The 70,479-nt window shown below is 47.0% G+C and overlaps 3 protein-coding genes across 13 annotated transcripts in view; 1 reads left to right on the top strand and 2 right to left on the bottom strand.

Annotated features, from left to right (window-relative positions):
• Positions 1-2,865, top strand: part of ZC3H12A (zinc finger CCCH-type containing 12A) — an 8,282-nt gene extending 5,417 nt beyond the window's left edge. For both annotated transcript variants that reach the window (XM_055139549.1, XM_012933997.2), the window contains 4 exons: positions 1-136; positions 635-869; positions 1,133-1,239; positions 1,360-2,865. The exon at positions 1-136 is cut by the window's left edge and continues 4 nt beyond it. In XM_055139549.1, the coding sequence (XP_054995524.1) occupies positions 1-136; positions 635-869; positions 1,133-1,239; positions 1,360-2,213 (1,332 nt within the window). In that variant the 3' untranslated portion in view covers positions 2,214-2,865. The remainder of the gene's footprint in view (positions 137-634; positions 870-1,132; positions 1,240-1,359) is intronic.
• A 13,330-nt stretch (positions 2,866-16,195) lies between these two features.
• On the bottom strand, positions 16,196-48,161 carry MEAF6 (MYST/Esa1 associated factor 6). Of its 3 annotated transcripts, XR_008630275.1 has the most exons (9): positions 48,021-48,161; positions 46,971-47,086; positions 42,590-42,677; positions 42,372-42,417; positions 24,336-24,528; positions 19,167-19,196; positions 19,004-19,061; positions 18,352-18,385; positions 16,196-17,720 (listed from the first exon to the last, which is right to left on the bottom strand). XR_008630275.1 is itself a non-coding variant. In XM_055139865.1 (8 exons), exons 1-8 carry the CDS (start codon positions 48,108-48,110, stop codon positions 17,712-17,714), a joined length of 606 nt encoding a protein of 201 aa, XP_054995840.1. In that variant the 5' UTR covers positions 48,111-48,161; the 3' UTR covers positions 16,196-17,711. The 3 variants fall into 3 exon arrangements, 1 of the variants encoding a protein (XP_054995840.1); XR_008630276.1 differs by lacking the exon at positions 19,167-19,196; XM_055139865.1 differs by lacking the exon at positions 19,004-19,061.
• Positions 48,162-54,311: 6,150 nt separating this feature from the next.
• On the bottom strand, positions 54,312-69,597 carry SNIP1 (Smad nuclear interacting protein 1). 8 transcript variants are annotated; one of them, XR_008630312.1, is made up of 6 exons: positions 69,328-69,597; positions 67,661-67,763; positions 62,636-63,234; positions 59,511-60,420; positions 59,167-59,220; positions 54,312-55,379 (listed from the first exon to the last, which is right to left on the bottom strand). XR_008630312.1 is itself a non-coding variant. In XM_055140445.1 (5 exons), the coding sequence occupies exons 1-5, from the start codon at positions 69,549-69,551 to the stop codon at positions 60,397-60,399; spliced, it is 969 nt and encodes a 322-aa protein (XP_054996420.1). In that variant the 5' UTR covers positions 69,552-69,597; the 3' UTR covers positions 60,254-60,396. The 8 variants fall into 8 exon arrangements, 2 of the variants coding, with proteins under 2 accessions (XP_004614299.1, XP_054996420.1); XR_008630313.1 differs by lacking the exon at positions 54,312-55,379 and adding an exon at positions 57,692-57,990; XR_008630314.1 differs by lacking the exon at positions 59,167-59,220.
• Between the last annotated feature and the right edge of the window lie 882 nt (positions 69,598-70,479).

The raw sequence follows: 70,479 nt of genomic DNA, 5'->3' as shown, positions 1-70,479 counted from the left end.
GGGAACAAGGAGGTCTTCTCCTGCCGGGGCATCCTGCTGGCGGTGAACTGGTTCCTGGAGCGGGGCCACGCGGACATCACGGTGTTCGTCCCGTCCTGGAGGAAGGAGCAGCCGAGGCCGGACGTGCCCATCACAGGTGAGCGGCTTCTCCCGCGCCTCTGGTGGCCACCTAGACACTGGTTCTGTCCTCAGCCCCACGTCCCAGTGACGGGGCCACCGCTGGGACCTGGATGTTCCCTGCCCCCGCCCAGAGCAAACTCCTGGGGGTAAAGACCGAATTCCCGTCCCTCGGGGAGCTTAGTCTGGACGGTGCAGGGGAAACCCAGGACATTCTGCACCCCTGGGCTTGGCCACAGACCCTTTAGGGATGGGCAGGGCGGCTGCACCCCTGGCTCAGCAGACCCGACACCTGAGGAGACGGAGGGGGCCGGCTCTGCACCAGGCACCCCTGCTGAGCGGGACCTGCCGGGCCCTTCTCTGGGGTGCCCCGACACTAATGGCAGGTGAGGGGCTGGCAGTGGAGTGTCCGGGCAGAACCGGTTCCGGTGGGCCTGGAGTCAGGCGCCCTGGGCTGGCTTCCAGCCTGGGGTCCTGACTCGCGCCCTGGCCTCTGCCCCCCTCCCCCGCCCCCCAGACCAGCACATCCTGCGGGAGCTGGAGAAGAAGAAGATCCTGGTGTTCACGCCCTCGCGGCGCGTGGGGGGCAAGCGGGTGGTGTGCTACGACGACCGCTTCATCGTCAAGCTGGCCTACGAGTCCGACGGCGTGGTGGTCTCCAACGACACCTACCGCGACCTGCAGGGCGAGCGGCAGGAGTGGAAGCGCTTCATCGAGGAGCGGCTGCTCATGTACTCCTTCGTCAACGACAAGTGCGTTGCCCGCCTGGACGGCCGGAGGGGTTCGGGGGGTGGGGGGGAGGCAGAGATTTCATCTGGGCCCCCGAAGTGGTAGTGAGCAGGTGTGGTCGGTGGTCCCAGGCCACCCTCGGGTGCCCAGCGGGACGGGCGCTCTGATTCCCAGCCCCCCCACGTGGCCACCCTGTCTGTCGTCAGGCCCTCCGCCTTCCCACTGGCCGTCCCACCCTGCCCCCTCAGCAGGGGGACGTCCTCCCTCATGTCCTCCACTTCCACAGGTTCATGCCCCCCGATGACCCCTTGGGCCGCCATGGGCCAAGCCTGGACAATTTCCTGCGGAAGAAGCCACTCCCGGCGGAGCACCGGAAGCAGCCCTGTCCCTACGGTGAGCGCCTCCCTCCGCCTCCTTCCTTCCCACGAAGCCTGTCCCTGCCGCCTGAGTCTTGGGGGCTGCCCCACCCCCTCCCACCCCCCCTGCTCAGACCCCCCCTGCATTCCCTTCCAGGGAGGAAGTGCACCTATGGGATCAAGTGCCGGTTCTTCCACCCCGAGCGTCCCAGCCGGCCCCAGCGCTCCGTGGCCGACGAGCTGCGTGCCAACGCCCTCCTCGTGCCCCCGAGGGCCGTGGGCAAGGACAAGAGCGGCCGCCGGCCCTCCCCTTCACCCCAGCCCGGCTCTCTGACCACAGAGCGTGAGGACGGGAAGAAGGTGGGGGTCCAGGCGTCCCCAGGGCCCCACCGGGAGGGTCTGACACAGACCTTCGCCCCAGCCAGCAGGAGCCTCCCGCCCAGCGGGGGCAGCTATGGGCCCACGGACTGGGTCCCGCAGACGCTGGACTCCCTCCCGTACACCTCCCAGGACTGCCTGGACTCCGGCATCGGTTCCCTGGAGAGCCAGATGTCGGAACTGTGGGTGGGGCGTGGAGGCAGCTCTGGGGAGCCCGGCCCGCTGCGGGGCCCGTACCCCGGGTACAGCCCCTATGGGGCTGAGCCCCTGGCCCCCTCGGCCTTCCCTGCCGTTAGACGGCCTGTGGGCACCGGCCACTTCAGTGTCCCTGCCGACTACGCGCCCCCATCGGCCGCCTTTCCGCCCCGAGAGTACTGGTCAGAGCCCTACCAGCTGCCGCCCCCCACCCCCGTGCTGCAGGAGCCCCCCACGCCAGGCCCCGGGGTCGACAGGGGCTCGTGGGCCGGGGTGGGCAGCCTGGCCAAGGAGCGAGCCAGCGTGTACACCAAGCTGTGCGGTGTCTTCCCCCAACACCTGGTGGAGGCGGTGATGGGGCGCTTCCCACAGCTCCTGGACCCCCAGCAGCTGGCCGCCGAGATCGTCTCATACAAGTGCCCACACCTTGCTGAGTAAGCTGCGCGGGTGGCCCCTCCGGCCTTCCCAGGCCCGCACCGTGCCCCACCCTGCGGGCAGCATGCAGGGAGCTTTCGAGTTGGGAAGGGAACCCACAAACCAAAGATACTGTAGGATTGGCTCTGGCCTACGCTGCGCCCCTCGCTGTCTGCCCGAGCGGGTGCGGGCCAGGGACGATCACCCTGTTGATGCACATTGTATCTCTGTAGTTTAAGGAGACGCTGCCGGTAACGGCCGTCAGTCCGTGGCTGAAGCCCAAACCCACCTTTCTCTCAGAGGACGGGGAGGGAGGCGGGGGGACCGGGGAGCAGAGGCCTGGGTTGGGGGCCCAGTGCGAGACCCCCCTCCCTCCACCCCGTCCTGTCCCTGGGATGCCGGCCTTAACTGGCTAGTTGGGCACCGTGTGCCTGCCCTGCTGCAAGGGCCCCTCTCTAAGCCAATGAGGTCTCGACAGCGCCCTCTCCTGGGCATGAGGCTTCATGTTAGTAAGCAAGATGCTTCTTAATAACCGATCTCTGTCTCCCTGTCTGCCCATCCTGCCCTCCCCTGTACTTGGAGCCACGGCACCCTTCACCGAGGCTGGGGGACACGGGGGTGTGAAATGTTCCAAGCAGAACATCTTTGTCTCCCTTAACACGTCAATAAAGTACAGTGTGAGCCCTTTGAAGACACGCTGGTCCTAGCTGTGTGGCCCTGCCTTCGCGTGGCTTGCTTGGGAGGAAGGGGTCCGAGCCTCAGCTGGGCTGGAGAGAGGTGGCCAGGACACATGGGGCGGGGGGCGGGGGGTGGCACTGGGGATGGGACTCAGCAGGAGGATGAAAGGCTTGGATCCTGGGGCTACACTGTGGGAAGGCTGGCTGAGACTAACGCGAAAGATGGGAAAGGATGAGATAGGTGGAGAGAGAAAGTATGTGGGGGGAGGGGCATGATGAGATAGGTGGAGAGAGAGAAAGTATGTGGGGGGAGGGGCACTATTTCTGTGGTACCTACCAGGTGTGGTCGAGCCTTAGAGCAGTTTTGTTTCTTTTTTTTTTTTTTAATCGGGGAGGGGGGCTGGAGCAATAGCACAGCGGGTAGGGGTAGGGCATTTGCCTTGCACACAGCTGACCTGGGTTCGATTCCCAGCATCCCATATGGTCCCCTGAGCACTGCCGGGATAATTCCTGAGTGCAGAACCAGGAGTAACCCCTGTGCATTGCTGGGTGTGACCCAAAAAGAAAAAAAAATCGGGGATGGGGGGTTTGGCCACACCCACTGATGCTGGGATTCCTCCTGGGTGTTGCTTGGCTACGGGTCCAGCAGTGCCCAGGGGACCACGCCATGCTGAGACGACCAGCCACATGCAAGCCTCCAGATGAGTAGTTTTCAAGTGGCTGGCCTGTGAACTGGTTGCAGGCCTGCAGAGATTTTCAGCCAAGCCACAAAAAGTGATTGTGGCTTGACTGCTGGCTTCCAGCTGCCCTGTAGAAAGTCGGGAAACCTCTCCTCAGCCCCAGGTGGCAGAGCAAACAGGTGGCCAGTGGCCCTGGTCCAAATTCCACAGACCCATCATCCATCAACAGCCCCAGGGGCAGGGGGCCGACTCCCCGCCTGGGACCGTTTCCTCATCGGTGGGTGAGTGGGGTAACACCTCTCTTGGCTGGGGATTGAGGGGAGCTCATGAGATTAGGGGCTTCTTCGGGGTCTGCCCTGCGCCTAGCACTTAGGTCAATAGAAGGTCATTCGTGGCTTCTGGGGCTCACTGTCCTCTGCCCGTCGCTCCTGCTTTCTCTCTCACAAGAAGCGGCCAGGGAGGGTGTGCTGCTTGGGGATGAGACGGGAATAAAAACAACAAATGTCCAATATTTTAACTGAAAAAGTAGGCTACCAGGTGATCCCCTCACACACAGTATCAGCAGGGAACATGGAAAAAGTCCTCTTGATAGTTAGGTTCCATTTGTCCCTCCTGTTCATGAAGCTCTGGATAGCTTTTGGGCTTTGAGTCACACCCAGTGATGCCCCTGCAGTTCTGGGGACTGACTGAATCCAGTCGCGTATGCAAAGCATATGCTCCAACCCTATGGGCACTCAGCCTGAACAGCTTTTTTTTTTTTTTTTTCCAAAGAAACTACTTTTGCAGGGCTGAAGCGATAGCACAGCAGGCAGGGCGCTCGCCTTGCACACAGCTGGCCCTCGTTTGATGCCCCAACACTCCAGATGGTCCCCCGAGCACAGCCAGGAGTGATTACTGAGTGCAGAGCTAGGAGGAAACCCCTGAGCATCGCTCGGTGTGACCCAAGCTCCCTCCCCCTCCAAAAAAAAGGGAGGGAGGGAAAGATACCACTTTGGCAGGGCGGCTGCGCCAGTTGGAGCCACACAGGCCACCTCCCTGGGTGTCAGGCACTTCGCTCTCCCCTGAACCAGCTCAAGGCAGGCTGCCCAGAGGTTCTGTGGAGGAGAGTCTAGCCAGTGTCACTCCCCAAGCCTGTGGCATGCCCTTCAGGAGCCTCATGTGGCTTCCAGACTACTTGAGAGATTGTGCCCACACACAGAAATTTTGTCTTAAAAGTTTAGAAAAGTTTTCCCAATCAAGAACTGTAGAAGCTAGGGCTGGAGCGATAGCACAGCGGGTAGGGCGTTTGCCTTACATGCGGCCGACCCGGATTTGATTCCCAGCATCCCATATGGTCCTCCGAGCACCGCCAGGAGTAACTCCTGAGTGGATGAGCTAGGAGTAACCTCTGTGCATTGCCAAGTGTGACTCCCTCCCCCCCCCCCAAAAAAAATAAAGAACTGTAGGTGCTAGAGAAATAATATAGCAGGTAGGGTGCTTGCCTTGTATTGCCAACTCAGGTTTGATCCCTGGCACCCTGTATGGTCTCCAAAAAGCCACCAGGAGTAATTCCTGAACGTAGAATCAGTGGTCCAGGTATGGCCCAAAGGAGAGAAGAAAAAAAAAAACACTTAAAAAAAACCCCAAAACCCAAAACTCTAGTTTGGGATCCAGGCCGTATAGGGATTAAGTCACTTGCTTTGCACACAGTTGACCCAGTTCAATCCCCAGCACCACATAAGGCATGCAGTTCATTCTCAGCACTGGCAGTGTCCAGTGGTTTGTCCCAGTTCCCACAAAGGACACACAGGCTGAGCCCGAGGTAGAGGACAGGAGCAGGGACAGTACGGGACACTGGTGTGCAGTGACTCAGAGAACCGTGAGTGGAAGGGAGGCGGTGGGGGTGCCCTAAGCCCTGCCCTCACAGGCCTCTCGGGTTTACAACATGCCCACGGGTCCCTTAAACGTGGCAGCTGGGATGACCACCTCCAAGTCCCCTCTGCATACTGCCGTGGAGCTGAAAGGGTGGCCTGGAAGAAGAGGTGCACACTTGCCCCTGCTCCCAGGGCACCCGGCAGCTGGGGCTCACTCTTGGACATCTGCCGCTTGTGCTTTGGGGAGTGGTGAGGGAGTCTGTAAGGCTACGGTGGGCTGTGGGCCCAGACTGGCTACGACTGCGCCCGGCCCTGCCGGTCCACTTCCAGGCACCAGCCGGGGCTGAGCTCCCCGAGGACTGAGTCAGCCAAACTGCCCCTGTGCTGCCCAGCAGCTTGGATCTGGCTGGACCAGATCAAATCTCCCTCCCAGCCTCTTTCTCAATCTGGCTTCTGGGCAGAGGCACGGGGAGGCTGCCAGGCCCAATGCCCGAGATCTTCCCCATGACGTGGGTTCTAACTGCAAAGTCCTCCCTCCCACCTTCTGGAAGCTCTGTTCCCTCCCCCACCCCACCCCACCCCACCCCCCGCCCTGGAAAAGGGACACGATGATCCTGGCCACCTCTAGAGGGACTGAGAGGACATTTCCGTTCCCATGGTGGTGACCGAGGCCAGGCAAGGCAGGGGAGGAGGGGAGCGGGCCGCAGGTGGCTGCCCTGCCGGCTCTTCCTCCTCAGCCTTTCCTGGTTACAGGAGCGGAGCCGCTGCTGGGGAAACCAGGGAGTGTGTAAATTCCAGATGGCTGGGAAACCAGCAGCCTGGTTAGATGCAGCCGGGCCTCCTTCCAGCCCTTCCCCGAGCCCCAAGGCTGCCCCACCCCCAGCCTGACCCTGAGTCTCCCCCAAATTCTGTCCCAGAGACAAGTCAACCTCCCTTGGGTGCAGGATGACTAGGGAAAGGAGCCCCCAGGCGCGTGAAGTTCCCCCCAGCCATGTCCTGCCCACCTGGCCCGTGAGGAGACCCAACTGTTCCCAAAACTCATTTTTTTTTCTTTTTTTGGCTTTTGGGTCACACCCAGCAATACTCAGGGGTTACTCCTGGCTCTGCACTTAGGAATTCCTCCTGTCGGTGCTTAGGGGACCATAGGGGATGCTGGGGACCAAACTGGGTTGGCCCCGTGCCAGGCAAATGTTCTACCCACTGTGCTATCGCTTTGCACTTGCCCGCCCCCCACCCCGCCTCCTGCCCCACAAAGAAACTCTCGAGCCCAGACACTGGCATACCTTGCCTTGCATGCAGGAGTTCTGTCCCTGGCACTGGCACCACCATAAAAAGGGTCTGGGGTCCTAAAGAGTAGGCACAGGAGAGCTGTGGGTTTGTAGGGACACCCCCGCACCAGGGCTGCCAACACCCCCAAGGATTCTGGGAAGAGGTCATTCACTCACTGCCACAGCCTCTTCCTCCCTCTTCTCGCCAGCAAACTTCTGCTTCCTCCTCTCCAAGTCTCTGGAAGACCCAGGTTTGTCCTACACCGAAGGGCAAGGCCCTTGCTGGAAGGCAGTGGGGGGCTACCAGTGAGTTAGCAACAGAAAAACAGGTCCAGATAGACATAATCTGGGGCTGCCATCAGCCTGAACTCTGTCCCAGCTGATCTGTGGGGGATCCTGCCCCCCCAGTAACTCTAGCATTTTGCCCTAGGCCTGCCTTCTCAAACCTCTGGCTTGTGACCGTGGCGAGTGGGTGGGGTGAGGGCGGTGAGTAAGCCTGCGCTGGGCCCTCCTAGTTCATAGGAAGGGTGTGGGGAGATTTGGCTAAAGCAGACAGGAAGTAGAGCCCTACAATTAAGGAAACCAATGTCATCCCAGGCCATGGTATGTAAATTCTGACGAGTTCTTCCTGGAGGGGAAGGCGGTCCCAGGCTGTCACTCTGGGGAGGTGGCTTCTTGGAGCCAATCTCAAGGCTGCTGCTAGAGAACTTGATCTGCTGCGCCAGGGACAGATCCAAGGGCTCTTGGAACAAACTGCCTTGCTAAGGCCAGAGGTGCGCAAGGTGCCCTTCCTGCCACCTGCTGGCACCGCCTGGTACTACTGCCTGTGGAGCAAGAGGCCACATAGGACCAGAAAACCACACTCCAAAAAGAAACAATATGGAAAGGGTTAAGGCACAAATGGAATTCTTTTTGGGTTATTTTGGCCACACCTAATGGGGTGTGAGAGCTACTCCCAGCTCTGCTGGGTTGGGTGGACGGGAGACGGGAGAGGATTGCCCCTGGCGAGCTCATAGCTCATTCGGGGTGCCTGTGTTCAGACCTTTTGAGCTGTATTTTGAGCTGTACAAATTTTTTTTTGTTTTTTTGCTTATGGGCCGTCCTGGTGGTGCTCAGGGCTTATCCTGGCTCTGCACTCAGCAGTCACTCCTGGTAGGGCTTGGGGGACAATATGGGGGGCCAGGGATTGACTGAACCTAGGTTTGCCACATACAAGGCAAGAGCCTTACCCATAATACTATTCGTCCGGTCTCTAAATAGAGTTCTTGGGGCTGGAGTGATAGCACAGCGGGTAGGGCGTTTGCCTTGCACTCGGCCAACCCAGGTTCGATTCCCAGCGTCCCATGTGGTCCCCTGAGCACCGCCAGGAGTAATTCCTGAGTGCATAAGCCAGGAGTAACACCTGGGCGTCGCTGGGTGTGACCCAAAACGCAAAATAAATAAATAAATAAATAAATAAACAAATAAATAAATAGAGTTCTTATTTCTGTTTCGGAACCACACACAGATATGTGCAGGAGTTACTCCTGGTTCTGTGCTTAGGGATTACTCCCTGGCCATGCCCAGGGCACCATATGGGATGCTAGGATCAAACTCGGGTCAGCTGCATGGAAGGCAAGCATCTTACCCTCTCTACTATCTCTACAGCTCCTCCAAATAGAATTCCTTTTTAATTTTATTCTTTATTTGTTTTGCTTTTTGGGTCACACCCGGCGATATCGGCACAGGGATTACTCCTGGCTCTGCACTCAGTAATCACCCCTGGCGTGCTCGGGGACCATATGGAATGCTGGAAATCGAACCCAGGTCGGCCTCGTGCAAGGCAAATGCCCTACCCGCTGTGCTATTGCTCCAGCCCCCTCCTTTTGTAATTTTTGAGCCACACCCAGCAGTGCTCAGGGTTTAGTCCTGGCTCTGCATTCAGGGATCACTCCTAGTGAGCTCAGTCGACCATATCGGGTGCTGGGGATTGAGTCTGGGTTGGCCATGTGCAAGGCAAACACTCCACCCACTCTAATATTGCTCTAGTCCTCCAAAGAGAATTCTCTTTTCTGGTTTTTTTTTTGGGGGGGTCACATCTGGCAATGCTCAGGGGTTACCCCTGGCTCTGCACCCAGAAATCACCCCTGCCAGTGCTCAGGGGACCATATGGGATGCCGGGAATCGAACCCGGGTTGGCCGCGTGCAAGGCAAACGCCCTACCCACTGTGCTATCGCTTCAGCCCCCTCCAAAGAGAATTCTTAAAGGCATTTGCAGCATCACCCTGGAAGCAACCTTCGGAGGTGACAATTATACCTTCCATAGTTTAAACCTCAAAAACTTTCAACTACTCTGTCTGGATGACAAACTGCTGAAGAAAGTCTCAGAAGCTGAATGAGTAATAGGGAAGGAAAAGGATAAGAAACACAAACATTAATATTTAAAGTGATCTGAGGGGCTGGAGTGAGAGTACAGCGGCCGACCCCGATTTGATTCCCAGCATCATCCCATATGGTCCTCCGAGCACCAGCAGGAGTAATTCCTGAGTGCAAAGCCAGGAGTACCCCTGTGCATCGCCAGGTGTGACCCAAAGAGAAAAAAAGTGATCTAAAAAATGAAATCACAATGGTACTCTGCATTGTCCATTTGTGATGGTTTTGTTTCTGTTTTAAGACCACACCCGGCATTGCTCAGGGGCTGTTCTGTGTTCAGATGCAGGTCTTGGTGGGGACATTGAGCTGCTGGGAACTGAACCCAGGCCTCCGGCATGCTGAGTAGGGGTTCAGCCCAGTGAGCTCTCTCTCGGGCCCATACATGTGTTTTAAGCCTTTGGTATACACCCTTTTGACCCAACACTCCCATGGCAAAGAATTTATCCAAAACACTTGCCAAAATTGTGTGCCGCACGCTACATGTTTAAAACTAAAAGATGGGAAATAATACTAACACCAGTGAGAAGGCTGATTCGATCAATTTTGGTATATGCATGCAATGGAATGTTAAGCAGCCAACTGAAACAATAACGCAGCTGGCCTCACAGGACATGTTCTATGCTTTAACGCTAGAAGGAAAAAGGGTGCAGCCATGTGTGTGGTAAGCTGGCTCTCGTTATGAACACGTCTGTGGGCACACTGCTCTATGTAAATGCATCTCCTCTGGAAGGAGACACAGGCTACTGTCTGAAAAGAACAGAAGTCCCCTGCGGGTAGAGAAATTACTTATGGGTGAAAATGAGAAGCGAGAGAAGTCTCCAATTAATTCTTGTGCACCCATAGTAAAAACCAGAAGCAGCTATGCCTCCCCTACAGATTATATGTTGCTAGATCATGATAAATACCATTTCTGAAGATCAAAACCATTGACTATGTGGGACTGGAGAGATGGGGCGTTTGCTTTGCCCGCGGCTGACCCACATTCGATACCCAGCACCCCATGTGGTCCTGCAAGCCTGCCAGGAGTGATCCCTCAGTGCAGAGCCAAGAATAAGCCCTGAGCACTGCCAGGTGTGGCCCCCAAGCAAACAAAAACCCAAGAGGGTTTCAGTAACTGCTTGAGGTTTTACCTGAACTTTATTTATAACATATCTACATAAAGTAATGAAGTAATGTTTATGTATGCTATATAACACATTCAGAGCAAGAATCTAAGTATGGCTGAGCCAAAGAGTAAATGTAAATCCAAAATCTGAAACGTTATTCCCACTGTCTCTGAGCCACCCTCCACCCTCCTTTCTCCCTCGGGGACCCCTGTTCTAGAAAAAAGACTCTTAGAGCCAACACAACTATGGCTCATCTCTGCAGCCAAAATTGTGCTCCAGTTTTACAAAGTAAAAATTATTTTAAATCATAGATTATCACTTGTAAAATGTATACATGACCAGACGGCCACAGGAGTGAGACCCCAATTCCTCCTCATTCACTCCAGAGCCCCCATGCACCCACCACCTTCACAAGCTGTGAGAACAGCCTGAGAGAAGTAAATTCACGAAAACCATGAGCCAGTGGCAGGTGTGAGCAGTTGTCACTTTGCAGTAAGGGGTAGAGAAATCAGATGAAAAGCAATAATGAAGGCCAAATGTTTGGAAACATCATACTGTTTTCAAGCTTAGGTCATTTAACACGGAATTCCCTTACCACATGGATCCAAATGCCAAGAAAAGTTATCATTTTTTCCCATATTTTAATCTTTCATAGCCAAAGAGATTGTACTCTTGCCTTGCAATGTCATCGACCTGGTTTCAATACTTGGCATAACATAGGGTCCCCTGAGCCCTGCCAGGAGTAATCCCTGAACACTGCCTGATATGTCTCTCTTGCATGCACCCCCCAAAATTTCCAAGTTTCAATTTTTCTCTTGCTGAGAAACCCAGACCATGGGTCAGTCAGGATAATCTTGGTATATGCATGGCAGCAGGACTCAGTGCTTGGGAAACACGTACCCTGGGCACTTCCTGAGCCACTAAGCCATTAGCCTGATCCCCATCATCCAGTCCCCACACCAAGAATTGGGTTTTGTGACTGAAACCTTGCCTGTGCGCTTGGCTGTCTTCCCCAGGGGCCCCTCGGAGGGGATGGGCTCCAGCTTCCCTCCCCGCCCCAAGCAGCCGAAGACCTCTAGAGCCTAGCCACAGCCATGCTCAAGGGCCCTCTCCACACGTTTGGACGAGCCTCATGCATGAAGGTATCAGCAGAGAACCCAGGTGTGTGGGACCCAGGGCTGAGACCTCCAAGCCAGCTCGGATCAGGACTGGGCCTCCTCTGCCCAGACTTCCTATTTCCCAGTAGCAAGGCAGTCACACCCAGGGACTGCCCCCCCCCCCCCCCCCCCCCCCGGGCTGTGTAATCCCATCAAAGGCCAACATCCAGAGATTTAAAAGCAAGCTCCCAGATATCTTGTAGCCTACTTCTCCCTCTGGGAGAACCTGGCAAACTACCGGGAGTTTCCTGCCCACGTGGGACAGCCTCGCAAGGTCCCCATGGTATATTAATATGTGCCAAAACCAGTAACAAGCTGGGTCTCATTCCCCTGACCCTGAAAGAAACTCCAATGCAGCATCGTTGGGAAGGACGAGTAGAGAGGCTTCTAAAATCTCAGGGCTAGGACGAATGGAGAGGTTACTGAGACCACTCGAGAAATTCAACAATCAACGGGACAATGATGATGATGATGATGATGATGACTGAAACCTCCAGGCTTGCATGGAGTTGAGAACCCTCCCTTCATCTCCCCATGCTTCCAGCTACCTGGTACAAAATGCCTCTGGGCGTCATATAAGCTCAGTAACGGCTATGATTCAGAGACTCACAAATAAATCTCAGAAGAGAGCAATACACTGCAGAGATCCCTCCAGAACTCAAAGTTAAAAATTTAACTCCAGTTCCAGAACCCTATTTAAAATTTTTTAATTCCTGGAGTGTACGGTCTCTTTTGCAGCCATGTAATATCTCACATTTTATGCCACTTATACATCAAGAGTAGTACACTACACTTGATGGGGCGTAAAGTAGAAGGCAACGGATCTTGATTAAAAAAAAAATATATATATATATGTATTAGCATATAAGGCTCAACCTATAACAGTATGTTAGTGATATACAAGGATCTAATAGCTCCAAGGTGAGATACAATTTTCACACCCTTTCCTCTAAGGAAAACTTTTTGGATAATTTTTAGCGGATTATTCAAAATAGGCAATACAAATTACTTAGTATCTGCCTTTGGGGCAGGCTTGGGTGGTGTGGGAAAATTCAAAATAATGGTGGTGGGAAGGTACAATGGTGATGGGATTGGTGTTGAGATATTGAATGTAATGAATTACTGTGAATAACTTTTTTTTTTCTTTTTGGATCATACCCGGTGATGCTCAGGGGTTACTCCTGGCTCTGCACTCAGGAATTACTCCTGGCGGTGCTCGGGGGACCATATGGGATGCTGGGAATCGAACCCGGGTCGGCCGTGTGCAAGGCAAACGCCCTACCCGCCTTGCCATCGCTCCAGCCCCTATTGTGAATAACTTTATAACAATAACATTTTTAAAACTTTTGTTGTTCTGGGGACCACACTTAGCAGTGCTCTGGAGCCACTCCCAGCAGTGCATGTGGGACCATGCAGTGATAAGAGATTAAAGTCAATGGGCTGGAGAGATAGCACAGCGGGTAGGGTGTTTGCCTTGCATGCGGCCCGACCCGGGTTCGATTCCCAGCATCCCATATGGTCCCCTGAGCACCGCCAGGGGTAATTCCTGAGTGCAGAGCCAGGAGTGACCCCTGTGTATCGCCAGGTGTGACCCAAAAAGAAAAAAAAGAAAGAAAAGAGATTAAAGTCAAGATTTCCCCATGCAAAGTATGTACTCTACCTAGCCTGTTGAGTTTTCTCCAGCCCCAGACCTTGAATTTGAAATGATTTCGTTAGCCCCTGGGAAAATATACTTATACACTGAGCAAACACCACTTCTAGGATAAGATAAAATGTAACTACAAGGTGCTAGACTTTTTCCCTCAATGTCTTTATAATTTTTTTTTTTTTTTTGCTTTTTGGGTCACACCCAGCGATGCTCAGGGGTTACTCCTGGCTTTGCACTCAGGAATTACTCCTGGCGGTGCTTGGGGGACCATATGGGATGCCGGGAATCGAACCCAGGTTGGCTGCATGCAAGGCAAACGCCCTACCCGCTGTGCTATCGCTCCGGCCCCTCAATGTCTTTATAATTACCAAAAAGAGAAAGCCAACCTATTCCCATCTCAGAGCTGAGAAGCCAAAGTACAATAAATTCAACTTACCACAATGGCAGAAACTAACTACATGATTGTCTTTGATTTCCCATCCCCTCAACTCTCTGAAAAAGAGGAGAGAGAACACATCATGGGAGTCATCAGTTATCTCAGTTTGATTCACATTCTCCAAACCAATTCTTTTTCAATCCCTAAGAGCTGAAGCAAAATTCTACTCCAACCCAACTAACCTGTCCGGGAAGCAGTACCTCTGCACGGGTCTGGCAGTTCCCAGGCTGCTGGCAGGGGATGCTGAGAAGGGAGCACAGAGGTCATGTTTTAGATGGATGGATGGGTATCACGAGGGCAACTGCCACCCATATGAAAATGTCCCTCCATTCTGGCCTCGTAGTTTTATTGGTCCTCTCTCGCTTTTCTTTTCTTTTTCTGGTTTGTTCTGAGGCCACACCCAGCAATACTCAAGGTCTAATCCTGGCTCTGTCCTTAGGGACCATGCAGAATCAAAGCCAGGGCTCCCCCTTGCAAAGTGTGTGTTCAGTCTTTTGAGCTATCTCTCTGGTCCTGGAGTCTCTGGCCTTCATTTGTTCAGTTCATCAACTACTCAAAATCACTATTTTATCCTCTTTTCCAGTCACTGAGTTTATAACCGGGCTGGAGCAATGGCACAGTGGGTAGGGCATTTGCTTTGCATGCAGTCGAGCTGGGTTCGATTCCTCCATCCCTCTTGGAGAGTCCGGCAAGCTAACGAGAGTATCCCTCCTGCACGGCATAGCCTGGCAAGCTACCCGTGATGTATTCAATATGCCAAAAACAGTGACAAGTCTCACAATGGAGACCTTACTGGTGCCCACTCGAGCAAATAGATGAACAACGGGAGAACTGTGCTACAGAGTTTATAACCAAAGTTATAAATCTCATAAACCAAATCTAGTAGATATTTTTTTCAAACTACAGGGAAACTATAGGTTCAATACAGGGAACCTAAATCATCACCTCTCTGGACTTGAGTATGTCTAGTACCACTGGTCAACACACAGGCAAACTAAGAAATCCCCTAACCAAAGACTCAACTTTATAGAGAAAACAATGGTAAAAGTAAACAGCCTGTCTTAAGATACACCATATTCTTCCTATATAGAGACATGCTTTAAGTATCTTTAAGAATAGGCCTAATATATTTCAAGCAATGTCTAAGTATGAAACAGAAAAAAAATTTTCTTGAAATACTTTAAGGCTTACTATGCACTTTTTTCAGTGTTGAGGAAATTACATATTTTCCACTTTCCCTCCTAAAAAGATAAAGTGGCAAAAGATGATGCAGAATGCTTCTGATTTCCATTGTTGCCACTTTAGTTTTGTCTTTTTAAAAAACAAGTGTTTCCTGGGCTAGAGAGATGGCTCAATGCACAAGCTCTGCAAGAGGCCTGGTTCAATCAATCCCTAGAAATCCCAAAACAAAAACAAAAAAAGAGTCAATTTTTTTTTGGGGGGGGAATGGTTTTTTGGGTCACACCCAGTGATGGTGATGCACAGGGGTTACTCCTGGCTCATGCATTCAGGAATTACTCCTGGCAGTGCTCGGGGGACCATATGGGATGCAGGGAATCCAACCTGGGTCGGCCACGTGCAAGGCAAATGCCCTACCTGCTGTGCTATTGCTCTAGCCCCAAAAGAACCAAATTTTAAAAATCAGAGGTCCAGGAAGATTGATCAGATCAGAGGGTTTGGAGTACATGCCTAGCAGGCAGAGGCTCTGAGTCTGATCCCCAGTACTGCATGGTACACCTAGTACTACCAGTAAGGTCCTAGTGGCTCCCAGCAGCACTCAGCCAAGTATGGACCTGTCCAGCCTGCATAGCCAGGCCAAGTACTGCTAGGAGAGGCCCCTGGACCTTCTGACTGCTGCTTGGGATGGTCCCTTCCCTCAAAACACATCCAACAGTGAGGCAGGAGAGATAAGTCAGCAGGAGAGAGTATATGCCTTAAATGTGAGAGGCCCTAAATTCAAGTCCCTGACAAACACCAAGTGTAGCCCTGATGATCTCTTTCTCTTTGTTTTTGGCTCATACCCAGTGGTGCTCAGGACTTACTACTTGCTCTGCACTCAGGAATCACTCCTGGTGGGGCTTGGGGGACCGTATGGGATGCTGGAGATAGAACCTGGTTGGCTAGGTGCAAGGTTAGCGCTCTTCCTGCTGTACTCTCTCTCTCTAGCCCTTGCCCTGGTGGCTCTGAGAACTGCCACAGTTGTCCTAGTCTCTAGGACCACCAAACTGGAATAGCACCACATTGCCGGGTCCAAGCAACAAACCGTCAGATCTGCACCACGAAGCAGAGTACCGCTGCAGTGACTCCCATCCAGGTCCCTGGGCCTCAATGGGAAGGGGGTCCCCATTAAAATAAACAGGGGCTAGGAGTAGCATGGTGACTTAGAACACAAACATACAATCACAAGATCAGACTCCATGTCCTCATGGACACCAACAGCAGCCCTGGCAGTTCTGCTGGCCTTGATCCCTGGTCCAGTGATTTCTGGCCACTCCAATCAGGTGTGTGTAAGCATGATACAAATGGGTGTGACTCCCGGTGAGCACCCATAGCCAGAAAGTGGCAGGAGTATGCAGTGCAAGCACAGCAACCTGATGTATGGGCTTAGCAAGCACCACAACTGAAATGTGCAGGCACCTTAGCCAGGCATGCATGTGACATAGCCACTGCAACATCACAACAGAAAAAGGGAAGGGGAGGGAGGGAGTAAAATAAATACCCTGACAGTGAAGTTCTGCTATCAAAGATATAGCCAAAGACATCTAAATAGCCAGTCCAAAAAAAAAAAAAGTTTATTTCAGAACAAGAGTGAAAGCTTTGTACATCTGATGAAGATTGTTTTGTTTACAGACACCATCCATATTCAATTCTACCAATATTATCACAAATGGAACATATTTTTCCTAACAAAGATATGGGAATTAAGTAAAAGACTATGATTAAATAGAGTCAAGGAAAGGTGAGGCCTTAAATCTTATCCCTGTTGACTGATTTAACTTACAATACTAGTTTTCTAATACCAGTGATTCTCAATTTGGTTATCAGAACCCCAGGGACTCTTTGAAAGGAAATCCCAGTAATTAGACTATATCCCTGTAAGAGCCTTTGGCGTGAGACCCACATTATCAAAATATGTATTTTTAAACTTCCCAGGTGATTTCAATGTGTAGCAGGTAGAAGCCACTGCTGTAGAGGCAGGAAACAATGATCAACAACACCTTGACCCATCACCCCCCCCAAAGGAAGTGAGACCTGTGGGACAATGTAGTTCTCATTGATCCTATCTTTCATGCCAATCAAGAATTCCACGTATCATCTGCCTGAAGTGCAAATTTTGAGCCTCATAACATGCCTTAGTGATTTTTGAGCAGTATCTAATCAGGCAAGTATCAGCAAGGAGAGAAAAGATGAAAAAAGAAATTTCCATAAGGCATGATATGAATAAATAAGTGGAAAAAAATTTACAGGCTTAAATGTAAAGTATGAGAAGTCAAATCCTATGAAATTTTATTTATACAAAAGAATAAAAATATCAATTTTAAAAGGACTGATTTAAATCTGCTCTTCAGCTTTCCTGTTCCTAGAATATGAAACTGCTTCCAGCTCAGAAAGATTGAAGATAGTCAATTATTAAACAAATACCCATTACCTTCTCCCTGCAAAAACAAAAACAGAAGAGCCAAGTCCCCCATTTTATTTATGGTAAACCGGATGATTTTCAGTTAAGAATATTGGCAACTGCACGAAACAGATTATCAGATATGCCAGCAGGAAGGTATGAGCTGTACAACAGCATTACAAAAAATCCCCAACATACGATGGTAAAAACAACAGTAGAAAAATAATAAAACACAAACAAAATAAGAAAATGCCGGATATTTACAGCCTCACTCTGAAACGTGACCTGTGCTCTATTTTCAGCATAAAACAAAACCAGAGAACATTCTTGATAGGTATCACAGATGAAGTGGGTGCCAGCCAATTTGGGAGGAAACACTCATTTCAAGACGGGAGAAATGCACAGTTTGCAACTTGCTGGGTTTATAACCATGTTGTCCTGCAGTTCTGTTACTAAAAACAACACAAAGTAAATGATCCAGTGTGGTCTTAGAGAAATGACCTGTTTGTCATCACATTTCAGAACACAAACTACTCAGTCACAGGCACTGGGTCTGGGAAAGCAGAGGGGGATGGCCACGCACTCAGGTGAGGAACGTTTATCTCTGTGAGGTTGGAGAAGGAAGCAGGACTCTATAGCCTGGAAGCTTCTGTACTAATCAATCTTCTAGTAATCCTAAAAAGAGAAAAACAAAGTGCCAACTTACTCTTAGCACACTGGTTCGAACCTAAGAAAAGTCATATAAACAATGAGGATCTGAGGACCTTCTGCAGCTAGAGACTATTTTAAACATAATGGACCTTTCACATTTGAAAATGGGATTTTCTTAGTTCTGATGGGACTGACCCATCAATTTTGCCCTTATAAGACTTTCTGATCTCATCAGTGGGGGTGGGGGTGGTGTGGTGGGGGAAGCTAGTATTAATTAATCCTTACTTAATCAATGTGAATTTCACATCAGTGAAAATGAATAACCCCTATCTCTTTCAAAACATATAAAAAGTCATTAAAACCTAAGAAGTAAACTGAATCCAGATGAAGATCCTAGCTGTAAAATTGAAATTGTAGGGCCAAGAAGACAGCTGCAAGAGCTGGAACTCATGTTTTGCATGCCAGATGCTTGGGTTTCATCCCCGGCAACCCAATGAACCCTGAGCACTGTCTGATTCCTTGAACACCTCTGGGTGTGGCCAAAAATACCTAGAGTTTTGACTCTAGAATAAGTATACCCAAGCTCTGAGGGCATTCATCTAATCATTTATAAAATTACCACCAGCCTCTCTCAAATAGTCCAGCTAATACTTACAGCTCGTGGTTTTTTGTTTAACTTCAGATCAATCCTGCGATAAAAAAGATAAAAGATATTTGCATTTCAATTTATAGAAAAGGGTCTAAGAATTAGCTACTGCATAGGGCACAAGCTATAACAAAGACTATATGGTTAAGTAAAATCCAAATTCTTCATTAGACTATGTCATATTTTAGTAGTTTACCCCAATATTATTAAGCAAGTATTTAAAAACATAAGCAGATACTCTTGCCGCAAGGCAAACTTAGATGACTCAAAAAGAAATGTACAATAGTTACAAAAGTCATATATATATTTTAAATTATTTCAAAATTACCCATTAAAGAGATTGGGTTAAGAGGGCATGCTCTATATTAATGTGTTAGCTCTATAACTATATCACTGATAATCACTGAGACACATAGTGATTAAGAACAGCAAAGAGATTAGGAATTTGTATTTCTGAACATGAAGCAAAACAAATAAATTTCAATTTTTAAATCTTTCCAAAGCAAAATATCAAGATCTTAACTATTAATCTCCTTATGAAGCAAAGCCAGAAAATAAATTTAAATATGAATTAAGGTAAAGGTTATCTATTTTAAAAGAAATAAAATGCATAAAAGTAAAGTTTACTTAATTTTGCTTAAGTTATTAAATAAAATGTTACCTCCATCACGTTTTTCTGTTTTTAAAAAAAACTTCCCAGCCTAACCTAATATACATACCTACAATTAAACAGATAAACTATGGGTTAGAAAGATCTCATAAAGGCATATTTGTCTCTACACACTAAACAACACAGCACAAATACTAATTCAAATCAAACTTACTCAAAGTCATAATCAAACATGCCAGACGGGCTGAGGGGCAGCATTTGAAAGGAAGAAAGCAATAGAAATTAATATACTAATTGAATAAATTAGTTTATTAGCCACCCTAGCAAGATTATAGACACAAAATCAGTTTTAAGAATCTTAAGTCATTAAGTTTCAAACATTAAAGCACCAAAGATTTTGTGGTTACAAGAGTCCCTTCCCTCAATGGATTTCATATCAGAAGTAGAGAGGAATACGATAGAAACAGTTATTTCATTAGAAAATGAGATACCTGCAGGTCTTCTATTAGCTGTCAGATTTGGAGTTAGAACTTTTAAAATATTTAATTATAATGAAAATATAACTAGGACATTAGAATAGAGAAAGAAGTGTTTAGTCATACAATGAAAGGTATTTTGAAGACAGTACTACCAACTCAGCAAAATACACTAAAAGGAAAAACATTTTCAAAAAGAAAAAAAATATTTTACACCTTTAATCAAGACATATTCTCTGGAACTATCCAGAGGACATCGTTTTCCTTTTCTATTGCTTTCATTATAGAAGCCAAAAGTCGAATGAATAAACCTCACTGATATATATAGGCTAGTTACAGAACTAAAAATTTGTATGACTCTGCCCCCTGAATTGATGAGGACATCTGACTTGCTTATGGCAGGGCTAAAATGGTTCGACACCAGAGTCACCCATGCCCCTGTTAAAACAAAAGAATGCTGACATCCACAACCATCCAAGTTCAGACATCTGGATGAAAGTAGTAAAGGAAGGAGGCCATTCTGTACCATCACCGCTAACTAATCAATGATCTGGGAAGACCTCCAAAGCAAACAAAAACCGGAGCATAATACTAGCTCCTTAGCTGGTGCCAACAACTTGCTTGTTGTGGAGTAATTAGCAAATAAAATCATTCCTAGCCAATGTTTAAAGAATGAAGCTGAAAGAATCAACATCCCTTCTGCAACAGTTTCACTTAAGTCACTTGGGAAAAAGTGTAGAGCAAGTGCAGAAACCAGGAATTAATAAAAAATTTCTCTTTCAGTCTAATTAACTTTGTTCACAAATTAGACTGTACAACCCATTTAATGAAATGAGAATTTAGTATAGCAAATAAAATTAAAAAGAACAGGGCCAGAGTGATAGTACAGCAAGTAGGGCATTTGCCTTGCATGCAGCCGACCCAGGTTCAATTCCCAGCATCCTATATAGTCATCAAGCACCACCAGGAGTAATTCCTGAGTGCAGAGCCAGGAGTAACCCCTGAGCATTGCCAGATGTGACCCAAAAAACAAAACAGAACAAAAAGAACTGCGATAAATTATTTTACATTTTTCTTCAAAAACACTAGGACTTAATGTTCAGATAGTATACAAAAGATAAGAATTCAGTGGTCTGAACGCTAAAATTATTTGGAAAGTGCTAACTTTCCTGAACAGAAAAATTCAGAAGTTATTCTATTTCGCTAATGTTTATATTTAATTCTACTTTACTCATCATTAAACAATGCCTATAAAAGTTACTCAGACATTTGTAGAAATAATTTACTATTGACTTTATCTAACTACATGGATGTTCTGTATTGGATACAAACTTACAAACATGTATTGACAAAGTGTTCCACCCACCCGCAATCTGTCAGACTCACTACAACAATTGGTCAATGAAGTTCTGGCCAGACACAATTCCTGATTAAAGATGGCAGAAATTAAAAAACCTTAATTGGCCACGGAGATGCCATTCAGGTGCACAGCATGTTTTCCCCAGGAAGAAGGCAAATCGTCTCTCTTCCCTTGGAGTGGAGGTGGAGTACATAAGGTCCAGGGAGAAGCCCAGTTAGGTATTATTCTAGCGGAATGACAAAAGCATTCTGCCTTTCAAACAGAAAACATCATTTGTGAAAATAGTAACATATCAAAAATCTTTATAAATCCCAGTAATTTTTGGGAAAGAGTTTTTGTTCCAATGGTCAGAAAAAGAATGAGTGGGAAGAAACACTCTTATGGAAATTGCTAGAAACCTGAAAGAAAGTTAAGTTTAATGACTAATTCCTTTCATTGAGCAACAGATAGTGCTATTAAGGAAATTGAGGCTATTACCTAAAATAAAACAATAGCTATCTATGTAATCTGTCATCAGTAAGAAAGCACCAAAAAACTTTTTCTTTTTTAGTTTTTTTTTTGGGTCACACCTGGCATGTCCAGGGGATGCAACTCAGGGCCCAAGGGTTGTTCACAAAGGTGCTTGGAGGACCACGCAGTGCCAGGGCTTGAACAGAAGCCTCCTGCATAGGCCTTTTGCCATCTCCCAATCCTTTTAAGAAATTCCTTCTTTCTTTGCTTTTTCTTTTTTCTTTTGGTTTTGGGGCCATACCCTTACTCTTGGCTATGTGCTCAGGGATCACTCCAGACAGTGCTTAGGGAACCACATGCAGTGCAGGAATTTGAAACTGGGTCAGATGCAAACAAGGCAAACACCTTAACCCTTGAACTATCTTTCTGGTTGGTCTTTTCAAGGAATTCCTCCCCTATTCTAAATCATTCTCAGAATAAAAATCATTGGAGTATGGGGAAGTGGCTCAGCAGAAAAGAACATGCCTCAGTATGTACAAGGCTCTAATTCACTGGGAGGAGAGAGGGAATAAGAGAGAGAGAGAAGGAGGAAAGGAAGGAGACAAGGAGACAGGGAGGGAAGGGGGGAGGGAGGGAGGGAAGGAGGGAAGGAAGGAAGGAAGGAAGGAAGGAAGGAAGGAAGGAAGGAAGAAAGGAAGAAAGGAAGGAAGGAAGGAAGGAAATTATTAAAATAAGAGTGGAGTAAATTTAACAAAAGCAAAATAAGGTATGATATTTAATTACCCTGACAATTGTTTTAAATCTTGGGCCAGAGAGACAGTACAGGGCTTAAGGTCTTACTTTGCATACAGCTGACCCAGGTTCAATTCCCAGCACACAGTTCCCCAAACACCATAGGGAGCAACTCTCAAGCACAGTCAGGAGCATCAATGACTGTGGCCCAACCCTGTCCCCACAGCCTCAAAAGGACAACTGTTTTAAATCTGCATGAGACTCTGCCACTTTTTGTGATAAATACTATTAGAGCAATTAAATAACCAGTAGTTTACTTAAAAAAATTGTTAAAAAAAGTTAAGCAGGAAGCCTTGTCAGTATTTGGATGAAATGCTCTTCTTATTATTATTCTTATTTGGTTTTTGGTCACACCAGCAAGGCTCGGAGATCATTACTGGCACTGTCCTCAGGAATTACTCCTGGCAGGCTCAAGGACCGTAAGGGATGCCAGAGATCGAAATTGAAACCAATTGGCCACATGCAAGGCAAGCACCCTACCCACTATAGTAGGCCTCTGGCCCCAAAATACTATTTTTTAAATAATCAACAAATAAAACATTTTCCCCCCTTCCTCTCAAGTTTTTGTTGGTCATACCTGATTGTAGAGGGCCTACTCCTGGCTCTATGCTCAGGGATCACTCCTGATGGGTGCTGAGATCAAACCCAAGTTGGCTGCATGTAAGACAAATGCCTAACCCCCAGTACTATCTTTCCAGCCCATAAAACTCTTGAAAGAATTTAAAATCAACTGGAGACAAGATATGGCTCATGGTAGAGACTGGGATTTAATTCCCAGCAAAAGAAAAAAATTAGATGATGAGTAAAATCCTAAATTAATGATTTTATATTATCTCCATGGGGCATATCTCAAAGCTAATCATTTCAATACCCCAAAGTGTTTGTGGGAAAAAACAAAAAATCCTGGGGCCAAAGTGATAGTACAATGGGCAAGTCCTTTCATGGGGCTAACCCAAATGGGATCCCTGGCATCCCATATGGTCCCCTGAATACCACCAGGAGTGATTCCTGAGTGCAGAGCCAGGAGTAACCCCTGACCATCAACAGGCGTGGCTCCCCAAAACAAACAAATCCTACAATTTTGTAAAGTGACCTAATTCAGAAGCAATCTGGAGGCCAAGACACCACAATTCCTGATGCAGTCCCCTGTTCAACTGCTCAGAATGGAGGCTCCAAAAATAAGCAGGACAGACTATTAGACCCCTAGTTTCCAAGCAGAGGCGTGAGGCCAGGAGAAGATTCCCTGCTCCACAAACTATATGTAGCACACGCTCTGAGTGCAGCTGTATTACTTCCAATTATCTGAGTTGATAGGCTTTGGCACTATCCTCCAGACCCCAAGCCCACTTAATTCTCTCTGGGTGGCATCTGACCTCAGTCTACTGATGTCACTTCCTATCTCATTATACCTTGCAAAAAAACACCATGGGTAAATGTTACCTAGGAAGGCACTTTCATATCTCATAAAGGACTTTAAGTTGTTCCTCCGATATCTGTAATCAGCACATTGTAGATAAATATAAAAACAGAGAAATCAAAATAAACATTTCCCCCCCCACTGGTACTAGAGATTGAATTCAGGACCTCACACATGCAAATCATGCACTCTATCACTGAGCTACATCCCTGGCCCTTCAAGAAAACTTGTATTTTTAATTTTTTTATTTTTTTGGTTTTTGGGTCACACCCGGAGATGCACAGGGGTTACTGCTGGCTCTGCACTCAGGAGTCGCCCCTGGCGCTGCTCAGGGGACCATATGGGATGCTGGGAATTGAACCCGGGTTGACCTCGTGCAAGGCAAACGCCCTACCTGCTGTGCTATTGCTCCAGCCCCAAACTTGTATTTTTTTAAAAAAAAAAAAAAGAAAGAAAGAAAGGGAAGAAAAACAGAGGGTCCCAGAAGGTCAGCAGGCTGGAGCCACATGCTCACAAACAGGAGACCCCAATTTGATCCGGCACTGACAGAAGCAACTCCCAAGTAACTCCTGAACATCATCAGGTATGGCCCCAAACCAAAAACAACCAAAAAATATCCCACTTTGCACATTCCCTACATGCACTAGTTGCACTTTAAAAAATACTCATCATCATTTCTTTTTGTAGTCCCCTTTCATCGGGTGATACCCACCAACCCTTCCCTTAATAGTAAAACTAGACTGCTTCAATGGACCAAAATAATTTCTTCTTATCAGAAATATAAAGGCTGTACCAATTTTGAAGAATTTTTATTCTAGCACAGTGCCTTTCCAGTTATGGAATCAGAGTTCTGGGTGGAAGGGGTGGAGGGTGGTCCCTGCCACTGACCTGTGCCGGTTTTTATTCTTTCGTTTTTTATGGCTGCTGTGATGACTCCCTGAGGAAGTGGAAGAAGCAGCCTTCTGCGGTTTCACCCCCTGCACAGATCCGTCCAGATCCTCAGGGTCCTCCTGGCTGGGCTCATTTTCCTGATTGTGGAAATCTGGAGATGTATCACTTTCTGTCCCACTTCCTGGTTCCCCTAGAAGGAATAAACACAGCCCCCAAAGCATCAGTATAAATCGGATAATTTGTCCAACAGTCAGGAAAAAAAAGTTGAGCCCTCTTGTACAGAAAAAAGATAAATTGCTATCTTCAAGGTTCATACATCTAAATTGGGAAGAGAAAAAAGATACATATAGTCAAAGCATCAAAGTTACCAGAGTTGGTTAAAAAAAAAAAGGTAATCTGAAACAGTGTAACCAGAGACCACAGATCTAAGGAGAGCTGGGAGGGGAGATCATAGGACCACCATAACCTTACTGAATAAAGGTTAAACACAGAATACAGTGGTGTGGAATTGATAATTATACAAGAAGCATTCATATTACAAATAATGGGACATATCTTTTCATATTGAATTTGTAATTAGCTACTTTAATTTTTATTTCTTGAAACTCTTTTTTCTTTTTCCTCTGTGGGTCACACCCGATGATGCTCAGGGGTTTCTCCTGGCTCTGTACTCACAAATTACTCATGGTGGTGCTCAGGAACCATATGGGATGCTGGGAACTGAACCCGGGTCGTCCATGTGCAAGGCAAGCATCCTAACCTCCACAGTATTGCTCTGGCCCTTTCATGAAACTCTTAATTGAAAAGTATGAGGAAAGGGGGCTGAAATGATAGTATAGTGAGTAAAGCACTTGCCCTGCAGAAAGCTGACCCGAGTTCAATCCTGGGCACCTCATATGGTTGCCCCCACTCCCTGACTTTGACTTCCTGGCACTGCCAGGAGTGATCCTTAAGCGCAGAGCTGAGCAACAGCAAGTGAATCCCTTTTCCCCCCTCAAAAAAGGGGGAAAATATAAGGGAATATATTTTGCTTCTAAAAATATCAAAATGGGTTATATGGGCTGCAGGACTAGGAGCATATTTTATTCCTTTCATGTCTTTGTACTATAAACTTCTGGTTAGGGACTTCTCCAGATTCTTCTTTTGTTATCTTCTGAACCATGCCCAGTAGTGCCCGGGGACTACTCCCAGCAGTGCTCAGATGCTCCCTTGGGCCTGCGATTGGGACTGAATGCAGGCCTCCTGCATGCAAAGTATATGCTCCAGCACACTGAGCTATCTCTTGAGGTTTGGGAAGGGATTACAAGCTGAGAAACAGAAATATACAAGTAAAAGAGGCAGTTAGAAGAAGTCAGAAGAGAATAAATCATTTATCTCAGAAATCATGAAATCCTATTTTTAAGCACTTCATGAAAACAACAGAAGAGGGAGCTCTAGAACTATGAAGCTTAAAGAAGTACAGCGAGAAGTCTTGATTTTCTAAAGGTCAGGATACTGATTTCATAAAAATTAATCAAACATCAAAATTACTAAACCCTAGTAACAATCGTTAACTAATTTTTTTTTTTTGTTTTGGGTCACACCCAGCAACACTCGGGGGTTACTCCTGGCTCTGCACTCAGGAATTACTCCTGGCATGCTCAGGGGACCATATGGGATGCTGGGAATCGAACTCGGGTTGGCTGTGTGCAAGGCAAACACCCTACCCGCTGTACTATCGCTCCATCCTGTTAACTGATTATTTTTGGGTCACATCCAGCAATGCACAGGGGTTACGCCTGGCTCTTCACTCAGGAATTACTCCTGGCAGTGCTCGGAGTACCATATGGGATGCTGGGAATCGAACTCAGGTCGGCCTCGTTCAAGACAAACACTCTACCCGCTGTGCTATCGCTCCAGCTCCTTGCTGAGAACTCTAGGGCCTTCTCTGAATGGGGGGGAGGGGTGTGAAAATTCCCTTTTCTGCCTGAAGACACAGTAGCCTGTAGTCACACCTCACACCCTCCAACACAGAAGTGGCCCAGCTCCACAAATGAACCTCCACAAATGAAAGCCACCAAACGGTTTCCATATCTATAGCTCCTGGACTGTGTGGTCATGTATTTTCATAGTGCCGTCAGCCCAGTAGGAACACAGCAAATCTGATGGGAAACTTGCATAAAAGGCCACCAAGCTCAGTGAGCCTAAACAATAACACAGAGGCTCAACTAGCATTTAACCAGCACAGACAATGACTTTAGTAACACCACTGGGAGATATAACAATCATCACAAATTGACTCACTGGTCTAAATTTTAATAATTCCATTTGCTTTTGTATTGTAATACAATATTAAGTAAATTTATCTGTGCCTGCAAGGGGGCAGTTAGGGTGGTGGATGGGAAACTAGGAACACTGGTGGATGGAAGGGCACACTGGTGGTGGGATTGGTGTTGGAACATTTAATGCCTAAACAATTGTACTGTGAACAATACGGCAAAACATGGCGTTATAATAAAAGAAATAATTGTTTAAAAAGAATGAAGTTGGGGACTAGGAAAAGCTCAACAGGTTGCAGTACACGTTCTGCAGATGGGAGGCCCAGATTCTATCCTTGGAAGTACATGGTCTCCTGAGTGACTCTACAGGCAGAGTGGGGAGTAGCAGCACCCCGGGGTGTGACCCAACAGTCCCATTATCAAAATAAACCCATAACAGGAAAAAGTACTACAATTCATGTGCCTCACAAGGACTTGAGTTCAGAAACATAACAAAATTAGAAGTAATAAAAAGACAAAACCTCAATATAAAAATATGAATTTTTGGGGCTGGAGCAATAGCACAGCGGGTAGGGCGTTTGCCTTGCACACGGCCGACCCGGGTTCGATTCCCAGCATCCCATATGGTCCCCTGAGCACCGCCAGGAGTAATTCCTGAGTGCAGAGCCAGGAGTAACCCCTGAGCATCGCCGGGTGTGACCCAAAAAGTAAAAATATATATATATATATGAATTTTTTTGATTTTCTTAATTTTTGAGACATTTCTCAAATGTCTCAAAAGACATACAAGTCAGCTGCCTATAAGCACGTGACAAGATGCTGTTTCAGCCATTAGGAAAATACAAATTAAAACCACAGTGAGTAATCACTTCCCACACACCAAGAGAGCTCTGACAGGACAGTAACAAGTGACAGTAAAGATGAGAAGAAACTGGACTCCTCATACAATGCTGACAGATATCTAAAATTGTACAGCCATCTTGGAAAGTTTGGCAGTTTTTCGAAAGACTGAATGAACAGTTACTAAATGACCCAGCAATTTCACTACCAGGGTATACCCTAGATGAATGAAAGCAGGTTCACATGATAAAGCTTGTCAGGAATGTGTAGTAGTATTGTTCATGGTAGCCAAGTGTCCATCAACTGAAAAAATAAATAAAATGAAATATGTCCATCCATCCAGTGAATTATTACTCAGCACTAAGAAGCAGCACAAAGGACAGAGTCCTTAGTATGTACACACCACAGGCTGCAGTGCATGCTTTGTGTGTTGGAGACCTGGGTTCTATTCTGAGCACTGCTAGGAGTAGTTCCTGAGCGCTTGTCAGGTGTGGCTCAAAAGCAAAAAGAAAAAAAGGATAAGAAATACATTAAATGTATGTTTTGTATCAATTATATAATTACCATACGGGAACTGAAGAAACAGTACAGGAGTAGGGGTTTGCCTTACACGCAGCTGATTCAGGTTTGATCCCCAGTATCCCATATGGTCCCCTGAGCACCACCAGGAGTGATTCCTGAGTGCAGGGCCAGGAGTAACCCCTGAGCATTGCCAGGCGTGGCCAAGCTCCACTCCCACCTCAAGTAAATTAAAATTATCATATGATCTGGCAACCCCGCACTTCTGGGTATCTATTCAGAAAAGCTAAAGAGATCAGTGTTTCTCAAAGTAGGGGATACAGCTCTCTTGGGGTTGCTGGAACAACCCCGGGGTAGTAGTAGCCTCAGGTGCAATTCCAATCGGTGGGGAGAGAATGTGAGTGTTAACAGTTAATTCACTTAATTAAGATTTAAATAATCTTAAATCTACCTTAATTGCTGAGCTATGTTTTCTGAAAAGGGAGCAGTGAGCCAAATCAGTTTGGACTCCTTGGTCCAGAGGCTCTCTGAACTGTCATATAACATTATTTCCAAAAAGCGAATGCTGAAACAACCTAAATACCACTAATAGATGAATAGATAAATAAGGTGTTTATATGCAATGGAATATATTAATCAATTTTTTTTGGTGGAAGTGGAGGTTGGGGCCACACCCAGTGATGCTCAGGGACTACTCCTCTTGGTGCTTGAGGGAACATATGGGATGCTGGTGACTGAACCTGAGAGAGCCACGTAAAAGGCAAGCGCCCTACCTGCTGTACTATTATTGCAGCCTAAGATTTCTTTTAAACGACAACAAACAGATTGAGGGGCCAGAGGAGAGACAGCAAGCAGGTAAGATACTTTGCCTTGCAAGTGGCCAATCCAGGTTCTTTCCCCAGAACTACATTCAAGCACCACCCAGAGTGAGCTAGGAGGAAGTCCTGAGGCACTGCTAGGTATAACCAAAGAAAACAGAAACATGGGGCTGGAGAGAGAGCACAGCCAGTAGGGCGTTTGCCTTGCACGCGGCCAACCCGGGTTCGATTCCCAGCATCCCATATGGTCACCCAAGCACTGCCAGGAGTAATTCCTGAGTGTATGAGCCAGGAGTAACCCCTGTGCATCGCTGGGTGTGACCCAGAAAGAAAAAAAACAAAAAACAGAAACAAAATAATAAAGGAATAATAAATTAGACACCTACAAATCCATAAATTTTGAATCAGTGAGATAGCTCAAAGAGCCATCTTTGCAAGCAGGAGTCCACTGATCCATAGCCACATGGACCCCCTGAGGACTCAAAGAGCTAGTACAGAGGTTAAGGCACTTTCTTGCACACAGGGTACCCTGATTCAATCCCAGCACCACACAAGTTCCTCAAAGCCCTGACAGGAGTGACTTGTGAGGGCAGAGCCAAGAGTAAGCCCTGAGGCAATGGGTATGCCCCAAAAAGAAAAAAAAAAAAAGGCCCACATATGGCCCCCTGAGCACTGCCAAGGGTTATTTCTGACCACAGAGCCAGCATTGGTTCCTGAACGCTCTCGGATGGGACTCAATCCACCAATAATAAAAATAAAATAAAAATCATCATTTGGGGCCTAAGGATGTACCTCAGTAGGGTACACACTTTTCATGTCAAGTCCCAGGTTTAATTCCCAACACTGAAAAATAAACTACTGTGGCCGGAGCAACAATACAGCAGATAGAAGTTTGCCTTACATGTAGCCAATCCAGGTTTGATCCCCAGCATCCCATATGGTTCCCTGAGTACGGGATTCTTAATATAATACAAAAGATGGGGTTAAGGCATTCACCTTGCATGCTGTCAGGCCTAGTTCAATCCCCAGTCCCAGTATGGTCCTTTGACTGCCACAGAATGATCCCTGAACACAGAGCCAGGAGTAAGCCAGAGAAGACAAAGTCAAGAAAATAGGGTATGAATCAGCATTGATCATGATTTGGTGGGCTGGGAGCAGTGTGATGGGCATTCTTTATTTTATAGTCTGTATTTGTAGGGTTAAAATTTATTTAGGGCTGGATAGTACAGGAACTAAGACTCTTGCTTGCAGATAGCTAAGGTCCCCTTATAACCACAAAGAGTGATCCCTGAGCATAGAGCCAGGAGTGTGCCCTGAGCACTGCCGGGTGTGACCCCTAAACAAAAATAATCAAAATTCACTTTAATAGAGTTAAAAGGTATTATTTCCTTCCCTTCTTTCATAGCAAAGATAGCTTTAACAAGTCCTCAAGTTATGCCTGTGAATGGAAAAATGGCAAGATTTCAAGGTGATGACAACAGTCTAAAGTATTTTCAACACAAAGAATAAAATTCTTGATTCCCTGATTCCCCAAAATGCCAACATTCAACTCAATTCTGATACTAATTTCTGGAGTTCGGGGAGATCCCACAGGTTAAGAACCCAAGTCTAGGGGCTGGAGTGATAGTACAGTGGGTAGGGCATTTGCCTTGGACACGGCCGACCCAGGTTCAATCCCCGGTATCCCATATGGTCCCCCAAGCACTGCCAGGAGTAATTCCTGAGTGCAAAGCCAGGAGTAACTCCTGAGCACAGCTGGATGTGACCCAAAAAAAGAAAAAAAAAGGAGAGAAAAAAAAGAAGAACCCAAGTCCACAAGAATGCCCTCTCCCTTCAAAGACCAGTCCTAAGTCCCAGATATCCCATACTCCTTTCTTTTGGAGGGGAGCACTGGGGAGCACATCCAGAGGTATTCAAGGCTTACTTCTGGCTGTGCTCAAGGATTACTCCTGGCAGTGCTCAGGAGACCATATGCAGGGGATTAAACCCAGGTCATCCAAATCTAAGATAAGCACCATACCGGCTATAGTATGTCTTCAGCCCCATAGTCTCTCATACTTTTAATAGATCAGCAATTAATCAAGGATATCCATGACATCATTCTCAAGTTCAACAATTCACTAAAATAACTTCATACTCAGGAGCATATTTTACTTAGAGTTAATAGTCTCTAATGAAGGCAATATGTAGGGACTGGACAGTTGGTCCAAAGGGCTAGAGCACAGGCCTTACATAGAGAAGTCCCATCCCTGGCACTGCTTGGTCCACCCCAGCTCAGTCAGGAACAACCCTCAAGTATCTTAGTACCTTGCCAAGAATGGCTCCCACCTCCCAGCCCACCCCCATACTCAAAGTAACAATGAAAAATAAGGACTACGTTTCGGTTGTCAACTGAACAGATGCAGAGTTGTAAGGTTATATGGGAGAGGAGTGGATGTGCAAGGTATCTCTGAACAATACCACCCTCCAGCTCTCACGGTCTACCAGCAGAGACTCAAAAGTTTTTATGGAAGTTCCATTACGCAGACATGAGTCATTCACCATTGATGATAAATTCAATTTCCATCCCCTTTTCTATCCCTGCAAGCTTGCATGGCAGGATTGACAATTTTACTTTCCTTGGTTTTGGTCCACATCTAGTAATGCTCAAGGGCTACTCCCAGCTCTGTGCTGGGGATCACTCCTGGCAATGCTTGGGGGTTCATGTGGTGCTGGGGATGGAACCTAGGCCTCCTATATCAAAGCCTGTATCAAAGCCTGTGCTCAGCCCATTGACCCATCTCTTTGTCCCTGAAAGTTCTGATCTAACCAAAGCTTAACTTTCCTGGTAACCAGGGGCTGGAGCAATAGCACAGTGAGTAGGGTGTCTGCCTTGCATGCAGCCACCCGGGTTCGATTCCCAGCATCCCATATGGTCCTCCAAGCACCACCAGGAGTAATTCCTGAGTGCAGAACCAGGAGTAACCCCTGTGCATCCCTGGGTGTGACCTAAAAAGCGAAAAACAAAACAAAACCACAAAACAACCTTTTCTGGTAACCAGCCCCCATCCTGAAGCTGCCTAGAGGTTTCCAGTCACTAGTCATGTCATATGTTAATCATTCTTTTACTAGGATTTTAGTATTTGCCAAAAGAGATATGAGAGGAAAGGGTAAATAAGTTATTTCCCATGATAGCATATTGGGCTATCTTTATAAAAACCTTATGATATAGTAATGACAATGGGACACTGTCATTCAGAAATAAAAACTCCACTACTTGGAAATGGAGATAGGGTAAGGAACTTGCCTTGCATGCAGTCAGCCCCAGTTCAATCCTTGGCACTGCATAAGGACCACTGAGTATCAAGTGCACTCTGAGCACAGGGCCAGGAGGAAGCCCTAAACACAGACGGCTGTGGCCCAACTCCCAACCACCCCTCCAGAAATAAAACCCCCTCCACTACAAGGCCAAAAAGATAGCTCAATGCACTGAGCAGATGTTTTGTGTGTAAGAAGCTAGAATTTAATTGCTGGCACCACATGGTCCCCTAAAGCACTAACAGGAGAAACCCCGAAGCAATAAGCAAAGAGTAGCCCTGAGCAGTGCCAGATGTGGCCCCCAAACAAAATAAAGCAAAAGTCCTTTACGTGTGTGTATGTTTGCACACACACACACACACACACACACACACACACACGCGGAAGTTTATTGTGATATGTTCATGGTGGGGAAAACGGAGACAATGTGAATACTCATCAAGAGGAGCCAAAATCAGATATACTCCAAAATACTATGGAGTATTTTCAGCTTTTGTAAAGAATGTGACAAAGAACTGGAACACAAGATTTGCACGTGGGAACCCCAGATTCATTCCCCAGCAATAATGGTACTCCATGTATTACCAAGAGCAATCCCCAAGAACTGCGCACCACTGAGTGTAGCCGCCCAAACCAAAATGGATAAACAAATAATAACAGTGCAAGGCAATCACTAGACCCAACCCACATGCCCCTCTCTCAGCACCTCCAGGTATACCCCTGGTGGTCTGAGAGCACCGAGTCCAAGCAGCACCATAATACTGGCAGAGCACTAACCTGTCAGGCAACAAGGTTGCTGAGAGTGATCTCCTCAGCACCCCCATGAGAAGCCCCCCACCACAAGAGGAATGTAAGGTGATAATAATGGCTGAGTCCTCTCTATGGGGCTGGAGCGATAGTACAGCAGGTAGGGCATTTGCCTTGTACATGGCTGACCCAGGTTCGATCCCCAGCATCCCATATGGTTCCCTGAGCACCGCCAGGAGTAATGCCTGAGTGCAGAGCCAGGAGTAACCCCTGAGAAGCACCAGGTGTGACCCAAAAAAAGCAAAAAAAAAAAAAGTCCTCTCTATAAGCCAGATACTACTGTACAGAGCTTAAATATACTAATACAACCTTGACAAAACCCTCTACCATTAAACCTGCCAAGTTCACACATGAAAATAAGTTAAAAGGCATATAATATGCATAGTTAGATCCAAAATCTACTTCGAAAACCTTCAAGGCGGGCTGGAGTGTTAGCACAGCAGGTAGGGCATTTGCCTTGCACGCGGCCAACCCAGGTTTGATTCCCAGCATCCCATATGGTCCCCCAAGGAGTAATTCCTGAGTGCAGAGCCAGGAGCAACCCCTATGCATCGCTGGGTGTGACCCGAAAAGCAAAAAAAAAAACAAACAAAAAAACTTCAAGGCACACTCCTTGTTGTTTTTTTTGGGGGGGGGCTACACCTGGCTCAGGGTGCTCAGGGCTTACTCCTGTCTTTCCACTCAGGAGTCACTGCTGGCAGTGCTCAGAGGACTATATGGGATACCAGGGATTGAACCTGGGTTACGTGAGTGCAAGGCAAATATCCTACTTGCTGTATCAACCCCCAAAGCACACTCTATTTTAGTGTCAATCACACCCCAGGTAGTTATGAAATTTCTCTTTACTTTATGGCTCTCTCTCTCTCTCTCTCTCTCTCTCTCTCTCTCCTCCCTCTGTTTTATGTCCTAAATAAAACTATTTATGTCACTAAAAATAAATGAAAGTTATATTGAAAAGTCTTCAACTTTAGGAGGATGGAGAGAAAGTACAGGAGTTAAGGCACTCGGATTGCATGCAGTCAGCCCCAGTTTGATCCCAGGCATCACACATGGTTCCCCTGAGCACTCCTAGGACTGATTCCTGAGTACAGCCAGGTGTAAGCCAAGCACCACTGTGTATGGTCCAAAAAAAAAAAAAGAAAAAAGTCTTCACTTCTATATGGTGTAATATGTGTGCATCTGTGCATGCTCTCACACATGTATATCCAGAAAGATGTATTAGGATAATATCAGGTTAATGCTGGTTATCCCATAAGGTTGTAACTAAAGTAGAATAGGAGATAATTAATCTTTTTCATATATACCTTTGAATAATTTAGCTTTGTATAATGATAATGCATTACTTTCCAAGTGTGTGTTTCTCTTTTAGTTTGATTGTGCCAGGGATTAAACCTGGGGTCTCATACATATGCAATTTAAGACTATTTGCATATATGAGGCATGAGCTCTACCTCAGCCCCTATTGTGTTTTTTGGTTCCTAAAGCTAATTAACTATCAATGTTTGTTTTTGTCTACTCTTTTATTTCATCTGTTTTTGGGCCACACCCGGTTGTGCTCAGGGCTTCCTCCTAGCTCTGCATTCAGTGATCACTCCTGGAGGTGTTCAAGGGACCATATGGGGTGCTAGGAACTGGATCCGTGTCAGCTGTGTGCAAGGCACGCATCTTCCCACTGTACTATCTCTCTGGTCCTGTATTTATCTATTTATGGAAACATTTGTTCAAGGCTGTAGGTCTAACTTCTGTACTTTATGAATCCTTGAGTGCTGCCTGGTGTGGATTGACAGGCCCCAAATACCAACAGATATGCCCCTTCCTGAATACAAATGGTGGGTGTACTAGCTGGAGGAAATCAGTTAAGGAGGAATGAGAACACAAAAGCTTTGGGCGGAAATAGGATAGTAGAAGGAGTATGAGACTAAAAGTGAGGCACAGAGGCTGGAGAAATAGTACAGCAGACTGGGAGCTTGTCTTGTATGAGGCTGACCCAGGTGACTCAGGTTTAATCCCTCATATCACCTATGATCTTCTGAGCACTGCCAGGAGTAAGTCCAGAAGCACTGTCGGGCATAGACACCCCACCTCCAGACAAAGGTTAGAAAACAGGTTAAAAAAAAGGCAAGTGAAATTTATTAATATAGCTTTGTTGTAATTCCATTAAAGACACCGATGAATATGGGGCAGGAGAGAGAGTACAGTGGGGAGGGCGCGTGCTCTGCATGCAGCCAATCAATCTGGGTTTGATTCCTGGTATTCCATATGGTCCCCCAAGAACCACCAAGAATGATCTCTGAGCGGAGAGCCAGGAGTAACCCCTAAGCACCACTGGGTGTGGACAAAAACAAAAAGACACTGATGAATAAAGCCAATTGCTCATTTTAAGCTAGATGCCATCCATGTATTAACTAAACTGGTAAGTTAGTCATTTTCTTTTTTTTTTTTTTTTTTGCTTTTTGGGTCACACCCGGTGATGCACAGGGGTCACTCCTGGCTCATGCACTCAGGAATCACCCCTGGCAGTGCTCAGGGGACCATATGGGATGCTGGGATTCGAACCCGGGTCGGCCACGTACAAGGCAAATGCCCTACCCGCTGTGCTATCACTCCTGCCCCAAGTTAGTCATTTTCTATATGTGCAAATATAGAAAAAAAAAAGTATATAGGGCTGGAGAGAGAGTACAGAAGGTAGGAACTTGTCTTACACACAGCTGACCCAAATTTGATTCCCAACACCCATATGCCCCCTCTCCCCACCAATCCCCACCAGAGTGATCCCTGAGCAGAGTGATCACAGGGAGCCAGGGAGCCAGGTGTGGGCTCCCCCACCCCCAAAAAAGATGAATAAAAAAATCCAAGCTTTTGGGGGTCAGAGAGAGAGCACAGTGAGTAAGGCACTTGCCACACACATGCCCAACACGGATTCAACCCCTGGCACTTCACAGGGTCCCCCCATAAGCATTGGCAGAAGACCTGAGCACAGCTGGGTATGACCCCAAAATGAAAAAGAAATCAAAGCCTTTTGAAGAATTCACCTGTGTTACCTCTCTAAAGAGGCAACAGCAGAGGCTGTAACTGACATCTCAAAGTACTGATCACTGTATCACTATCATCACTGTTCCTCATTGATCTGCTCGAGCGGGCACCAGTAACTTCTCCATTGTGAGACTTGTTGTTACTGTTTTTGGCATATTGAATATGCCACGGGTAGCCTGCCAGGCTCTGCTGTGTGGGTGAGATACTCTCAGTAGCTTACTGGGCTCTCCGAAAGGGTCGGAGGAACCAAACCCAGTTCAGCCGCTTGTAAGGCAAATGCCCTATCACTGTGCTATCGCTCCAGCCCAAAGTACTGATAAAGATGTTAAGTATCATGGAGTTAGAAAAGAAAGTAAATTATTCAGATAAATCTTCATTAAAGGTGGAATTTTAGGGTTTTTTTGTTTTTGTTTTTGGGTCACACCTGGCGTTGCACAGGGGTTACTCCTGGCTCATGCGCCCAGGAATCACTCCTGGCAGTGCTCAGGGGACCATATGGGATGCTGGGAATCGAACCCAGGTCGGCCACATGCAAGGCAAATGCCCTACCCGCTGTGCTATCGCTCCAGCCCCGAAGGTGGAATTTTAAATGAGCCTTTAAAAAAAAATAAATGAAAGTTTAGTACTAAAAAAGCAAATGCAAAAAAACAGACAGAAAACACAAGGTATATTTGAGACAGAGGTATCAAAAAACAAAATTTAAACACAGAACTTGATAAGTGAGAAGTGACAGGTTACAAGGAGGCATAAATGTTAGATGAAGCGATTTTATATCTAGGGAGAAAATGCAAAGTAATGTTTGAGGGCTCTTACTTATTTAACTTTTCCTGAACCTTGAGCCTGTTTCCCAATTTGTAAAACAAAAATTCTTTTTCTCAGGTGATGAGTAAGTTATGGATAAGTCAGTGGACTAGGTACTGAGGCTATAACAATATTTCCTGCTTTCATAAGTATATAACCTACAGCTATCCTCAAGTGGTAGCATTAGGCTTAAATGAGGTAATGTAAGTCAAGTGTTAGTTTTTGTGTCTGGGGCGTAGTGAGCACAAAGAAGTGACATCAAACAATAACATTTATTTCGTTCTCTACACAACCCACTTTAGGATTATTACACTAGAACTGGTTTATAATAGGGACTGGAGGCAGGGAGACTAGATAAAAAATTGTTGAAATATGTGAGCCCACAAAGTAATAACAATCTTCTTTCATTGCCTTATAGAAGTAAAAGATGGGTAATAACAAAATATTACCCCATTTTTAAGTCAGTCAACTGGATAATGCCACCACCATGAGAAAACACATAAGCTGGTTTCCCACTGACATAAAAGTGAGTAATGCACTTTCAGAGCAAACAACATCAGCCTTTGATTAATTAAGCTTAATAAATCTACAACTAAGGCACTCTATTAATTAAAAAAAAAATAGCAGTATTAAATAGTGCCAAGGCAATAACTTCTGGCCAGCACAAACATTTTAAAGAAGGCAAAGAAGATGTCCTGACAATGCTTCATATAGTGGTTACTTACCCACACGAATGGTGTCAATATCGAAGAGACCTGGTTTGGTGAAAGCTTCAGAAAAGTCCAGTAAAACAAAGAGCAGAGACTATGCCAATCCCATAAAGGAAACTGGATAAAATCTGCCTGTTTTGTTTTGCTTTGCTCTTTTTATAAAAATACACAATGCTTCACCAAATTGCATGAAATTCCCCACAGGAACCATGCTAATTCACTCTATCATTCTAGTTTAGCTACATATGATATACAGCCAGAGGAAGCACAAATTCATTTTTGATTTTTTTTTTTGTTTGTTTTTTTGGGTCACACCCGGCGATGCACAGGGGTTACTCCTGGCTCTTTCACTCAGGAATTACCCCTGGCAGTGCTCAGGGGACCATATGGGATGCTGGGATTAGAACCTGTGTCGGCCGCGTGCAAGGCAAACGCCCTACCCGCTGTGCTATCGCTCCAGCCCCACAAATTCATTTTTGAGAAAAATGTTTAGAATGGCTTAAAAGTAAAATGCCCAAAGTGTAAAACTTTAAGATTCTTGAGATTTAAGAATATTTAAGTTGGGGCCGAAGCGATAGCACAGCGGGGAGGGTGTTTGCCTTGCACGAGGCCTACCCGGGTTCGATCCCCAGCATCCCATATGGTCCCCCAAGCACTGCCAGGAGCAATTCCTGAGTGCAAAGCCAGGAGTAACCCCTGATCATCGCTGGGTGTGACCCAAAAAGTGAAAAAATATATATATATATATATATATATATATTTAAGTCAAAATTCTAAGGGAAAGAATTTTACCTCATTGCCACTGCAGATCAAAACCAGAAGTCACTGAACCAGAGTTACAGAAATTCTGAGATATGGGAGAGATTCCATATACAAAAGAAAAGGAGAGATAGGCAAAAGAGACTGTCCCTCACTGGAATCAAATCTCAGTTTTGAATCACCTGAGTCTTTTAGGGACACTCAAGTTTTTTAAATTTATTTTCTGGGGGGGTCACATCCAAAAAGTAGCGACATGGCTACTCCTGGTTCTGTGTTCAGGGGTTGCTTTCAATGCTGTTTCTGGACTGAACCCAGTCTCCCTCACACAAAGTAAGTGCTCAGCCTATTGAACTATCTCTCTAACCCTGGGATTCTCAAGTCCTGAACTTGATTAAATAGATTAAACAGGTCCAAAAAGAGAAGAGCACATGACAGGCACCAAGTTCAATTCCCAGCTCCCATGGGCCCCAGAACTCAGCCAGGGTAACTTAGTAGTCCCCAAGTATAACCAGCAGTGTGGCCCCCAGAACCTCCAGAATCATTGATTTGGCCCTAATTAAAAAAAGAAAACATAAAAGTATATCTTCTCTAGATGATGGCACCTTCTTCCTCAATCTCAAATTATCCTATCAATACTGCTAATAACAATAAATAGTAGTACGCAGTGAAAAACACTACACACACAGGGATATTAGGAATTAAGAGTAATGACCAGCAGAGGGAACAGACTACAGAAACAGGTCTTAAAAAACTTCAGCAATTGAAAGAAACAGACTATAGGAAAACCATACTCTCCTTGCTTAAGGAGGTAAAAGACAAGTTTAAGAATAATTGTGATGGGGGGGCTGGAGTGATAGCACAGCGGGTAGGGTGTTTGCCTTGCACGCGGCTGACCCGGGTTCAAATCCCAGCATCCCATATGGTCCCCTGAGCACCGCCAGGGGTGATTCCTGAGTGCATGAGCCAGGAGTGACCCCTGTGCATCGCCGGGTGTGACCCAAAAAGCAAAAAAAAAAAAAAAAAAAAAGAATAATTGTGATGGGGGTTCAGTGCCGCCAGCAGATCAACCTGTATGCGTGGGGTGAGTGCATCAGCAGCCTGATGATACCTTCAGGCTTCCTGATACCCCAAAACTGCTGCTGTGTCTCTGGCCAGACCCAGTAACTCAGGACCAAGTTTCCTGAGAAATTAAACAACCAAAAGTTAGGTGTGTGGGAGCCACACCCACAACCCAGCTCAGCTATACAAGCTCACTATCAGCCTTACTTCAGACTCATAAATCTTGAAAGAGATAAAAAGCCACAGTTAATCTCGAACCCAGGCAAGGCTGAACAGACCAGGGTAAATAAGAGGGAGTCAAGTCAGCCTGGTGCCTTCCCAAGCAGAGTCCCTGGCAGCGACCCACAGTCCAAAATCGCCGCCATGCCCCTGGCCAGACTCCACCACCTCAGAACATACGTCACGAAGATATTAACCTGTTGAAAATTCGGGTATTCGAGTTTTGTGACTGAAATCCCAGGCTTTCTCGGAGCTGGGATGGGCTACCAGCCCCCACTTCTCTATACACCTGGAAGCTCTGGCGTCATCCCCACGAACCAACTCCAGTGCCTCATGTAAAGCTCTTCTACCAGCCTTGCTGCAGGGACCCATAAATAAATCTCGAAAGATTTATTTCGAAGAAAGCTGTAGTTAATCTCGGGCCCATGCAAGGCTGAACAGACCAGGATAAATCGAAGGGGGGATGGGGTAGGGTGGGTTAGCCTGGTGTCCGTCCAAGCAGAGTTCCTGGCAACCACTTCCACAATCCAAATTAACCACCATACCCCGGGCCTGGCTCCACTATCTCAAGACAGACCTCACTGAAATACAATCTGTTGATAATTCAGATATGCGGGTAATTAAGATAATTCAGATATTTGTGACTGAAACCTCCAGGCTTTCTCGGGGTAGGGATGGGCTACCCACCATACCTCCCTTTATCTCGGAAAGACTCAGCAGCCATGTCCTGAGCATTGCTGGGTGTAGCCCCAAAACAGAATGAAACAAAAAAGAACATACAAGTACAATCTGTTTATAAGATCAGAATTTTCTAAAATTAAGTTGGATACACAGGAATTTATTGGGAAAGTTTGAAATTTTCCATGATAAAAGCCTTTTTTTTTTCCACTTTTTTTTTTTTAACCTCAGGAAGTGAAGCAGTCAGGTCTACACCCCAAAGCTGCCAGTCAGTTAAAAAAGCTACCAGCCTTACCTTCCCGATAAAAATACTGAACACCCTGAACAAACACCATCACCTTAGTACCTGTATTGCAAACCATAATGCACAAAAGGAGAGAGAAAGAAGAAATGTGCACTGGTGAAGGGATGGATGTTGGATCATTATATGAATGAGACCCAATCATGAACAGCTTTGTAATGGTTTCTCATGAATAGTCAATAAATTTCTTTTTTAAATCATGGCTTGAGGCAAGATCTCTAATAAAAATGTCCTCACTTAATGTTTTTACTGTTCCTTTGCAGGAAAAAATAAAACAATAACTGTGAATACATTTCCAGAAAAATTACACAGCATATTTTAAAAATAATTCAATAGAATTTCTGTAAAAATTTAAAGCTTAGGGCTGGAGAAACTCATGCTCAACAGGCTGGAGCACATGCTTTGCGTGCAGGAGAGGCAGTACAGGAGGTAAGGTGCTTGCCCTGCATATGGCCAACCCTAGCACAGCATATGGGTCCCTGAGCATCTCGGGGTGTGACCCAAAGCCCTGCCCCCACCCCAATTCAGAAATCAATTTAGAGATAATAATTAATGTCATTGAGTAGTTTTAATTTACAAACTACTAAAGTGCCTTTTTAAAAAAATACTGTTCCAGTGCCAACAAAAGAAACATCACACAAGACATATGATCTAAGGGAAATATAGACCACCCGCCACCCCCCAAATACAAAAAAGCAGGTTGTATTTCAAAGTGATTCATCACACAAGAAGAACATTCAATATAGCTACACAGAGTTTGACTAAAAAAGATAAATGTAGGGGCTGGAGTGATACCATAGCGGGTAGGGCATTTGCCTTGCACGCGGCCGACCTGAGTTCAATTCCCAGCATCCTATATGGTCCCCCGAGCACCACCAGGAGTAATTCCTGAGTGCAGAGCCAGGAGTACCCCTGTGCAATGCCGGGTGTGACCCAAAAAGAAAAAAAAAAAGGTAGATATAGAGATCTATATCCTTAGAAATCAGAATAGAATATGACTTCCATATAGAAAATGGTACAATTTCTCTACAAAATACATACTATTTTCCTTTTTATATTTAAGAACATACAAGGCCAGAGAGATAGTACAGCAGGTAGAGTGCTTGCCCTGCACGAGAATGATTCATTTTCTATCCAGCATTCCATAGAGTTGCCTGAGCACCACCAGGAGTAATTCCTGAGTGCATAGCTAGGAGTAACTCCTGAACATCGTTGGGTAGAGCCCCCAAAAAAGAACAAAACAAAAAAAGAACATACAAGTACAATCTGTTTACAGGATCAGAATTTTCTAAAATTAAGTTGAATACATAGATATTTTCCATGATAAAAGGTTTTTAACTTAAAAAAAAATCCCTAAAACATAAAAGAAGTGAACATATCTTTGAGTCACCCTCATGTAATAGAAAAGAAGGGGAGCGCATAAGCTTTTCACTCAATTGAGAGATACAATTAGAGGACCAGGGGTGTAGTTTGGTGGTAGAGCACATATTTGACATTTATGAGACCCAGTATTTAATCTCCAGCACAAAAACAAAAAAAGAAAAGAAAGGCATTATTAAAACTTATTACCCAAAAGGGTTCCAAACTTCTAGAAAGAAGGAGCAAGAATATAAGAAATGCAGTCTTCATATCAGAGCTGAACAAAAGTTAAATATAGGCACTATGGTACCTTAATATTAAACTGATTTTTTTATCTTTAAAGAGGGGGCGATGGGGCCGGAGCGATAGCACAGCGGGTAGGGCGTTTGCCTTGCACGCGGCTGACCTGGGTTCGATCCCCGGCATCCTATATGGTCCCCCAAGCACCGCCAGGAGTAATTCCTGAGTGCAAAGCCAGGAGTAACCCCTGAGCATCGCTGGGTGTGACCCAAAAAGCAAAAAAAAAAAACCAAACAAAAAAAAATAAAATAAAGAGGGGGCAAGGGGAAACTTACTCTTTTCAATGAGCTGGTCCTGAACTCCTGCCAATGCGCTTACTGCCTAAAATAGAAAAAAAAAAAACCACCATTTATTATAAACATTATCACAGATCGACACAGAGAAAAGTAACAACTCATATACAAAAGGAAAGAAATAACTGATAGATATATAACTGTGGTCTTCTTCAAATAAGGGCTACAGAAAGATCCTTTGATCCTTCAACCTCACTTACAGCTGCTGAAGTAACTGAGGATTTACTGAAGAGACGCTCAGCTTCCTTAAACTTCCGGTTCCTTCGATCATTTTTGCTATTGGAATTTCTAAAACACACAGAAGAAAATAAAAGACCATTACAAGGGCCAAGCTATGTCTTTGGCTCAAGATGCAGCTGCAAAATGCAGATAAGAGGAATTTTTAAAAAAATCTATTCCATACAGGAATGCCTCCATACCATTAACAATCTACATGCTACAACAATTTACATGCCCCAAACAACCTACATGCTGAATGTCTGCGTAGACATCAGTGTTTCCAGGTTATGGTATACACTCCACAGTGGTACATGAGGATACTTTAGTTGGCTCACAAACTGGTTTTGGGGGAGTGATACCCGGCACAGTACTACTCAGGGGATCATATAGCACAAGCTCAAATCTGGGGTTTGGGGGCCAGGGAGATAGTTCAAAGGACTGGAGCATATACATTGCATATAGGATGCTCAGGTTCAATATCTGGTAATGCATGGTCCCCTGACACCAAGACAGGAACAGACCTGAGTACTGCCAGGTGTGACCCAAAGTATCTGGGGCACAAATCCAGGGTTCAAAGTCAGGGCTCCTACACGCAAAGCATACAACCTAGTCACCTGAGATATCTAGATCGCTGACCTTCATAAACATTATTAATATTTAATATGTATTATTAAGAGTTTAAAAAAATTAACTAGGGGCTAGAGAGATAAGTACAGGGCTTAGGATGCTTGCCTTGCATGTGGCTAATCCTAGTTTGATCCCTGAAACCACATATGGTACCCCAAGCACTACCAAGAATAGTTCTCGCATACCACCAGATATGGTCTACACCTCTCACCCCGTTTTTAATGCCTACTAGTAAAACACCCAAGAAAAACTAGCAGTATGGGGCTGGAGACATAATACAGGGGCTAAGGCACTTGCCCTCCATGTGGCTAACCCTGTTTGATCCCAGGTACCAAATGGTCCCCCAGCTTCACCAGTTGTAGTCCCTAGGGTCCCTGAGAACAGCTGGAATAGTCCAGGTAATCTTCAGCACCTCAGGGAACTTGCAGTAATACTTTCTCAGACCCTCACAACGAATTGCCAACTCAGCTGACTGAGAATTGATAGGGCAGGCCCCTGGGCCAATATGAAGTGTCTCTATTAAATAAGGTTACATGGGTCGGGGCTAGAACAATAGCACAGCGGGTTGGGCGTTTGCCTTGCACGCGGCCAACCCGGGTTTGATTCCCAGCATCCCATATGGTCCCCGAGCACTGCCAGGAGTGATTCCTGAGTGTAAGAGCCAAGAGTGACTCCTGTGCATTGCTGAGTGTGACCCAAAGAAGCAAAAAAAAAAAAAAAAAAAAAAAAAAAAAAAAAAAATTACATGGGTCTGGAGAGATAGCACAGCAGGTAGGGCACTTGCCTTGTATATGGCTGTCCCAGGTTCAATCCCTGGCATCTCATATGGTCCCTGGACCACTGCCAAGAATAATTTCTGAGAGCAGAGTCAGGCGTAAGCCCTGAGCACCACTAGGTATGGCTCAAAAACAAATTAAAAAATAAAAAGAAAGGAAAAAAGATAATTTAAAGAAAATAACCAGGGGCAGGAGAGACAGTACAAGGGTTAAAGCGCTTGCCTTACATGGGGCTGACCTCAGTTCAAGTCCCCAGCACCACACACATTCCCTAGAGTCCAGCCAGGGAATAGCCCCTGCACCCCTGGGTGTGGCCCAACCCCACCTCCAAATTGACAGAGAGGGGAAACCCCAGAAAATGTCTGGTTGCATTGTGTGTTACTATGGCAAAGAATCTCAGTCAAGGATATTACCAAAGAATATTTCAAATACATAAAAATTTTAATAGAGCTTTTAAAAAAAAATATTTCATAAAGTCATTGAACTATGTAATTATGATTTGTGCACATCTCTATTTCTTAAATTTCACATCTCTATTTCTTAAATTTCACTAAAACAAATAAGCCTTAGCAACAAAAATGTGACAATACTGGAGCAGGGAGTTAGCTCAAATGCCTTCCATTTGTGAGACCCTAAACTAGGTTTGATTCTTAGTACCACTGCAACCCTCAGCACTGCCCAGTAAAGTGCTGGTGATTCCTGAACACTGGCAGTGGATCTGGTGGTGTAAGCAGCACTGTATCACTGGGCTAAAACATAGCCAGAAGGGGCCTCCAGACCCTCAGGAAGGCCCCTCGATTTAAAAACAAAACAAAAAAAAATGACAAGGCTGGGATATGACTCAACAATACAGTACTTGCCTATATGTGTGAAGCCCTAGGTTTGATCCTCAATACCACATGATCAGGGGACCAAGTGGTCCCCCGAGCACTACTAGGAATAGACCCCAAGCACGGAGCCTTACACGCAGTCAACCTAGGTCCAATCCCTGGCACCCCATATGGTCCCAAGCACTGCCAGGAGTGATTCCCTGAGCTGAGAGCCAAGAGTAAGCTCTGAGCACCAAGTACACCCCACAAAAGAAAATTAAACTTAAGGGATAGCAAGAGGGAGATCTTTGTGGTGATGAAATAGTTCTGTATCTCAATTGCAGTGGTGGTTATATCAATCTATACACAAAATAAAATGATGATAACATATATACACTGTACCAAATGTCAATTTCCTGGTTGTAATTCTGCATGAGAGTTACATAAAACACATCTATGCAAATGTCAATTTCCTAGTTGTGATTCTGCATGAGTAACATAAAACACATCTATGGGGACTCAAGGGAAAGCAGGCTTAGAATGTCTTCCAAGCACAAAGTCATGAGTTCAATTTCCCACATGCTCCGAGCAGATCCTAAGAGCTCTGCTACCAGATGACTCTGATGATCCCTGTGATCACCAAGGTCAGAGTCGCAAGCAGTTTCCACTAGAACACAGCCAGGTGTGTGTGAGCACTAGAACAAAAGGGGTGTAACCCCTGGTGAGCACCTCGGAAAAGAGAGGACACACCATTGTCAGGTATGTATGGGACCTCTGCAGTTCAAACCAGGAAAGTGATGGGAATAAATGGGAAAACTATTAGGGCTGTCAATGAGTGTATGATAGAATGAATGTGCTATTTGAAACTTCCTATGTATCATTAACTGTTTCAATTTTTTTTTTTTTTTTTTTTTTTTGCTTTTTGGGTCATACCCAGCATTGCACAGGGGTTACTCCTAGCTCTGCACTCAGGAACCACCCCTGGCAGTGCTCAGGGGACCATATGGGATGCTGGGACTCGAACCCAGGTGGGTCGAGTGCAAGGCAAACGCCCTAACCGCTGTGCTATCGCTCCAGCCCTACTGTTTCAAATTTTCATTTTTATTTTATTTTTATTTTTTTTACTTTTTGGGTCACACCTGGCGATGCACTGGGGTTACTCCTGGCTCATGCACTCAGAAATTACTCCTGGCGGTGCTCAGGGGACCATATGGGATGCTGGGAATTGAACCCGGGTCGGCCGCGTGCAAGGCAAACGCCCTACCCAATGTGCTATTGCTCTAGCCCCACTGCTTCAATTTTTTTTAAAAATTAAATGTAGACAAAGCTGTATGTTTATACATACTGGAGAGAGAAAGGAGAGAGAAAATGTGGCAACATGTCAACAGTAGATTAATGATGGCAAAGAGTAGCGAGTGGTCATTTACTATTTTTCCATAGAAAATAGTAAAAATGAAAACTTTGAAAAACTTTTTAGGTGTCCAGAAATAAAACTGCCAGTGATACACAAAACAGCAAAGATCATGAACTCCTGACTGATTAAGATGTGAAAGGGATGGTGTGGTGTGAGCCTTTCTCCTGAGCTGTACACATCCCAGTGCCAAAGGCCCAAATCCCTACTTCAGGGAGCGAGGCCTTTGTTCCAGACAGCTGAGTGAGCTGGCTCCCCGTCATGCCCCGACCTTTTTGCTCACCACCACCTTGCTACTGCCTCCTGACAAAGCTGTTACCTAGAAAACCGCCCCGATGGGGGGATGGCTCAAAGAGCTGAAGTACATACTTTAACACACAGGAACCATGGATTTGGTCTTCTGCACTGCAGGGTACCTCCAGGAACAAACCCTGACCATGAGGTGTGGCCCCGAAAGACAAAATAAATACAAAAAAAAAAAAAAAAAACCATGGGGCCAGAGCAATAGTCCAGCGGGTAGCGTGTGTGCCTTGCATGTGGCCGACCTGGGTTCGATCCCCGGCATCCCATATGGTCCCCCAAGCACCGCCAGGAGAAATTCCTGAGCTACGCCAGGTGTGACCCAAAAAGCAAAAAAATACATACATACATACATACATACATAAAATCAAACAAAATCAAACCACCCCAAATGTACTCCTGCAGCACAGAGCTGGGGCGCAGCACCTCTGACACTCACTTCTGGTTGGTGAGATACCGGTCCCAGCCGCGAATGATATTGCCGTACATCTGCGTGTCTTCCAGGTAGCTCCCTTCAAAGGCATAGATCTGTCTCTCCAAGTTCGCCAGCGTCTCCTGTGCAGGGGGGCAAGCGGGGCGCGGGGAGCGGGCTCAGGGCTCAGGCCTGGCCGCGCAGCACGCGGGAACCCGGATCCCCAGTCCACCTGCCGGGCTGGGCTCTGCAGAGCAGGCGCGCCCGCGAGTCCTTTGAGGAATCCGGCGGGCGAGTGTCCAGGAACCAGCAGGCGATGGCACGGGGCAGCCCACCTGTCACCCTGCCCCGCCCCCAGCCCGCCTGCCCGCCCGCCCGCCCGCCCGCCCGCGCCTGGCCGGGATCCCCGCGGGGAGCCGAGGGGGGGGGGGCAGAGCAGCCTCCAGGAGCCGCGCGCTCCCCTCCCCGCTCGCGCCCTCGCCAGCCGCCTCGGAAAAGGCCGCTGGCCCCGGGCAGCCAGTTGCCATGGAAACCTGCGAGGGCAGCCTCAGGTGCGAGGGGCCTCGCGCTGCGTGGGCGCCCGGGCGCGAGCCCCCGATGCCCAGACGCCGCCGCTGCCGAGTGCGCGCCCGCCGGCCCCCCGCCGCTGTCACCGTCACGCTCCCCGACACGCCGCCTCTCTGCCCATCAAACACCCCGACGGCCCGCCCCGGGGGCCCCCCGGACACCCCCCCCGCCCCGGCCAGCCCCCGGCCCGGTCCCGCTGACACGCCCACACGGCTGCCCCCCGACCCCTCAGCTCGCGCCGCCCCCGCCGCCCCCGCCGCCGAGCTCACGGCGTCCCCGGCGCGCCTCCCGCCGGGCGCCCTCCGGCCCCCGCGCCCGGCCCGGCGCGTCCGCCCGCCCCGGCGCCCGGCTCGGACGCTCCCGGCCCGCCGCAGGCGCCCCGGCCTCAGGCCGCCGGACTCCCGCCCGCCCGCCCGCGCGCCGCGCCCGCCGGGTAACGGCCCGCCGCGGCCGGGCTGAACCCCGCGGGCGCGGGCGGCCCCGGGGGCCCCGGCCGGGCCGGGCCCTCACCGCCAGCTCCTGCTTCCGCTTCACCAGCTCCGCCAGTTCCCGCCGGGTGTCCGGGATCTGCGGGGGTGCCGCCTTGTTGTGCATCGCCATGTTGGGCTGAGGCGGGCGGCGGCGCCGGGCTGGGGGCGGGCCTGCGCGCCGCCGCCCGCCAGGGGGCGCCCGCCGCCGCACTGCGCCTGCGCGCGCGGCTCCCCGGCCCGCGCGCCGCTCTGGGCCGCGGGCTCGCGCGTCCGGCCTCCCGCGGCGGGGCTTGGCGCCCGCGCTCGCCGCCTCTCCCGGGGCGCGCGGGCGGGCGGCTGCGCGCAGGCAGCGCGAGTTCGCTGCGTCCGGGACCGGATGTCTCCTAACTCTCCCGGGCGACCTCCGCCAGCGACTCACCTGCCCGCCGGGCTGCCCGGGCGCCGGGTCCCGTCCTCGCGCTCCTCCGCCCCCCTCAGCTCCCGAACCGAGCCCCGCGCGGCGCCGCGTCCCGTCGGTCGCCGGCCGGCCGGGCTCCCCGTTCTCCCAGACTCGCCTTTGCACCCCCGGCCCTGATCCCGGGTGCCTGGGAAGACGCACGTGTCGCTCCCCAGAGTCCCACCTTCCCGTCATTTCCCATCGCCCTCTCCAGGCGCAAGCAGCGCCGGCTGAGACCCCACCGCCAAGCGGGCAATGCCGCCTTGGGCGGTCACTCCGGGTCGCTGGCTCGCTCCTCACCTGGCCCCAGGCCGTGAGAGTGCCCCTCCTCGCCCCCAGACCTCCCCTCCCCGGTGCGGGCTTGTGAGGAGGGAAGCTTCCTCCATCCTCGTCCTGGTCTGAGGGGGGCGGGGTCGCAACACGAGTAAGTCCTGGTGCTCTCCTATTGTCACAGAGTTGTGCCACACAGCACCGCACACTTGGTTGTGGCCACGCGCTGTCAGGCCACTTGGAGCCCACTCAGCAGGTGTAGCATGCCGGGCTCCGATATGTGACCTCTTGGCTGCAAGACAGGTGCTCCAGCACGGAGCTGTCCGGGGCTTATACTTTAAAAAAAAAAAAAAATTACTTGGGCCCAAGAGAGTACAGCACATAAAGCAACTATCTTGCTCATGGCCGACCCAGGTGAGATCCCCAACACCACCTAAGGGCCCCAGAGTGCTCCTTGAGCACAAAGTCAGGAGTAAACTCCAAGTATAGCCAAGTGTGCCCGAACACCAAAGTAATAATAATTGCCGGACCCAAGGAGGATAAGGTGCTTTTGTCTTGCATGCTTTGGACCCTGGTTTCATCCCTGACACTGTGTATGCCTCCCTGAGGACCAACAGGAATAAACTCACCGAGAGCTAGGGGTAAGCCCTGAGCACTAGGTGTGTTCCCTTGCTTGAAAAATGTTCTCTTTGGAGGGCAATGTGGAATAATTGAAGGAGGCATACAAGGTTCTTTGCAGCCAGAGATGTGGCTTAGAATATTTCTTTTGCACGTGTGAGGCCCTGGGTTTTGATTGCCCAGCCTCACTAAAATAAAGGCCCCTTCCTTCACAGGGCAATTTAATTAATTTTTATAGGACAGGGTCTTTGTTGGGGCGGGGAGGGGGTGGTCAGGGGAACACACCCAGCAATGTTCAGTGGTTACTCCTGGCTCTGTACTCAGGCATGAACTACTGGCGGTGCTCAGGAAACCATATGGGATGCCAAGGAATTAAACCCAGGGTGGAGGTGTGCAAGGTAAGTGACCTATTGTGGATACTAACTCTAAGTGTTTTAGGCTTCATCAGCGAATTGCCCCTTTTCCTCCTCCCAGCGAAGCTTATAGTGCTCTTGTGAGTATTCCTAATATCCTGAGTTTATCTTTAACCTTCCCTTTGTGTCTTACACCTCATTGTCACAGTTCCCCAAGTCAGTCTTGGTTACTTATAAGCCAAAACTTTCTGGTACTTTTGGATTTTGTTTTTGTAGTGAATTACTTGTTTTTCTATTTCCCCTATAGCCTTTTCATAGTTTACTATAGAGCAATATTCTTTGCTTAAATACAAAAAGACCTTAAAGCTATGCTCCTAATATTTGGGAATTGATTGACTCTGGAATATATCTACTCCAGGGCATCTGTCATAATTACTTGACTTAGGCTTCGGTTGCTGTAGTTTCTAATACCCTCAAAGGGAAGTCCCACCGTGGGACTGGGATGACCTGGGATGAGTGGTAAAGTTACCCCAGCATCAAAACATGACAGTCTAGAAAGCATAAATGCATAATCTTGATGCAAGTTGCTATGACTTAAGAAATAGGACCCCCATGGGGAAGAACAAGCTGAACTGACCTGAGGACTTAGTCTGCAATTTACGGTAAAAGCCTCACTTGCTCTCAGAGCTCAGAGAACTAAGTTTTAGGATTTCTACCCCTTACTATGTTTATTCAAGCGACTGCAAGTATTGGTAAGAAGTAGAATTGTTTGGCCAATTGTTTGACTTAATTGTTTGATATATAGGACTAGAGGGAAAGAGAAAAGCAAGATAGATATCCTTGGGAGACATTGCAGAGCGTCTGCTTGAGTTTCTCTCCCCCCGAGAATTGCGTCTGCTGGAATGTTTTACCTCTGTAAATCACAGACAGACATGCAGTCCTACACCTCTGGCCCCTTTAGATGTTCTCTAAGTATGCTAGCAACTCTGCATTAAATGGGCCATTTTCACCATCAGGCTGCAGTCCACTGTCTCTCGGTCTCTCTGTTGGGGAGGCTGGGAGGCAGCTCTCGGCCACTGAGCAGCAGCTCCCACAATGCTTTTATGACTCACATCCTATTGGCTGTTCTATCTCTTCAGCCCAAGACAGGGTCTTTTAAAACAATAGTTCAAGGTTTTAGGTTTCCTGAGCCCCAAGCCTGCAAATTCCCTGGAGAACGCAGTTTCTGAAAGATGTAGCACCTTGGCGTACATGTTATTTTTAAAAATTTTTAAAGTTTCAACAACTTTAACATTCACATATTTTACAGGAAAGATGGCAGCTACAGTAGGTCAGGATGCACAGATTTTTTATACATCTATATATATATGCAAATACACACACAAATTTCAGATTCAGCAGCTGTACTTGTCTGACACCCCTATGTACACACAGCCCCGGGCACAACTGGAGCAGCTAGAGAGGCAGCAAGAGCGGCAGCTTTTCTTTCTGGAGGTACATTTGCAATCTTTGCGCTCACAGGGGTCCGTGCAGGTGCAGGCAGGCACCATCAGGGCTGCATGTGCTGTTGGGGTCCACTTTGCAGTGAGGCAGACAATGCAGGTCTAATGGAAGAGGTGACCATGCATTTGGCTTTGGGAAGAGGGGTCTTGGCATGTCTGCTTTGTTATGGGGTGTGTGTGTGTGTGTGTGAGAGAGAGAGAGAGAGAGAGAGAGAAGGAGAGAGAGAGAGAGAGAGAGAAGGAGAGAGAGAGAGAGAGAAGGAGAGGGAGGGGGGAGGGAGTAAAAGTTCATACCCTATATGCAAGCTTTGGGATTTGACTTGTCCCACTCAACGTAGAATAAGGCCTAGATTGTTACAACAAAAGTTGGAAAGATAGTATAGCAGGTAAAGTACTTGCCTGGCATGCAGTTGCCCAGTTCAGTCCTGGGCACTGTATAGGGTTCCCCAAGTACTGCCAAGAATAATCCCTGAGCACAGAACCAGGAGTAAACCATGAGCATGATTGGGTGTGAACCCCAGACCAACAGACTTGCAGAGGGGAGAGAAGAGGGAGATGGCCTAGGGAAGATCACGGCCTAGAGCACCAGCTTTGTATCTGTGAAGTCAGGAGCAAGGCCTTGAACATAGCACTGGGAATAGTCCCTGAACACTGCCAGGTGTTACCCAACCCATTACATGCACTCACGGGGCGGGGTGGGAGGGAGGGGAAAGAGTAAAAATAAAGTGGAATTAACAAAACTTTGGGAATCAGGAAAGAATGAGCAATTAGCCAGAAGAAGGCAGAGGGAATGAGAAAGTAGGAGTATTTCTAAGCAGAAAGACTAGAACTCAAAAGTGCCTGAAGTAGGAGACAAGACAGTGTGCAAGGCAAGTGCAGATGACTTGGGTTCGATCCCATATGGCTGCCTGAGCACAGCCAGGCATAATTCTTAAGTGCAGAGCCAGAAGTTACCCCAGAGCATTGCCAGATATGCATCAGCACCCCCCTCCCTCACCATAAGGTGTAAAGTAAAATAATGTGGCTTTGAGAACATCCAGTAAAGAGAGTTAAGACGTTTGACTTTAATTATGATGGGCTGTTGCTTTTCTGCAGCATCCTCCACTTAAAAAAAATTTTTTTAAAACTCCAAACTTCTGGATATCATATAAACAACAAAAAACCCTTTGTGTTGGGGTCACAACCAGCAATGCTTGAAGAGTTGCTTCCCAATATTAATCAGGGGATCAATTATGGGGTGCTAGAGATGAAACATGATTTCCCTGGCTCTACAAAACAACGAAAAGCTTTTCTTCTTTTTGGGGTTTTTGTGCCACATCCAGTGGCTATCAGAGCTTACTCCAGGCGCTGTGCTCAGGGATTATTCCTGATGGTGATCAGGCGACTCTGTAGTGTCAGAAATTGAAATGGGGTCAATTGCATGCAAGGCAAATGCCTTGATCTCTATACTATTTCTCCAGTCCTCTCACAAAAAATCTTTTTTGTTTTCTTTTTGGGCCACACCCAGCAATATCCTCATCAGTCTGACACAATGTTCTGCCCTGGGTTCAGAAATCAACTTGTTTTTTGAGGCACACTCAAATGTCTTTGCTTGCATAGTATCTAACTCACAGTTATAATCTACTTACAATTTGCATGATGTTATGTAACTCTAAGTTGACTGGATTAATTCACTTTAATTTTAGGGTTAATATGAAGGAAATCAACTGTCCTAATTTCTTTTTTTAAGGAACAAAGACAAACAAAAAGAACCCCTTCATAATATGAACTAAAGATGAGGGTGGAGTGTTGGATAACACTGGGTTGTCCTTGTTCCTCCAGTAGGGAACTTAGGTTTATTGAGTTACTCCCACAACAGTGCCCCTGAGGCACACCCAATTCCATCAAGCACTAATAATCCTATATTGCTTTTCTCTTTGTGTCAATTGCATGGTTTAGCAATGTCCTTTTTGTATAGATATAGGAAGATAGTTCATGCTATGCTTTGTAACATGGGAGTTAACTCCAAAATAATATTTATTCCTGGGCATCCATATTTACTTGACTTAAGCCGCAATTTCCCTTAGTTCCTAGCACTCCAAAAGCAGGGTCCCAATGGATCCAGGGCCAGCTGTAAGCCACCCTGGCATCGAAAGGGGACAAGCTAAGTACCATAGGTATAATAAGTTAAGAGCACAGTCATGAGACAAACTCTGTCATGACCTAAAAAGAAGTGACTGAATAAGGACCCTGCTGGGGTAGAAATATTGTAAGCAAATTTACTATGATTGTTTAAGCGGATTACTAGCTGAGGGAAGGAGAAAGCAATACACCCTGGATGGAATCCTGCCCTTGAGCAGATCTCCTAGTAATCTCGAGTGCTGAACCCTCAGATGAGACTTTGTCCTTGAGTTAATCTCCTAGAATTTCCCTCAAAGGAGTGGCTTTACCTCTTGCTTGTTGTTATGACAATGTTCAACTCCACCTATGTGTGCCCCCACCATGATAATGATTTCTATATAACTGTGCTGTAAGAGGACAGTGGGGACTATGGGAAAGAGAAGGACCAGATAAGAACCAGACTTTGAGGTCTATGAGGAGACTAGGATGGAACTCTGATGACTGGAACTACGACCAAAACTACGATTGTGCTGTCAGGAGAGATCGGACTACACTGGGAAGGAGAGAGAAATAAACTGACCACCAACCAGCCTGAGTCCCTGATTCTCCGTTCCCCTCATCCGTCCGTTGTCATGGGCCGGCCAGGGGATCAGTTCTTGGCCACCGAATGCTTGAGTCCCGCACGACCCCTTGCTTTTCTACTGAAACACAGTGGAGGACTGATTTCTTCCTGGGCCTTAATTTTCCTCAAGCACAGCGCTTCTCAACCTTTCCCCAGCAACAGCCTTTGTCCCACCATGCTTCCTTGCTGTTCACTCCCATCCTGGTGGGCCCCCAGGAGGAGGGGAGCTCTAGCACACTGCCATGTGTTTGGCTATACTAGCCCAGGCTTGAAACAATGCCAGCCAGAAGCTTGCCCACTGGGACTGCTCCTCCAGACAACTGCTGATTTGGGAATTCTTCTTCCCTTTCGTCATCCTTTTGAATTTCTTTGATCTTCCCATTTGATAAATATACTGGAAACTTTACCCAGACACAGAATGTTTTAAATTCCACATCTTTAATTAAGTCAAGTAGCCTTTCTCCTGAATATAAATTCACATACCGCAGGAACATCACGGGCTCAGAGCATTATCTTATAAGAAGGCATTGCTGGCACGTAGTTTGTGTAATATTGACGCTCTCTGATTAACACAGTATTTCATTCCTCACATACAGCTGGATTCCACAAAGGGAAGATGTTAAAAACATATAACCATCTGTGTACCATATTAAATGATAACCTGATATACTTCAGGTCTAAATCTTTTAAAAGCAATACTTCTCAACTGGAGGCCATATGGCCCCCCCATGGGACAACAAGATATTCCAAGAGGGCCATGGCACAAAAACTACAGGGTCAATGAGTAGGCGACGGGAATTACAGGCAGGCAACGGACTCAGAAAGGGGCTGCGGGAGAGAAGGTAGAGAGACACTCTTTAAGGCTAAGCTCAATCATACACTGACACACTTAACTCAGTAATACCATTTTTTTTTTAAAGTTTAGTTATCTGGATACTTTCACGTATCACCAGGATACAGCAATTGAAAGCTAGTTATCAGCTGCACTTCCTAAGCTGTACCTTGTCAGTTAGGAGGGGACTGGAAGACTTCTAGGAAGAAGCGTGCTGGGGAAAATCCAGATTGTCCCTTACATTAACAGAACTGCAGAGCACCACAGGGGTCTTGAGAGGCTCAGAAGCAAAGGGCTATTTTGCAAAGGGCTTGCATTTTAGACAAGTCAGCCAGGGTGGTAGAAGGTGGGGAATGAAGAAGCTGTAAATATTCAAGATGAACACAAATTTCTATTTTGGGTTTAGGCCACATCTGGGCAGTGCCTACGCTCTGCTCTGTGCTTGGGTATCTCTCCAGGCAGTGCTCAGGCACCATGCCATTTTCAGACATCCTGCATCCGATGCCTGTGCAGCAACCCACTGAGCTGTCCGTCCAGCCCCCAAAACAAACTTCTAAGCAATGAATTAACTCGTGAAGAAAGCTTTCAGTACTGTGTCAACTTCAAGCTGTCTGCTGATCATATCTGGGTTTAGAGATGAGTTGTGTCTTTTCTTTGACTCTCTTCCTTAAAAAAAAAAAAAGAAGAATGATGAATACCTCCATACCTATCAAGATATTTGGCATCAAGAACTTCTTAGTTGGGTTGGAGAGAGTGTACGATAGCTAAGGCACTTGCCCTGTACGCAGCCAACCTGGGTTTTATCCCCAGCACCTCGTATGGTCCCCCACTTCTTAAGTGCAGATCCAGGAGTAAGGCCTGAGTACCACTGGGTGTGGGAGGAAAATAGTTATTAATTCAAGAAGATATTTCTCTGTCAAAACACTGACTATACAATTCGGATGCTTTAGCAAAAAAAATGTAGGCAAAGTAGTCCTTGAGGAGAGGGACATCTAGGATGGGGTTTGAAGCAAAGCCCCAAACTACCCAGGAACAGTAGCAGCACACACACAGCAAGCCCTCTAGTGAGAGACCAAACCACCAACTAATTCCAGAAAGGAAAATACAATCTGGATCAAGAGGAAAAACTCATCCAATATGGTCCCCCAAGCAATGCCAGGAGTGATCCCTGAGCAGAGCTAGGAATAAGCCCTGAGTATGGCCAGGTGTGGCACAAATACCCTCCCCAGACCACAAAAGACAAAAACCTCTTCAAAACAAAACCTTATAGATACGCACATCCATAGTCTATCCATAGTTAGATTACAGTTCCAAGCATTTAAGGCTGAACTTTGGGCTATCCTTTCTCCTCCTGCAGAGAGCTTGTTAACTGAGTTACCTCCACTACAGTGCACCTGGGAGCACACCCAATTCCACTGAGGCATGTTTATCTTTAACGTCTCTTTTGTATTCTACTTCCCCTGTCAGTCACAAATATCTCCAGTTCAGACATGGTAACTTGTAAAGTCAAACCTTCTGATGGCTCTGTATTTTGTATATGTAAATGAAATGTTTTTGTCTTTCTTTTATGCCCTTTGCATATTTTTTAGAGCAATGTCCCTTTTGTATAGACACAGGAAGAGAGTTAATGCCCTTTTTTGAGTTAATTGACTCTGAAAAATATATCCTCCTAGGCATCTGTCGTATTTACTTAAGCTTCAGCTGCACTTAGATTTACCTTAGTTCCGGGGCTGGAGCAATAGCACAGCGGGTAGGGCATTTGCCTTGCACGCAGCCAACCCAGGTTCGATTCCCAGCATCCCATATGGTCCCCTGAGCACGGCCAGGGGTAATTCCTGAGTGCAGAGCCAGAAATGACCCCTGTGCATTGCCAGGTGTGACCCAAAAAGCAAAAAAAAACCCCAAGCAAACAAACAAAAAATTAACCTTAGTTCCTTACACCCCAAAAAGTGGGTCCCACCAAAGGACTGGATGGACCCAGAGCAAGTTGTAAGCTACCCTGGCTTTGACATGGGACAGCCCTAAGGGGCATAAGAAGTGTAGTAAGTTAAGAGCACAGTCATGGAACAAACTCTGTCATGACCCAACAAGAAATAACTGAAAAAGACCCTCCTGGGGTTAGGAAAGCTAACCTGCGCTGAGGACAGTAGTCTGGGAAATATAGTGAGACGCCCCCAGTAAAAGCCACCCTTTACCATTTATCATTGGAAGCTTAATCTAAGGTATAGATAAAAGTCTTTAGCTCTTGGGGCTGGAGCTATAGCACAGCGGGTAGGGCGTTTGCCTTGCAGGAGGCCGACCCGGGTTCAATTCCCAGCCCAAGCATATGGGAGTTCAATTCCCAGCATCCTCTATGGTCCCCTGAGCACCGCCAGGAGTGGTTCCTGAGTGCAGAGCCAGGAGTAACCCCTGTGCATCGCCAGGTGTGACCCAAGAAGCAGGGGGAAAAAAAAGTCTTTAGCTCTTAACTGTTTATACAAAATGACTAGAAATATTAAGAAGTAAGTTTAATATGACTGCTTAGATTTACCAGTATAGAAAAGGAGAAAGCAATATACCCCTAGATGGAATGCCGCCCCTGAGCAGATCTCCTGGAAGGAATCGAGAGTGCTGGAGCCCCTAGATGGAATGCCGCCCTTGGGTTGGATCGCCTAGAAAAATTTCCCCTAAGGAAGCACATTATATCTGTTTGTATTTATGTTAATGTTCAACCACACCTATGTGTAATTGCTGCCCCCCAATCCTTCACAATTTCTCTATAATAATCCTGATTGACTTGAGTAATCAGGATTATTTATTTATTTATTTTTGCTTTTTTGGGTCACACCCAGCGATGCTCAGGGGTTACTCCTGGCTTTGCACTCAGGAATTACTCCTGGCGGTGCTTGGGGGACCATATGGGATGCCGGGGATTGAACCAGGGTCGGCTGCGTGCAAGGCAAACGCCCTACCCGCTGTGCTATCGCTTCGGCCCCGAGTAATCAGGATTATTATAGAGCTACTGTGGACTTGTTTCTTCGTCCAACAACTGGGAGGTAGTTATTGGTCCCAAATGCACTAAGGGACCATGACCACACATGTAACAAAAGAGCAATTGTAGGGCAAATGTAGAACTCACTGAGCTATGGGAGGCTAACTGTTGCAGCTCTCCTTCATATTCCGTCTAGTCAACCTTATTACATGTTTGCTCTTCATGGGGCTTATTTTCCCCTTTGCAGTGCTGGAGAGGGAATCCACTGTGACACATCCATGGGATTAATTTTCTTCTTTTTCTGTACTGTTAGGGATGAAATCCACGTAGTCACACATGTAAGGTGTATTTACTACTGCCAAGCCCACAGCCCCTGCTTTCTTTTGAATAAACATTCACCAGCTGCCCCTCCCCACACCAGTTACATTTCCCTATGTGCCCACAAGGATGACGAAGACAGGCCTTGATCAGTACCCTAAGTTTGGAGCAGCAGGCACAGTCAGCAGAAACAGAGATGCACAAACTCCTTTCACCACCCATGGGCCAAACAGTAGAGAAGAAATAAAATCGCCAGAGACCCAAAATAAAGAACCTGCTCTATGTGACTCAAGAAAACCCTCTTCACTTCACTGAAATTTAGAAGATGCTGCAGCTTCAACAGAAACCATTCACTGCAGCTTGAAGATCTGGACTCCAATGCTATGTCAGTCCTAGCATTGGACCAGTCACTCTTCCCTGGTCTCAACCTCTCGACACCCTCTTTAACCTACTTTTCTTTTTCTTTTCTTTTTTTTGCTTTTTGGGTCACACCCAGCAATGCACAGGGGTTACTCCTGGCTCTGCACTCAGGAATTACCCCATGGCGGTGCTCAGGGGACCATATGGGATGCTGGGAATCAAACCCGGGTTGGCCACGTGCAAGGCAAACGCCCTACCCACTATGCTATCACTCCAGCCCCTTCTAACCTATTTTTCTCTCAAAATTACTGATACAGGCTAGGGATGTAGCTTGGTAGCGGAGCACTTCCCTTAAGTAGGTGAGGCCCTAGATTAGATTGCCAGCACTGCATGGTCCTCTGAGAACTGCTGGATGTAATCCCTCTAGCACTATGCCTGAGATAGCCCCCAACCACCCCGGGCATGACACTGATACAGATCCCCCCAAAATACTGATACAGATTCCTTTAGCAGCAGGAAATATACCAATAATTACAAGGTTTGCTATGTCAGAAAAACATTACCCTCTAAAATGGCACTTGGTATTTACAATGGTATTTACAAATTTTATTATTTTTTTATCCCAAAAATACATATAAACAAAAACCTGCTCATCAAATGCAGGGAGGCCTTTGCCTTAATGTAGCATTACATTTACATTCACAAAACATTCTCATATGAAAACCAGTATGCAGCTCTCTCACACACACAATTATATATACACACACACAATATGTATAAGTAGTTAACAGTTTTTCTACTTACACATATTCCTCCGGTGGAAAATTAGAAAACTAGGCAATTTCCATAGTTTCCAGCCTGGGGAAGGTAAATACAATGTATGTGACATTGTTTATAAAAAGATGAACCATGTAAACGACACAACGCCTTTAGACATATACACATTGTTAAAATCAAGCAAGGACCCTGCCACATGAAGGACAGTGCTTCTTCAAAGAAGATAAAAGGGAGACAACATTTGAATAAAATACAAAGTCAAAGACCAGATAAGATGATCAAATTGTTATGTACATGCTCCATGGAGAAATCAAAATTCTCTCACAGGAAACCATGACCCATTTCAGCCTTCTGTGACATTAATATATTACCTGCTGGTATCACCGTGATCTTCCCATATGCTTAAGCAGGCTCTGAAAAGCAAGTCTGACAGTCAATAACGAGGCCATTTGGTAAACTCTCCCCACTCCCACCCCCACCCTCCAAATGAAGTGCAAAATTAAATTCTATGACTCAAGAGCTCAACCAGGTCAAAGCTTTGGTATATTCTGGAGGCTGTTTTGGTGATAACCAAAGCTTAGTAAAATTCTCTGTTCAGGGGTCTGTCCCCCAAACAAAAACAAACAAAACCACCTGGTCCACAAAGCCTAACAATTCTATAAATTAAAAAAACTGTACAAAAAAAGAGAACAAGTCACAATTCCCCTCTAACCAAGAGGTTTAAAAGTTTCCTAGGCAGCCAGTCCTTAAAGCACCAACAAAAGCCACAATGTTTCTACAAAACACAAAGTGTTGGTGAGACTGTCCTGAAAACATGCCTGCGAGCATGTGGTTGATGAGCCACAGAGAAGAGTCCACCCAAGTTCATGTTCTTACTGTAACATAAGCTGGTTAGCAAACAGAGGAAAGGCTTAAGGCAATAAGAGGCATTACAGAGAGCACCACACCACAGTGCTCGAGTCAATCCCACAGCCTTCAAAGAAGAGGTCTCCGAGTCTGGGTTATGTTTTAGTTTACTAGCTGTCAGATACTTCTTCCTCCTCCTCTTCATCTTCATCTTCTTTTCTGTCTACTTCGGAGGTGTCTGAGGACTCGTGAAGCAGAACATATTCTCTGCTGCTGAAGCCAAACTTAAGCACATCCTTCTCCTTTAGTTCATAGTATCTTTGCGGCTCAATGCGCTTGTTATTCAAGAAGGTCCCATTGCCTGAGCCAAGATCAATGATGTAGGGCTTCACCCTTCGGCCAACTGTCCCATCAGCACGAGTATATTCCACAAGTCTGGTGGAGAAAAAGAGAAACTGGTGAGCAAAATCCTACCTCAGGCTATCAGCTCTGGGTTAACTGTGCAGAGAGCAGGCCGGGCTTCTTCAACTTTTGCCACCAAGGGCACACTTTCACCGGAGAAATGCAACATGGGTGAGCACTGCCAGAAACACCTTAATTCCAGTCACTGCAGATTCAGAATCCTTCCATGACTGCCACAGTTTTCACGACTCCACATTCAGTTACATGATCCCACATGAGTTCACCACCCACAGGTTAAGAAGACAGGGCCCGGAGGCTGTAACTAAGCAGGTCTGAACACAGTTCAAGCTCAAACTAGGAGAACCAGAGGCTAGCATGACCCCGGGTAGGGACACTGGGAGCAGATGAAAAAACATAGCAGAAAAGATGAGAACTGGTTGGGGGCTCAGGGAACAGGAATTCTTGGTAGATAAAAGGCTTAAAATGCAGTCCGGGGAGATGGCGCCAAGAGCTGGTACGCATGCTTTACATGCAGGCACCCCTGGCACCGCATGGTCCCGCAACACTGCTGAGAATGACACATCCCACCCCCATCCAGCACCACACAGGGAGGAGTCCCCAGCACCACAGGGTGCTGGCCAACAACAAAAACAAAAGAAAGCAGCAGTTTAAAATGCAAATTCAGGGCCTCTTGCCTTAATTAAGAATATAGGTCTGAAAGCATTGCAACTGTTCTCATGGTGATTCAATTAAAAAAAAAAAAAAAGAACATTCTGTGTGGGCTGGGGAGGCAGCTCAGCAGTATAGCACTTACCTTGCATGTGTGGTGAGACCTTGGGTTTGGTACCCGGCACCGCAAAAAAAAAATAATAATAATAATAAAGTTTTTGTTGTTTATTATGATGATACTTCTTTCACATATATAGTTTTGTTTTGGGGCCACACCCGGCTGTAGTTCAGCATCAGTGAGGCCTGGGGGACATGTGTGGTGCTGGGGATCAAACCCAGATCAGCTGCATACAAGGCAAGTGCCCTACCCACTGTACCATCTCTCTGGTCCTTGGATGTATTTTAGATCCTGTCACAATGGGAACAAAGCAGCAGATTTGGATTTCAAGAGGAGAGGGAGTTTGATCTGAGCCAGTTAATACCATGATGATCATCTATTCAGCAAGTCACTTGGCTTTGCTGTATTTCAGTTTTCTTGTCTGTCAAATGGGGACTATTAATACCTGCCTACAAGATTACTGCAAGGAAACATATACTACTCAGATTGCCCCAAGATTCAGGTGACATATATGCCAGGCATTTTCAGTTGTTTCTTTTCTTTTCTCTTCTTTCTTTCCTACTAATCGCTTCTATTTTGAGAGCATAACAGCTCTAGAAAACAACCTTCTTTGGAGAACTGGTCCTTAGTAGGAAGTATTCGGAGATGGGGGGTAGGGGTGTGTGGGGAATAGGTTGGGGGAGGGACCACTGCAATGCAACAATGATAGAGGGAATGGTTACTCTGGACAAGAACTGGATGCTAAAAGGAGGTAAGGTGATATACATAATATCCTATCAGCAACATTACTGTAAGCAACAGTGCCTAAAAGGGGGTGGGTGGGGTGGGGAGAAAGTACCTGCTGTAAAGGTAGGCTGTGGGGACATGAAGAGGTAGCACAGCAGGTAGGGCACATGCCTTGCATGTGGCTGACCCAGGTTTAATCCCTGGCACCACATATGGTTCCCCAGCCCTGAGCACTGCTGGGTGTAATCCCAAAACCAAAAAAAAAAAAAAAAGAAAACCCAAAATAAACCCAACAACATAGAGGCAGGCTGAGGGACAGGAGGGCAACTGGGGACACCCATGGAGGGAAGTGGACAATGCTGAAGGGGTAGGTATTGCAACATTGTATACTTGAAACTCAAGAATGAGTAACTTTGTAATTCAATTAAACGATTTTTTGGGAAAAAAATGAAACAAAATAAAACCCCCAAACCTTCCTCTTTAAGGAACTGATGCTACTACTGCCTCTCCCCACCGCCTGCCCCAGTTCATCCTGGTACCTCACCCCCACCCCCAAGGGTTAGTCTCGATCACTCTGGGGAATACCCAATTAGAAACAGGGAAGTTAGGACCTGTATTAGACTATAAGGCGTATGGGGAATCCTCTGCATATGCACAACACAGACTTCAGCCAGCCTCCCTGAGACATCCCACTTTGGTTGGCACCTCCCATTTCTCGCCACTACCTGCACTCACCTATACTGAAAGACGGCGTGCTGCTTTGAGCAAGAGGGATGGTCGATTGGAATGTCCGCAATTCGGCGGTGGCGACCCAGGAGGTAAGCACTTTGTCTGTGAATGTACATGACCGGAAGGACCTCATCATTCTTAAAGGGGTAGAGACGCCAGCGTTTTTTGGGGATCCGGGCTTCCGGGGGCTCACTGTATTTAATAACTACTCCCCGGAAAGTGTTGGTGTCCTCAAGAAGTGCTCCAGAAAGTTCAAAGCTGGGCTTTTCTTTAACTGGCACTTCTTTGTCTTTGCTGTTGCCTCCAGGTCGAGGGGCCGACTCCTGAGACTCACTGCCAGCAGCACCAAGTTCACTCTTCTGGCGGTGCTCCCTCCGGCGGGCATTGTGAAACTCCCGCTCGGCTTCCTGAGCCTGCAGACTCTGGCTGTCTCGATCCCGTCCCTGCGCCTGCCCACTCCCAGACCGCTCATTCGAGGTTTTCCTGGGGTGGGAATGGCTGCGGTGTCGATCTCGGTCACTGGTCCGAGCCCGCCTGTGTTCCTGTCCGGACGATTCACGGTGCTGCCGGTCCTCGCGTCCTCTCCGGGGGTGATCCTCGCGTTCCTGAAATCCGAACAGCAAATCCCACAGCCCGTGAACAAGCTGCACTCACAAAGTCATCTCTGATGTGGACCTTGGCAGTTAGCACAAATGTCCCAGAGATGTAAGGTGCTAAGGGATGGTTATGTTCCCCTGCAAGGCCATGCACACCACACATCTCATGTTTCTGTCCAATTATAGCTCTCGGTCCAAGGCCATGTTCAGAGCCCTAGAAACTGGGCACCTCTCAGCAAACACACAAGGAAGCCGGGAAGCACATATAGGAAGCAAATACAGAAGAGGGGACAAAAAGGGAGGAAAGGAAGAGGGAGGGGGAGAGAAAGAGAGCGCATGGCCATTAGTCACGTACAAAATAAGTCTATAAAGAAAACCAAAAAACAAAAATCTAGGACGAGAGAGAGTACAGGGATTAAGACTACGCCTTGTATGTGGTTGACCCAGATTCAATCCCTGGTTCTATGTATGGTCCCTGAGCCCTGCCAAGAGTAATCCCTGAGCAATGAGATAAGGAGAAGTCTGGCCCCCAAACAAAACAATTTTTTTTTGCTTTTTTTGGGGTCACACCCGGCAATGCATAGAGGTTACTCCTGGCTCTGCACTCAGGAATTACTCCTGGCAGTGCTTGGGGTGATTATATGGGGTGCTGGGAATCGAACCCAGGTCAGCCATGTGCAAGGCAAATGCCCTACCCGCTGTGCTATCACTCCAGCCCCCAAACAAAACAATTTTTTTTTTTTTTTGCTTTTTGCTTTTTGGGTCACACGTGGCGTTGCACAGGGGTTCCTCCTGGCTCTGCACTCAGGAATTACTCCTGGCGGTGCTCAGAGGACCATATGGGATGCTGGGAATTGAACCCGGGTCAGCCGCATGCAAGGCAAATGCCCTACCCGCTGTGCTATCTCTCCAGCCCCCAAAACAAAACAATTTTTAAAAGCATGTAAAATAAACTTGACTGATCCCTGGTACCATATGGTCCCCAAGCACTGGTGAGTTTATCCCCTATAAAAGGTAGAAGGATGTATATTTTCGAGCCTTTAAAGCCAAGCAGGAGAGGGAGCTGGGGATACCTACTCACAAGAGTTCACTCTGCCCAGGACTAATCTCAGGATCCCCTTTATCCCTTATTAAATTAGTCACTACAAAACAGACGTCACCTCGCCCTCCAATCTCACTCCCAAGAGGCTCCGTACATCTACTCCTCGGTTCCAAAACCCATCTTTCTTTAATACCTGACACCATTCGATTGTACCCCTGGAATGCTCAGTAAATCTACATTCTCAATATTTTCTGACAGGCCCCTTCCCCCTTTGCTCTAATACAACGTTTTGCTTCCAAGCTCCATCAAATGGTAGCAGGTTTTGTTCCCCAGACCCCTTCCTCACCCCCAAATCTCACAATCTCGGGTCTAAACATAAGGCAGGAATCGTTGCTTCTCAGTACTGAATCTAGAATACCCGTCAGACCTCTTTCTTTCTAAACACATGCCCAGCTCTGAATCTCACATTAAGACCATTATCAAATATTCCTCTCCCTGCTGTTGTCACCTGCTGATTCTTCTTCATTTCCTCTCATGTCTGGCCAATTTGATTTCTGGCGTTAGGTCACTTTCTGCAACATTTCTCTTGATGATGTAACACATACGTGGGCCCTTCCAACACGGCGGTCTATCTGTCCTTCCAATGACTGATACCTATCTCCTGCCAGCAGCTCAGCCACTCACCCCAACGGTTAATATAGATGCTTTTATTTCTAATAGAAGCCCCACACCTCCAGATGGCCTCTCTTCTTTTCTTCTCTATACTTACACTCTGTAGTAAAGCAATCTGATTACTTCTCAGCAGATACTTCCAGGACTCTGGCGCCCACCCCATTCTGACAGACGCCACCTGAAATAACCTCAACCCTCCTCAATGGTGCCCAACAATCATTCTAGCTCCCCTAAGTCATTCCCTCTCCCAAACAACTGTATTATGCCTCCCTCTCTCCTCAAGTCTCCTAGCTGTTATTTTCATCCCAATTCACTTGGTCAGAAGGAATTTTCCACATCTACCTATAGATCTTTTTTTTTTCCCTTGGCTTTTTGGATCACACCCGGCAATACTCAGGGGTTTTTCCTGGCTCTGCACTCAGGAATTACTCCTGGCGGTACTTGGGGGATCATATGAGATGCCAGGGATCAAACCCGAGTCGCTGTGTGCAAGGCAAATGTCCTACTGGCTGTGCTATCACTCCAGCCCTACCTACAGCATCTTATAGACTGTCTCCCCTTCTTCTGATATAACTATGAGGTCAGCCATCAGTCCAGAAGATGTGCATGTTCCAACCATCCATATAAAAGGTAACTTTTATATGGTGTCAAATACCAGTCAAATCCTTTCGTTTGAGGGCCATTTCAAGTTTTTAGCTCATTAATACCCAGAAATCAACTCTTAGAGAGGTTACTTTGAGGTCACCAGGGAAGTCAGCATAGAGAAGTAAACTAAGATAACTTTGAATTAATAACTATCAAACTGAATTCCTTGCTAAAAGCCCCAGAATTTATTGCAAAATACTTAGAAACAAGAGGAGGAGGGGGAGGGAGAGAGAGAGAGAGAGAGAGAGAGAGAGAGAGAGAGAGAGAGAGAGAGAGAGAGAGAGAGAGAGAGAGAGAAAGCAAGGAAGAAAGAGGGGCCAGAGTAATAGTACATAGGTAGGTCATTTGCCTTGTATGCGGCCGACCCAGGTTTGATCCCCGGTATCCCACAAGCACCACTAGGAGAAATTCCTGAGTACAGAGCCAGGACTAATCCCTGAGCATCACTGGATATGACCCAAAAAGCAGGAAAAGAAGAGAAGAGAAGAGAAGAGAAGAGAAGAGAAGAGAAGAGAAGAGAAGAGAAGAGAAGAGAAGAGAAGAGAAGAGAAGAGAAGAGAAGAGAAGAGAAGAGAAGAGAAAGAGAGAAAGAAAGAAAGAAAGAAAGAAAGAAAGAAAGAAAGAAAGAAAGAAAGAAAGAAAGAAAGAAAGAAAGAAAGAAAGAAAGAAAGAAAGAAAGAAGGAAGGAAGGAAGGAAGGAAGGAAAGAAGGAAGGAAAAAACAACAAACCTATAGCTTGAGAGTAAGAGTGTCAATCTGCGAGTTACAGCTACAGGACTTGAATTCTGAAATAGTCAAAGCAGTATGCAACAATTCATATAGTACATAAGACTAGAACAGAAGTGATAGTACAGCAGGTTTGTCTAGACACATCTGACCTGAGTTCAATCCCCTGAACCCTCTAGGAGTGATCCCTGAGTGCAAAGCCAGGAAGAATAAGGCCTAAGCACCACTGGGTGTGGCCCAAAAACCAAACAGCAGGCAGCGATTCAATCTTGGCACTACATATAGTGCCCCACGCCAGCCAGGAGTGATCCCTGAGTGCAAAACTGGGAGTAAGTCCTGTGCATCACCAAGTGTGACTAAAAAGTAAAACAAAACAAAACAAAAATAATGAAAAATAAAGAAATGTTGGGTCTGGAAAGAGTATAGAGTCTAAGGTGCTTGCCCTGCATGCTGCAGATTCCAGTCTGATCACCTACATCACAGAAGCACAAGATCCCCTGAACACCATCAGGAGTGACCCCTGAGCACTGCTGGGTGTGGACCCACTTTAAAAAAATAAACTAAAAACTTTGGGGCAGAGAGGTCAATGAACTGAGAACATGCTTTGTACATACAGACCTAGGTTTGATCCCTGGTACCATATGGTTCCCTCAAGCATCACCAGAAACAACCCTAAAGCACAGAGCTGGGAATAGCCCCTGAGTACTAGCACCGAAATAAACATAAACCAGGGGCTGGAGTGATAGCACAGCGGGTAGGGCGTTTGCCTTGCATGCACCGACTGGGGTTCGATTCCCAGCATCCCATATGGTCCCCTAGGCACCGCCAGGAGTTAATTCCTGAGTGCATGAGATAGGAATAACCCCTGAGAATCGCTGGGTGTGACCCAAAAAGCAAAAAAAATTAAAAAATTTTTAATTGGTGAGAAAGATTTAAAGATTAGGAAAAAAATAAACCAAACCTTATAGATTATTATGGATTTATGTGGAAAACTTTAAGGGAAAAAAATGGATCTAGAAAGGAACAAGTTCTCAGATACAAAGTCAAAGTACAACCTAGGGCTAGAGGCAGACCGTATAGATGCTAAGGCCTTGCATGTAGGTACCATATATAGTCCTATGTGGTCCTATAACCTCTATTGGGAGTCACATTGTGATTACAAAGCCAGCACTAACCCCTGAGCACCCCAAAGTGTAGCCCCCACCCTCCGCTCAAAAAAAGAGCAAAGAAAGCCTCTTTTTGAGAAAAGCCCATTACAGGTTCAAATGAACATCCATATAACACTCATTAGCTATGATACGAAAATTCTCTAGATAGGAACCTGCTATCCAAACATCTCAAGCTACTCGCCTGTTTTACTTTTACTGTGGAGTGGTGAGGACTTCGGCTTCTCTTACTCCGTGGAGACTTGCTCCTTCTCCCTGAAGACTTGTTTTTCTTTCTGGCTGGGGACCTAGCGGAAAAAGAACAGAGTATATACAGGTTTTTTTAATCTGCTTTCCTTCCCCACATAAATTACTTTCAAGTATCGGGCTTACCTACTAATCAAACACACCTGTAAGGTCCTTACTGATCAGGAGAAGGAGCCAAGAGCTTTCAGTCTCTCAACCCAGACTCCCTTGAGTTCCAGACCCAAATATATAACTAATTGAGCCAGAATGACAGTACAATGGGTAGGAAACTTTCCTTGCATAAAGCTGACTCAGGTTTGATACACGGCACCCCAAGTTTTGTCAGGAGTGATCCCTGAGAGCAAAGCCAGGAGTAAGCCCTGAGAACCGCCAGGTGTGTGCCCCCATCCCATCTCTTTCTCTGTGTGTGTGTGTGTGTGTGTGTGTGTGTGTGTGTATGCACTTTCTGAACAGTCCCACTTAGATAACATAACACTTATTTTTTGTTGTTCGAGAGGTCACACCCAGTGATGCTCCTGGCTCTGCACTCAGGCACCATTCCTGGCAGTGCTCAGGGGACCATATGGAATGCCAAAGATGGAATCGGGATCAGCTGCATTCAAAGTTAGCATCCTACCCACTGTACTATCTCTTCAGCCCCCAGATAACATAACTTTTTTCTCTCCGAGTCTTTGCCATCTGGGGGAATGGCACCAGCATCCATCCAGTCCCCAAATCAGAAGCTACCTTGATTCTTCTTTCTCACCATCAACAGCACCCCTCTCCCACTGCTTCCCCACACAATCACATCAGCGAGTCCTCTGGCTCCATCGCCTCCCTCCTTCCACCTCATTCCTACCACTCAGTCACTACATAGAAATGTTTTCCCCTATTTCTACAACAGTCACAATTAAGTATCAGGTTATTGGAGCCTCTCGTTCTTCTGCCCGGATAGATCCAAGGCTCGGTTATTACTCAGGTTTCAGCTTCAAGGCACCTTTTTTTTTTTTTTTTTCCAGAAAGACCTTCCGACCTTCCCTCGATTCCCTCCAAACACCTGCTGTCACATTTAGGCCTTAACCTATCTCCAACTTTGGTTACTAACTGAAACTTTTTTCCTTACTCGCTGGCGACTGTGTCTCAGGGCTGGAGTATGTCAATTTCCGGAGGGCAAAGGCCATTCTCCCTCACCTATGTGGGGCTCCGTACCCTCAATCCTTACATCAATCTAGGAACTCGGTAAAACTACAATGGAACGAACAAGTAAATCAACCTAAAAATGGCAATTTCGCCCCAAACTTTCTATCAGGGAGCTGGGACTAGGTCCTCGATGTGGCCACCTTTTGGAGACCCGATCAACAACTTCACTGCTCCGCCTGATCCCCTGGACCCTTCCTCCGGGCAAGATGCTCGGGACCTAGAGATGGGAGGATGGGGTTCTGCCAGCGGCCAGGGGACCCTCGAGAGGGGACCCGCGCTGACTCCGGCGGCGTAAACATTCTTTCCAGCAGCCCATCCGGTCACCGCTTGCGGAGGAAGCCCAAGGAGCCGCGCTCGGCTCTCAGCAGCTCCTGACACCTCACGAGCGCGGTCCCCCCGGTGGCCCCGCGGCCGCTCCCCACTTACCGGCTGCTGCCGCGGGCCCGGCTCCCGCGGCGCCCGGCCCGGCCCGGCTCTCCGGCCGGCGGGGACGGGCTCGGGCCCGCGGAGTCGGGGCGGTGCTGGGCCGGGGGCGCGGCTTCCGGGCTGAGGCGCTCCTGCTTCACCACCACCGCCGCCGCCGCCACCACGTCCCCGTCCCGGTGTCGCCGCCGGCTGCCCCGCTCCCGCTCGCTCTTCACCTCCTTCATGCTGAGATCTCCGGGGAGCCAAGGAAAATGAGGGCCGTTGCACTCCTCCCGCTAAAGGAAATGACGGGTTTTGGGCCGGGACTTCCGCTTCCGGGGCTGTGCTACCCAGAACCCCGCGGGGCAGCAAAGGTGAGCACGTGACAGCTACTCCCGGTAGGCGGGGCCGTAGTCCCCGGCTCCCGGGTGAGAGTTTGGAGTTTCCAAAGCCGACTTCCAGGAACGTTGCTCTGAAGGCAGTCTGTTATCCCTCCGATAGTAGTTACTAACGTGCAGGCGACCTCAACCTAGTCAGTAGGAGGGACTTGCTTAACCGAGGGGGCGATATTTACGTCATCCCTCGCAACGCTATTTACAATCTTCATACAAATGCAGGGTGGGGGGAACGATTCTGTGCAATCAAAAAAGCAGGATACTTTGGGTTCTTTTCATCCAATAATATAAAAAAAATTGCAGGATACAAGATAGTGCGCAAACCGGTTAAGTTTACTTTTGGAAAAACGTAGGAAAGAAGAGAAGGAAATGCAATCACACATGTTCTTCGAATTTCCCTCTCCTTCCCTGGAGCCATCCCTCTGGTCGTGTCTCTATCTCAGTATAAATAAATATTTTTGAAAGTTCCTTTTTTTTTTTTTAAGGTGCCAGAGATTAAGCACATGGCCTCACGCATGCTTAGCAAGCGCTCTACCACTGAGCTACAATAACCCCAACAAATACTTTTGAACCCCTGGGAATTCCAGGTGCCTCCCTTTGGGAGTCTTACCCGACGCTTCACTAAGAAGTCAGAGACTCCCATTTTGAAAATGATAAAATTGGGACTCTACGAGGTGGATCTGCCCCACTCATTGAAATTGCGAGTTAGTCTCAGCGCACCGACTCGAACCCAAGTTTTCGCTGTTTTCAAGAACCACAATGGGACCGAGAGATAGCT

The sequence above is a fragment of the Sorex araneus genome, chromosome 5 (genome assembly GCF_027595985.1).
Source record: "Sorex araneus isolate mSorAra2 chromosome 5, mSorAra2.pri, whole genome shotgun sequence".
In the NCBI taxonomy this organism is placed as follows: Eukaryota; Metazoa; Chordata; class Mammalia; order Eulipotyphla; family Soricidae; genus Sorex; species Sorex araneus.
Note: the sequence above shows the minus strand (reverse complement) of the source record. Positions and strands in the feature narration are given on the sequence as shown.

What these genes read in the sequence shown, in the direction of transcription:
- SNIP1 (XM_004614242.2), bottom strand. Translation starts at nt 69,551, where the DNA reads ATGAAGGAGGTGAAGAGCGAGCGGGAGCGGGGCAGCCGGCGGCGACAC. An exon ending in CCACAGTAAAAGTAAAACAG is followed by an intron (nt 63,235 to 67,660) that starts GCGAGTAGCTTG and finishes TTCGGATTTCAG; the next exon opens with GAACGCGAGGATCACCCCCG. An exon ending in CACGCCGTCTTTCAGTATAG is followed by an intron (nt 60,421 to 62,635) that starts GTGAGTGCAGGT and finishes TTTCTCCACCAG; the next exon opens with ACTTGTGGAATATACTCGTG.
- MEAF6 (XM_055139865.1), bottom strand. Translation starts at nt 48,110, where the DNA reads ATGGCGATGCACAACAAGGCGGCACCCCCGCAGATCCCGGACACCCGG. An exon ending in AGCGGAAGCAGGAGCTGGCG is followed by an intron (nt 47,087 to 48,020) that starts GTGAGGGCCCGG and finishes CCCCCTGCACAG; the next exon opens with GAGACGCTGGCGAACTTGGA. An exon ending in CGGTATCTCACCAACCAGAA is followed by an intron (nt 42,678 to 46,970) that starts GTGAGTGTCAGA and finishes TGTGTGTTTTAG; the next exon opens with AAATTCCAATAGCAAAAATG.